Source organism: Botryllus schlosseri, chromosome 16 (assembly GCF_051294905.1).
Source record: "Botryllus schlosseri isolate E-star chromosome 16, Bs_hap1, whole genome shotgun sequence".
Taxonomy (NCBI): domain Eukaryota; kingdom Metazoa; phylum Chordata; class Ascidiacea; order Stolidobranchia; family Styelidae; genus Botryllus; species Botryllus schlosseri.
The window spans coordinates 6379612-6451700 of NC_137251.1; the positions used below are offsets into that span (position 1 = coordinate 6379612).

The following is a 72089-nucleotide window of genomic DNA, read 5'->3' on the forward strand; positions in this document are numbered from 1 at the left end:
AGCTTCTAAGGAGCTGATAATGATTATTATTTAGTTCCCTATGCGTTAACAAGATTATTGTCTTGACTTGAGTTGACTTCCTAGCTTTTTAATGTATTGTGATCCTGAGATTAAGATATTGAAAAATCAATCAATGAATCATTCCCCATTGAAACGTGGTATTCATCAAACCTTTCCGTTGTAATCCCTGACATTCGTTTCGACGAGTTCCTTGAGTAGGTATCTGTACCAGATATTTCAATGATGAATTTATTTCTCAATTATGACGGTAATAGTGAAATATTGAACCATATATCGTAATCATTAGTGGGTCGCGCACTGAATGTAGGAACTATATTCTTATATAAGTGCAAAAACTGATGGTAGGACATTCACAAACGAAATCCGATCAGCAAACAAGGCATGCATTCAATTTAATCAGTAAAAGATTTGTTTTTGGCTTCCGCCTTGCAAAGCAGTTCCAACCTGGACTTCATATCATCAAGATCCTCCTGCCAATGTCTAGGAAGGGCCGCATACTTGTGGAGTTTGAGCGATTGGTAGCGCCGATCGAACATTGCGCAGTGATTATGGAGCCTTTCCATTTTTCCTTGACTGCCGTACAGCACTCGTCCACTGTTATACAAAGCCCATGCGCACGTCTCAGCTTTGACATCACGTTGATTATTTATGCCTACGTTGTCGGTTCTGTACGCTTCTTCCATTCTCTCGATTGCCAAATCATATTCTCCCACAGCACCAAGGTATTTTGCAATATACACGAGACAGTTTGACGCAAACGGAGATTTTGCAGCACTCCGCCTAGCTATTTCGTATAGTTGATCACAGTAGATCGACTCTTCCCCGTTTTGAAACCTGTCCATGAGATGCTTTCTCTTGTAGATTTTTGTATTCGCCTGTACCATGATTCGCAACGCATTCATTTTTGTAAACTGCGTTCCGGATACGAGTTTGTATTTCCCATGCTCGTAAAAATCACCGTCCACGTTGAGCGATTCTTTTGCCAACTCGCGAGCGTGTTCCAACCGTCGTACAAACTCCGCGTCTGATTCTGTTTCCCTTGGCGGGACCAAAAAACGGTGCAGTATATTGTTTGCTTTCAGCATGTATCCAAAGAGGGATTTCACTCCCGTTTTATCAGTCACGATTTCGCATAAGTGAAAGCCGACATCTGCGTACCATTCGTAACGCCGGCGTTCCGACGTTGTGATTGTCTTCTTCAAATAAAACATTTGCCTGCCCCTCGAATGTAGGATTGACGAAAGATATTCCGACAGAAACGTGACTCTCAACTTCTGCGGATCGAGAAGTGCACCGGCTTGTTGAAGAATTCTGTATTCGTCTTGAGCCAGTGGGATGGCTGATTTAATTTTTCTTTCGATGTCATCCCATCGCAAATCTGGCCACCTTTTCTTCATATCGTTTACATACGCCATGGTTAACGGCGAAAGGGTTTCGTTCATTTGACAAATCCAATTGATTGGAAGCTCTTGGCTTGATCTAACGAGCACTTCATATAATTCTTCGGCTGTATCTTTCGGGTTTTTGTCCTCTGCAAAACACAGGATTGTCTCCACGCTGATCGGGTGAGCGCTTAAATTATAGCGCACAATTTTCATGATATAACGGGTGGCCTTTTCAAACCACGAATCATCAGTTTTGCTTGAGCCTTGACTGGTACCGAATCCGATGAGCTCACACGCACGACACAGGTAGATTAAAAGGTTGAGGCTGTCGGTGGAATATTCATCCATCGTCAGGCTGTCTTGAAAAAGGCTTTCCGCGAATTCAACGATGAGACTTAGATGATTCATCATGTCCGAAAGCAGAACGTTGTTGCGACGGCTTCTGTTATCTTTCGGAATCGAATTCACGATACACCGTAGAACCTGGACCAGTACTTTTTTGCTTCTGCTGACATCCATGCTGAATCTGACCGCGGTTAGAATATCCTTGTGTATGGATGAAATCATACCGCTTTCGTCATTGGGGTTGCGTGTGGAAGCGAAAAACTCATTCTCTAAACGCTGTAAAAGAACTGTTACTTGCAGCGTTTCGTCAGATTTATCGCCGATTTTTGTGTCGCATTCCCGTAAAAATCTCCCGATGAGTACGTTAGGAATCGATACGTCATTCATGAAAGATAGCATCTCAACCACTTCTTTCTGCACCCGTTCGCTTTTATCAGCCGGCTTCAACATCTCAAGCACGACTTCATACGTGTGCTTCCCGAGGTTTGGATGCTTCGCCAAGAGTTTCTTTTCCATATCGATGATCTTTTCATTTCGCCCCAACTTCTCATAGTACGATCGGTAAGTAATATTGTACTTGCTGCAAATAGCTTTAACGAGAGACATACGGAATGGCGAATAGGAAATTTCTGCAGCGAGCTGTTGCATTGCCTCGTCTTGTTCATTGTCGCCTGCCAGAAAAACAACTGCTTCTTCCTCTGTGAATCCTGACACACGGTATCCCATGTATTCTATGTTGTCGTTCGGTTTGCCGTTGATGTAGAATTCTTCGAAAGTCGGAGTGACGAGTATCAATCGTACCTTGTTCCCATCTTTGTTCAGGATGTTATCAACCAAGTCACGAACCAGTGCTTTATCCTCTTCTTCTGTCGAGTCTTCAAACACCATTAGGATATTTATCGGCAATTGCATCAGGCTTTCAACGAAATTCTTGCTGTTTCCGTTATCGTGAACGCTTTCAAAATCATATTCCGGATAACATTTCTTAAGATCTGACAAAAACCCAGCCAAACTTTTCCGCAGGAATGCACGCTTTTGCGGGCACTGCACGTGCCAGATCGCGTACGGCAAATCCTCATTTTCGATCTTTTGGCACAGTCCCCTGACCAGCTGCGATTTTCCCGAACCGGACATTCCGTAGACGTGGCATATCTTCTGTCCAGTCTTGAGCATTATGTTCTCCAGGTCCTTTGAAGCATCTGTGATTTGCAATTCGTTCTTCGGTGAGATGTAAGTTTGAGGGAAACCACGCCGTTGGACGGGTCGGATGGGTTGGGCAGACACAGAAGAAGGCGCCTTGTTGCTGATGGTAGGTTGTTCATGCCACTTTCTTTGTGATGATGTAATACTTTCCTCTCCGTCAAAGCAGCGAGCATCTGATGTAGAAGCAACATAAATAATAAGCAAAAAATATTAATAAGCAATGGGTAGTAGATGCATACTGGTTCGAGCGGTGCCGATGCATCAAATTCACCTCAATCTGAGAATTTACAAAATGTTACTGTTTCCTATTAATAGTGAGGGTGGCAGTTGTGGATGATTTTATAGCAGAAGTAATAGCCTAAAATCCTATGCAATTACAAATAGAAGTAGGGAAATAGAGTATATAGTCTGAATAAATAGATTGGGATGGGTCGTGGCAGACTTTTGATGGCCGATCACCATCGACAGCATTGAAAACGGCAGTCGATGTAACAGTAATTATTATTGGCACCACGAATTCGTGAAATCTTGAAAAATTATGCACTATAATTGCGATACATGGTAACAAATATGCTCCTATACTTGATGCAAACTTACCCTAATAATAATTTCCTACTTGATAAAGAACGGAAGTAGTTTTAGTTCAAAATCCTTCAAAGTAGAAGTGAAGGCATTTCAAAATATAACCACTTGGCAAGGTAGATAGATGGTAGATACAGATTCGAAAGAGTAGTGGCACTAGGTTACTGACCACATCTAGGACTTGAACACAACCTTGAATGATACATATTGCTACAAATAATTCCCGACAAGCAAAAAGATTTCTAACCTGTCACTGCATGATATGCCTTCTTTGAAAATAATTTCGCCATTTCCAGAACGACTTGACTGCGATCCCCATTAGACTTTACGATGTTTGTGATCTCGTCTTCGGTAAGTTTTAAAGCTGTCGCAAACTCTTCGAGATTGGTGACTTTATTGATGTTCTCCGGTTCTAATGCAACAGTGAAGCAATATTATTGAGGACTGCACAAGTGCATCCCACAGCCAGATTAAAGATTGCGATTCCAGTTCCAGCGCAAAGACACGTTCTAAGGGTATAGCAATTTAGTAGTGTACGCCGTGTCTTATAGGCTACAGTAAAATAATGATACAAGGGAATTTTCCTATTGGAAAACAACATCCAAATACAGTTTACATTTATATCAATACAGAAACATCTATGGTCACTTCACTCACTTGCAATATCTGGGACGTGAGCCCACTGGGAACATGAGTTCAATTTTAAAACTTCAAAGTTCACATGAGTGTATTTTATTGTACAGTGGTAGGTGAGCTATTGACAATTTTACAGTGATTCTTGACACTGCAAGAGACCAATTTTGCATACCCCGGTTGTGCAAATCTATCTGAGTCACAAACAGTACGATGTCATGGGGAACATTGTTAGCATCTCGGGGGTATATCGAAAAAGCGCCGAAATATTAAGGTGTGGCAAAAGACATAGACCGTAGGCTACCAGTACATACTTACTTTCATTTTGATGAAGATACTGATATACTTGGCCTATCTCCAATTCGACACAATTGCGATAATGCTTATGAAGCTGGTCGATGTATATATCAGTGAATATGTTGCACAGCGCCCTTTCCCAGGTTTCTTTATCCATGTGATGTGACTGACGTGATATGAAATGTAAAAAATTTTGAATTTATCACATCCCTTATTGTTTATCCTGTCAAACGGATTTATCATTCTTATACAATATATACAGTATCTATTCTCTGACTCACTAATGAGTTGACGTTTATACTAATAGTAGTAGTTACTGTCGTCTTAGAATAATCAGTTCGTTTACGAGAACAGTCTTCGTACAGTAATACATAAATTCTCATATAGCTGGACAAATGCAGAACTATATATAGATTCACTTCTATCGAAGCAAACATACCATTACCGGGGATTTCCCCCATTATTTTTATTAGTACAAGATGCCAGAGATGAGCGGATTTCGAATTTCTATGTCCTAATCCAATCCAAATCCGAAGCTTCAAATCCTAATCCAAATCCTAATCCAGAACTTTTTCAGATTTAAGTCCATGTCCAATCCTAATCCGATTCCAACTAAAAATTCAGAAAAAATTCTAATTCATGCAAGGGCGGTATCGTAATTTTTCCTTTCACAACCAACGATTCTCTTGATTTAAGATAACTTAGCATAGTGCTGCACCTCTTATGTTCATTTGCACCGGTTCTATACCAATACCGAGAAAACCATTACCGAGAATGGACATTACCGAGAATGCTATTACCGAGAATGGACATTACCGAGAACGGACATTACCGAGAATGGTCATTACCGAGAATGGACACCACCGAGAATGGACATTACCGAGAATGGCCAATGTCAAGAATATAGCTTACTGGGACTGACGTTGCCGAGAAATTGATACCTGAGCATCGATACCGAATGTGGCAACGCCGTGATGCACTCACACGACCTGTGCATGTGCATAACATGTCTGCATTGCATATATTGCATTCTCGGCAATGTCCATTCTCGGTGGTGTCCATTCTCGGTAATGGTTTTCTCGGTATTGTCCGGACACCATTTGCACCATAGTGTAGTGTACCATGAGGACATTAATAAGTGATTTGAATAAAGTCTATCACCATTCGCCACACGACATATCAATCTACCAGAAAATCGGTACATCCAATCCAAATCCTAATCCGTTCAGAAAAAAATCTCCAATCCTAATCCAATCCAAATCCGACAAAATTTCACAAATCCTGTTTTTTCAGCCTGGTATCTTGCAGAGATGAGCATGGATTAGGATTAGGTTCTGGAAAAACCGGATTTGGGAAATTTTGTCAAATTTGGATTGGATTAGGATTTGAGATTTTTTTCAAAAGGAATTAGGATTAGGATTGGATTTACCGATTTTCGGGGAGATTGAAGTACGGTAGCAAATAGCGACAAAGTTTTTTCGTCCTATCACGATTTAGATAATTTGCAAAGTTTACTTCAGGTACTTTGGCACCCATTCAGCGTTTTATTTCTTTTCATAGAATCATATAGGCATATAAGATGTAGGCAGTTTCCAAGTGGAATTCCAAGTTTGATCACTGCTGGAACAATTTGCACCTCTACAGCGCCTTTCGAGAAGTCAAAGAAAATTGAAGCGAAATCCGTGGATGACCACAAAGCTGATTCAACTTATCCGTAAACGTAACCGGTGGCATAACCGAATAGACACCAAGAACTGCCCAGAACATGAACGAGAAAGATTTCGACGTTTCAGGAATCGCACCGTGCATCTCATTTCCAAGGCAAAAGCAAAGTACAATGAGAGATTTTTCAACAGACACATAAAGGACACTCGAAAAACATGGTCAGGACTTAACTCTCTCCTACATCGAAAACAAGGCCATAAGTCTGTTTCGGAAATTGTGAATTCGGATACCGGAAACAAACTTTCAGACCCGGCGGCCATCGCGAATCACTTCAATGAATATTTTTGTAACGTAGGCCCAAATATTGCTTCTTCTATTACAAAACCTGTGTCGGCCAGGTCAGAGGTGAGATCGATATCCCAGTCAATTGTGCTTGAACCTACGACCAAATACGAAGTAGAAGTAGCCATCCACAAACTGAAATCGCACAAGGCCGACGGCTATGACCAAATCCCATCATGGTTTTTAAAAATGATAAGCCTGCATATCGGTCAATATATGGCCCATTTTTTCAACTTCATGATAGAAAATGGAGTCTACCCAAGCTATCTAAAAAAAGCCAGAGTAGTCCCAGAGGTGGTCAGTAACGAAGTACTTCTACTTTTTCGAAGTACTCAAGAAGTAGTTTTCCTCTACTTCTGGTACTTACTCAAGTAGATCTGATATTCGCTACTTCTACTTCTACTTCATAATATTTTGTGATCTACTTACTTACTTTTCGCTATTTTCAGTTTGTCAAGTAGAAGTAGTTCAATATTTCAATCAAGAAGATAGCTTAAGGAATATCGGGGCTGTTTCCACTGAATATCAACATTTAATTTTCATAAAAGTTGAGTAAAGCCCAGAATTTTCGTCGCGCGCAGTGGATACCGGGTTACCAGTATGATTCAAAGAAAGTATCGATGCATATAATTTAGGTAGCGGGTCACACAGGGATATCCAGAACAAGATGTCTAAATATTCCCGCGTTCACACCACATTGTCGCCCTTCGCGCATATGAAATGATTCATTACAGTATATATGGACCATCATAACGTTTGAAGCTGATGTTTCGCAATCTAGCATTTACTTGTCATATCGTAATCTAGCATGTCCATGGCGCGTCCTAACCTGGAAAAGTGGACTCTGACTTTTTTCAGCTTTACACCTGTTTTAGCATACCACCTTTAAAACTTTCTGGACTAAAGGCATGAAAAGCGTGTTCCGCTTTTAGAAGTAGTATATGTGTTTCATTTTCAATTCACAGTATCATATACTTTGAGTTATAATTAATATCAGTTCTTTTGTCTGGATAACATACATGTTGAAGTATGGATGACATACATGTTGAAGTATAAAAGCAAGTGTAGTAATGCCTTTAATTTCCGAAAATAATGCTACACAATATGGCATTTCTACGGTCCACAATATTTTTGATTAACATTTACTAATAGTGTTTACACCGTCGTATCCTATACAACTTCTCCGTATTGCTCTTCGACTAAATTACGGACCTTATATTATGGGGATGGCGCCATACCATGCTTTTTTCTAAAACGTGCTGTTTGAGAAAACAGAGGATAAGTATCGCATTTCCATATCAATCCTATCATTTTCATCCCATGATGTGAACGTGCTTATGCTATCAAAAATTGGATACCTGCTGGTATGCATCAAAATGAATCAAGCTCGTCACCTTTCGCATAGTTTAATTTGCACCTTTTTGCAATCCATGTGAACGAATTAGGATCGTTTTCACAACTACTTACTTACTTGAGTACTTTTAAAGTCAGTAAATTCTACTTCTACTTCAAGTAGTTTTAGGGTGCTTATGGAAGAAGTACTTCTACTCGTACTTGAGTAGGTTTTTTTCGTCGCTACTTCTACTTCTACTTGAGTAGCTTTCTTGACTACTTTGACCACCTCTGAGTAGTCCCTGTACACAAAGCTGGGGATAGAACTAATGTCACCAACTACCGTCCGATATCCGTTCTCCCATGCATCGGGATTGTATTCGAAAAGTTGCTCCTCTCCCGCCTGTCCTCATTCCTCGCCAAAATGTCTGTCATTTCCCCTCAACAATTTGGCTTCCGAAACAAACACCAAACCGCTCATGCCCTCCTAACAGTGGCCGAACAGTACTATGATATCTCAGAGAAGCGAAATGTGAGATGTAGCATTTTTCTCGACCTAAAAAAAGCGTTTGACTGCGTAGATCATAAAATTCTCATCTCGAAATTGGCGCGTTACGGACTTCGGGGCCCACAACTTGAGCTCATGAAAAGTTACCTCACTGGACGCCAACAAATGGTTGCGATCTCAGACACCTTGTCCTCTCCTCACCCGGTGACCTGTGGTGTGCCCCAGGGCTCAGTACTTGGATCGGTCCTTTTCACCTTATATGTCAACGACATTTTTGAAACCTCCTCATTGAACACCACACTGTTCGCTGATGATACTCACCTCCTCTCTTCCGCATCTTCGACGGCAGAGCTGGATGCCCTGACTGGTGACCAAATGCTCAAAGTCCATGAGTGGACGGCCCAGAACAACCTTTGCATAAACGCCTCGAAATCACAATTGCTGACAGTAAATTCAAAAAATAACCTAACCGTTAATATCGCTGGTCAGCCCGTTTCCAACACAGATAATGCCAAATATCTCGGAGTTTTACTGGACTCGAACATGTCCTGGAAGAGTCATATTCAGTCCCTAGAAACTAAATTATCACCGAAGTGCGGCCTGTTCTACAGCCTTGGGCGCTTCATGCCAGCATGGGTTCTTCTGATACTCTTTTAATCCTTAATCCAATCGAAGTTACATTATGGCATCCTCTGTTGGGGGGGCTGCCAGTAAAACTGCACTCAAGCCACTCCAGAAACTACAGCATAAAGTACTCCGAATCATAGCTAGGGCTCCAAAGGGGCCTGGCTGCCCATCCAATAAGTCGCTGCTGAAGAGATTTGGCGTCCTAAACATAGAAGATATGCGGAAACTAGAAATCGCCAAGTTTATGTATCAGTTTCACTGCGGCCGTTGCCCCGAATATTTCAATGACTTCTTTACCTCTGAATCAAAAGCGCACAAGTACAACACACGCGCGTCCACGTCGTCCAAATATCATATGATCGACCGAAAAGATCATTGCTCCATCAAATATGCCGGACCTGATGTGTGGAACAGTATCCCGCCGGCCATCCGACAGTCGACGAGCATGTCCACATTCAAGTCGAAATACAAGCAATTACTACTAAATAAATACAGTCCATCCTCAAGATTACCGGACCACGACTGACCTATCGATCTCGCTTCCCATGACATGCCGCCCTATTTCTTGTCGCATTCTTTTTCTATATTATCTTCTTTACTTTCATTCAGTGTGCATGCCTCCTCTTTACATCGCCTAGGCCAAGGTGGGTGTCAGATTCCATAGACTACTCCTTGTCGCTTCGACATCTTCCTGTCTTTTCATTGTATCGCATTTTTTGTGGTGTATTGAACTGATAAAATTGCTAATAAACCAATGATGATGATGATGATGATGATGATTAGGATCAGGATTAAGATTTGGATTTGAGACTCCGGATTTGGATTGGATTAGGACATAGCAATTTCAAATCCGCTCATCTCTGCAAGAAACAGATATCAGCATGGATTGAAAAAAAAACAGGATTTGTGAGATTTTGTCGGATTTGGACTAGATTAGGATTAGAGATTTTTTCTGAACGGATTTGGATTGGATTTACCGATTTTCTGGGAGATTGATGTGTCGCGAATGGCGACAAATTTTATTAAAATCAGATATTGATGTACTACACTACACTATGGTACACTCGGTGAACATGAGAGGTGCAACCCTATGCTAAGTTATCTGAAATCAAGAGAATTGTTGGCTGTGAAAGAAAAATTTCCTATTCCTCTCTTGCATAAATTGGAATTTTTTCTGAATTTCAAGTTAGATTGGAGGATTGGACGCGGAATTGAATATACAAAAGTTATGAATTAGGATTTGGATTCGAAGCTTCGGATTTGGATTGGATAGGACAAGAAATTCCAATTCCGCTCATCTTTGCCAAGAGATCAGTATGGATTTGAAAAAGAAACGCATTCGAAGCTGGATTGAGATTCGGACTACATAAAATATCCAATAATTTTAAATTTTCGGGTGACTTTTGCATAAACTACAGCCATTTCCATATTTTTAAAGTGAGAGTTTGCTTGATTGACTCCTTCCTTTCTTTCATCGTGTTGCAGTATCTTAGATTGGTGCGTGTCTCCAAAGTCTTTTCGATACGTGCCTATAACTGCCTATGCTTTCATTATATCGCAAATCGCAACCTTGTGGTGTTTCTGAATCAATCAATAATGAGTAGTCGTCAGATTATATTTTCATCTGAACAACACACACACATTGTACAATGCGAGAAGACACAATGCGATGTAATAAACAGATAGGAAGATGCCGGCATCCACATCGGCCTAGTGCCCGATGTTACAGTTCCTTTTTCGATGTTCGATATTCTGCGGCTCTTTCTCGCTGTTTCCATTCTTTGTGAGTGCGCTCTTTCATCGGGTCTTTTTCTGGGCTTTTTTCGTCGCTGTAAGAACAGCGTCGAGGTAAGAGGAGCCCATACTAATCTCCGACGCAGAATCAAACCCGGGGCCGCCTGGACGGTAGGCGCTTATCGTCGCCACTACGCTATCTATCTCCCTCAACCTAATCGATGAAAATAAATGAATTACTGACAAACACAAAATGGCTATAAAATGGTGCTGAACCTGACAACCTGATGATGAGGTACTTTTACAATTATTCGAAACTACTACACGCCTTTTATAATGATCGGACTTAAGGTCGGCTCCCGACGAAATCAGTCCGTAAGTCGGCTACGGTTGAACGGGCTATTTAGATCGAGTAGGCTGTCGACGGTCGTCGTGCAGTGCTGTAATCGACCTTGCTGTCGTGCGTGACATCTCACTGATTCTGGCCTACCCAGCTGGTTGAAAATTGGGTTGGATAAGAATGGCGAGGCAGCAGGCTACTACATATCAGGGTGGCATAAATTTTCTGGTTGTTCTAGTGCGGATATAATCACTTAATCAGTTACCTGCAAGCTGTTGAGCTTTTTTACGTTTTTTCGGGGGAGTTCGTGCAGTTGGTTAATCCATCGTCATATACTCCTAATAATCCGGTTCTAGCATCGATAATAGCACGTTTCGAAGTGTTGGGGATTATCTGGGCTCCTCCTCGCCGTGTCGCTGTTCTTAGGCGTCGTTAGAAAAAACAACAAAAACAACAACATGGAAACCTTTAAAAGAGACGAACAAAAGATTCAGATCGAAGAATGTTACATCGGGCACTAGGTGGAGATGGATGCTGGATTGAGAGACCGTATACCTGGTCTTTTCGATATCCCCCTATTTGTTCACTGCATTCCATTGTGTCTTCTGTAACGCACTGTAAATTGTGTGTACTGAGCGGCTGAAAATATAAAACCATATCATTGTGATTATGATTATGTTTCCATATAATTATGTTTGGGCGGGAAAGGTTGAATAATCCGTTTGTATGAATTCTGAAAAGAAAATAATTCGGCGATTTCCGCTCCCACCATCACTGCTGTCTTTCGTTTGATTTGTAATACTTTAATTGGTTCCATACACCTTGAGGTCGCGAAGCAATGGAAATAGAGTAGAAAAAAACCTCTGAAGTGTAGGCCTAATTAGAGCAACCACTTTCTCACCTTTGACTGTCAACTTTTTGGTTGATCACACATGACACGAAATGCCGATGATACATAAAGCGAGAATCTTATATTTCGATTGTTATTCCCGATTCAATGTGGAAATCGGGTTAAGTGTATGAATAATCCGTCATATTTTCAATTGCGTCATCATCGATACATTTGTTGAAAAACATCCACGCGCAAACAACATTCTCAAATAGGGAGAATGTAACGCTTTCCGTCCCAATCTATCATTAAAGCTACCTATTTTTGTTACAGATAAACTTGATAGCGTAGTCTATTGTTCGTGACATGACTGACACTTGGCAGCTCTGTCGAGATTAATTAGATGCTCCACAATAATTGACTGAAAGTTCACGTGAATATATCTTTGGGATTTCAAACCACATGGGACGAATTAAATCCAAGAAGCTAAAACCTGTAGCTTTAGATAACTGCTTGTTGCTATTGACCCCGATGTCACGGGCATACAGCTATTGATATTCAGTTCTCCACAAGTAGGCTAGTTGTTGCTATGGGAAAGGTAAATATAGGATAAATAAATGGTCAATGAAAATTATCTAAATTAATACCAGAAAAAGAATGTTGAATGAACTTATAGCTCAGCATTGTCAGCAAGTACGCTTCAGAAGTTCGGTGTAGGCCTACTTGTGATGGCCTTGGCTATTTTCGTCCAGCCTGAAGCAAAAGTAAATTTAAATTTAACTTTTCTGAGGAGGAAGTAGAAGAATCCTTAGCGGGGTGGAAATATACCGCGCGAATTCTATTTTCTAATTCAAAGAAGACGATATAGTTGCACATCATAAGCACCATCTGAACCTGAAGTATTGGGCGGCATTATGATGCCTGATGCCTATTACTATGATACACATTACACGTGTTTGTTGGTATAGCAGATGTTCTGTCATACGGCATTGGGATATGCTGTGCTGATATGTTGCTCATTTATGCTTGAACGCTATTAATCTGCGATTTTCAAGGTTATCGATAAATCGTGAAGTCATTCATGGCGATTCTTGGTGAGGCTAACCGTGTATATTTTCGCAAACCAATTAACACGATTGGCTGCGAATTATGTCTATGAAATCATATCAAGACCGGATTTTTGTAAGCTGTTTCGGTTGGACAATGAAGCGAAAGGTGCTGAACTCATCAGCAAGTGTCCAAATTCGTTGCTCATCGTGTAATCTTACTGTGACAATGATAAACAGGCCCCGGTGACGGTCTTGGTGCTACAAGAGAGTTGACTTATCAAATTACGAATCGCGAGCATGTTTGATGGTAAAGGTCATGAAAACTACCTTCGGAAATATATCTATTCGAGATTTAATGTCGTGTAGGGAGTGCCTGCTGCGTAACACATGGCAGTAGGGCACGAATGCGTGCGACGTGAAGAGAAATCGGTATTGTACTGATATCGCGGCATGGAGAGGAAATTAACGCAATTCAACGCAGAAAAACGAGCAGAGCCCACCGCACGAACAATAAAAGATGTTTATATCCATCTACCTTGGATTGGCCCCATTTCCACCCGCTTTGAAAAACAATTGATTTCTGCTGTCGGTAAATGTTACGATACAGTCAAAACCAATGTGATCTTCACAACAACACAACTGCTCCCTTCAACACGCAAAGACGTGCTTCCTGCACTTCAACAAAGTAATGTAGTGTACGAATATAGGTGCCACTGTGATTGTGGCTACGTGGGAAGAACGTCAAGACGTCTGCAGGACCGCATAAACCAACATGTCCCCAGATTTATCAGAACACGTGCGTCACGCGATGTGAAAAGCTCACCCTTAACTCATCCACTTAAGATTGATGCTGATCGATCAAAGGCCATTAATTCTGCCATCGGCAAACATCTGTTGGATAATCCGATTTGTGCGAATAATTATCGAGACGACCGATTTCGAATCGTAGGTCGAGGTCGTTCACAATTCCATTTGTGTGCCTTGGAATCAACTTTTATCAAAATACACCAACCAAAACTCTGTCAACAAAAGGAGTTCGTGTATCACCTAAAAATAGTACATTGAACGTTCTCTCATTCGAAATTCCATGCTGGTGACGTCATATTTTGTGATACGATTGTTGATATACAATGTTCTTTCCAATTCTCTACTAGTTGCTGACGATTACCCCTGACGAGTGTCAGCCGAAAATATTCGGGTTCATTTCAATATGAATATACTATTTAATTGCATTAGGATATGGAATCGGGCCACTGATTGTGATCAATTTCAGTTATGCAAATTAAGTACGTTTGGGAAGATGCTATATTGCTATTCATTCAACTGAATTGTCGGATTAGATATAGTAACGCAGGTGTGTATGTGCTCACATAGACTATATAGAGAGCAAAGTTATCAGGAAATGTTATGCTATACTGCTTATCAGCAGAGTCCTGGTAGTTGGTGATATTTCGAGATCCCTTTTTAATCTTGTTTGGCACATATGCTGATATTTAGAGTATACCCGATAACATGGATGTCTTTCTCTCTATATATATATACATATATTATTGGCATGCAGTGTACTGCGCGCCAGTGTGGATGTTCTCAAAGTAGGCTAACCCTCGAGTTGAACCGCGCAAGCTCGAGCCGAGATTATTCGATCGGTAATTGACATATATTATAATACTCTAATGTAATAATTTGCGTTTCCGTAAGAGGTTCAAAGCAGAAAAGGAGCTTCTCGACAAAGCAATGGCTTATTGGAAAAACCTTACGTATTATGCAGATCTTAAAGTCGTAATATCTACGAAGTTGTGTAACAAAAAGTCCCCACGTTGTTGGCGTTATCGCCGTGTAGCCGAAATATAGTCGCCTTATAAGAAATAAATACCACATCGGGTAAACGTGACAGAGATTCTCTTGTTCTGATAACCACTAACTAGCGAACTAGGAACTTATTAAACACACCTTTCCGCGTTGATAAGTATAGGTCTTTATCTGACATGAAGACATGTGATAGCAATGCAGGAAATAGCACAGTTTTGAGCACTTTTAGATTGCTGTCTACTGTAGGTTATCAAAAGGTGCACTATATTATTATCAGTCTGAGGACGATAACGTTCTAGATCAGCCGCATACAGATGTAACCCATGTAGCGTCAGCGATAGGGATCGACCCCGGATATGTCTTTGTATGTAGCGTGACGGTTCTTGCGAACTGGTCGTTTCGAGTTAGGTCAAGGTCCACTATCATAGATCAGGAATCGTATTCCCAAGAGTATTATATTTAATATCACACTATGCCTTCCTTGCCGTACGTCGGTATGTTATTCACTGTCAGTATTTGACTGATGCACTTCAGTAACGTCAAGCAGCAAAGGTATTCTAAATGAAAATGGTAGCCATAGGCCTACTAATTTATGTAATAATGGTGACATGAAGTATTAGAAATACTTCCCGAGTAACGTCCACTGTTTGTCGTGATAACTTATCGTGCACGTTTTATCGTTTCTTGTCTTATCGGGGCGATACGATGGAAAATGAAGAGTAAAGGTGCATTTTCATGCATATTCCCACTGACTTCGTTTTTCTACGCCTAGCTTATTATTGTTGCGTCTTAGAGATGTCGCGTGGCACGCGCATTTACCGGAAGTTAGTTCATTCTGAATTCCTTGTCTGGACTTCTTTCTGTTTCCTCACCAGCGATAAAAAATAGGTTACAATTGGTATATGTAGCCACGCGGTCAATTTCATCAAATTCGCAATGGCGTTCGTCCTTCATGCTCGCAAACATCGCATTTTTTGCTGCTACAAACATGTATTGAATGTCATATTCACACTAACATTTCGAGCTTACTGTTTGGTATTATTGCAAAGTTTTTGAGAACGTTCACTAGTCAGTACAAATTATTTCGCTTTAACTCCTCTGGAACGAATGAAACGATTTTCTAAATCCGCCGTGAATCACTGACCTCACATGATTTGGGGATACAGCGTAGTGGTACGTTTCACAGCTGAAACATCAGTGGGTTGCAGTTCGAGTCCGAGTCAGACTCCAGAACTCCGACCTGAGTGTTGGATGTTTATCTACGCCGCACCTCGTCATTTTATCCCCGCGAACGGTGTGTCTTACAAAAGTGTCTAACCAAAGTGGGCTGTGCTTCAAGTCGGTAGATCAGGAGTCATAAGGAATATCGTCCTGGTGTAAATCTCCCCCGTAGTCGAAACATGAATACCAAAACAACAACTTCCCTCTTATCATTGCCGCGTAGTTTACCTGCATAGGCATTTCCGACGCATACACTCTATGACATCCGTGCGCTTTCAAATTCGAAATATATATTTCATTATGTATTATGACTGAGCATTTCAATAATACTTTCGGTTCGCAGTGATATATATGAAAATACAAATTACGTGTGTCAGTGTCGGATACGCATGACGCACTGATAAAGACGTCATGAACTTGTCATATCATTGTTGAGATGTGGACGGCATGATAAATATGCCCTCTGCGATTTTATAGGTTGAAAGTACTTAATATACAGGTTTGTTGCAGCTTGATATTGCATGGTGCTCTTCTATCATATTATTAGAACAATGATATTTAAAATTATTCATAACGATATGGGATGAACGTTTTCGCCGCAGTTAGAAGTATGGAGAAAATCGGAACGATTGCGGTTTGATTTCACAAAAAAACAAAGCCACCGAGCTATTGAGATGATATTTCCAAATTTGAATTATTCCTAATTGTAGCTCAAGGACGTAAATTACATCCGCACGATCTAACGTAATAGTCCGCGGTTATGAATACTGGCCAACCCGACCTATACAATGCTGCATGATAATAATTAATAATATAGCATTCATTCACGAGCACAGTTTTCCGATGTATGGTACACTTGGTACAGTGCATATTTGTGAGCTGCATGGTCCACGTAAGCATCAATATTACTCTCGAGTCTATGCAAGGAAAAGTATTGTTGGTAAAAGCATACAAACTAGAAGTAGAAGTGTTTGTTACCTTACCGCGGCAGGCTAAATCTAAAACTAGCTATCCGCGAAAACTTAAGAAATTCTTAGATACATACCTGAACATATACTTACTAACTGGTCTTTAAATAGCAGTCGCCATGTTTCAAAACTGAATTTCGTGATTAGTGGTGCTGGTTGCTGTTTGTGGTATTCACGCTGTTTTGCGACTACAATGGTCATTTACACGAGACCGACATTCATTATTATGGTGCCGTATCTGCCGACTTGTAGCAATAAGGCCCGCTTCTGGGCTTTTTAAGACACCGCTTACGCGGATCAGATGGTGAGGATGAGCCTAGATACCTCCAGAGGCTAATGGTTTATTTATATCATAGTCGACTCGTTGCGAAGCTGTTCAAGTCGTTCGAATTTTCATGCGTCGTAGGATTCTTTCAGTTTTCATAAATGTAGCTATTGTAGCAATGTTACGCGTGATACTGTAATCGTATCAATGAAATTTACCACCTGCCACTTCTGTATATTTTCCCAAAGTACAGAAGTTCAGAAATCTGAACGCGTCTAATACAGCCGAGTTAGGATACACGAGGTAGGATATTGCAATGAGGAACGTAGAGGTAAGGCTACGATTTGACAGGGAAATAGCAGTTTTCTTGTATGTATCTATAGAGAGATCCTGGATTCAAATTCCGAATATATATCGGCTATACACGGTGTGGCCAGATCGAAAATCTGATGGGTAAATAATGAAACGTCAAGTGACGTCACACGTGACTTGCGGCGTGACAATGTCCCAAATTAAAAACGAGGTCAGAGAAGCATTACTCACATTGGTTACTGCTTTTGTATGCATATTTATCGTTTCAGTACAAATGTAAATTATGCAAATTACCGATGGTTAAATATGTGATGCGCATTTTAATGTAATGAAAATGTAGTTTCGTCAGTGGCCTTTCTCCGAGCCCGCAAAGCTAGTCCACTTACCCTCACGGGGTACATTGACCCCAGGTTCAGAACCCCTGTTATACGTTTTATCGGTGCAGCATTCAGAGTAATAGTAATGTCAATCATGACGATATGTCTGGAACGGAATGTGCTTATTGTATACTATATTCAAGTTTTAACAACTTTTTGAATCGGTGTGGGGTTAGTTTTCGGTCCACAGAGACCGCTTGTTTCCACGCGGTAGAAAATCTCAACTCAGGAACAATTTGAAACCGCAGTACGCAAATCATTTGAGCTTTCATTAGGAATGACTCAGCCACTGCGCTGAAATGTAAGCTCTTGATCTTACTCTAACCCGTTTCCGGGTCGTTACGGAAACAAGTCATTATATTAATAAAATTCGGAACAGATCGCATACAAATTGATAGGTCATGCCACAGTTAATCATCATTATTTTCATTTGTGCTGCGACTATATAATTATGCCCCTGTTAAACTTCCAATTACTAGCGTTGTTCATTGTGTATGTGTAATTCGCATATTGAATATTAGATTTTATTCTAGAGTTCAAGTCGCTTGCTAGTAGTTATGTTATAGTCAGGCTTTGCTTGTCAAAATTTGTCGTCGTCTCGAAAACAAGAAAAAAGATACATAACAAATTGGAGACGACGAAGGGCCGTGAGGCCGTAAGAGTCAATCGCTACCCGTTAGAGAGTATTTGTTGCAAACTTTAGTTCATTACATAGACATGTATATAAAGCACACACACATACACTATCCAGCAACCATTCAAAATACATATGTTTTGAAAGAAAGTAATAATGCATATAGGAAAAGATGTAGAAGAAATAAATGTTGTAGGTAATATTGTAGGTGATTCTAGGATGTGTATTGTGTAATCATCGTGAAGTGGGTAATACAATGTTACCAGAGCATAGAAGGCAATACCAGAGAAAGATATTCATGTCCGTGACGCACAAGGACGCACCGCACACAGCGACAGCCGCCACTCATAAACTCACTATTAACAACAGAATTTAACCAGTAATTTCCATAATATTAGACATAAGAAAAGGGTGTAGCATTCAACCTAATGATATGGGAGATCCAATATTCGTATATGATATTGTCGATGAACTGTTTATTCAATTTTTCAGGGATTACAAATATGTTCTTTGCAAACGAGACAATATTCCCGACAAGGCCGGCAAATTTTTGCATCAGTATGCGCTCGCCAAGGAGGGAAGATTTAATGTTCTTATTGTTAAAAATACCTATCCCAATATTATCGATCGTGCTCAACGGAATAGTTTTGCTGGCCGCCGGACTGCAGAGAAAGACTCTTCGTAGACATAATTACGTCTTCAGCAGTGTGTGTAGCACTCTTGTCAGTAATATGGTGCACACTGTGCTTACCGTGTGGACCGTTATAGCGGATTATTTTCAAATCATGGCAGATGGAGTGACGGATGTTCATCTCGATGTCAAAGAAATGTCCGAGGTAATGGGATTCGTAGCCAATTGAAAAATGTTTCTCTACAAATCTCGCTTCAATAGCGAAGCCACATCTCACAGTATGAGGTAGATTGCAGTTTGACACGTTGATGCGGTTAGATAATATTTCAAACGCCGCAGTTGAATTATCACGCGCACCAGGACTTACTAGTGTTGTTTGCTGGTATGCACATTTTCCTTTGGAAATGCTGCAGAAAGGGAGGTAGGCTACATGTATATATAGTAGTAGCAGTATATCGGAGTTTGTCATCAGGCACGAGCGATATATAGAATGTATAGGAAGCATTTCCCTATTATCATAGGCCCATTTCGCCACTCTCAAGTCACTTGATATCAAAAAGTCAAGTTTTGCTAAGTAAGTAAGGAGGTGATTCGATCATATAGCTTAAGAACGGTGTTTATCAGGTATTTTCTTCCGGTAAATAGAAATAAAATTTTCCTTTTCTACCAAAAATGATTTGATTGATTAAATTGAGCCCCCAAAGTGCTCTTTTAGATAAAAAAAAATATATCCAAAAGTAAACCATGCAGTTTCTCGGTAGTACAAGTTGATGCGATTTGAATGTGCAGTGCTTGGTGGAAGCTGAATTACTTCGCTATCTACCATATCCGTATGTAGGCTATATATAATCCTATTAATCCTCCATATCCATATATTTTAATGCAGCGTGTAACCAAACAAAACATTTGCTTTGCAGAAATGGTGGGTCGCTCGGAGTGCCATGATCTTGAGTTTACTTCTGGCGATGTGCGGTAACATCGGATCCTTAATCTTTGTTCTGATGGATAGCACCTACTTTGTCGGCAGGAAAATTGATCACGGCCAACTTATCAAGACATCGTTTTGGACGTGGGATGAAATATCGGGTCGGTACAGGTAAGACCGGCATTGGTTTTCATCTTAGTACGGGACTCAAGTTTCACATCTAGTGGATAAATAAGAGTACGAAACACCCATTCGATGCACAAATCGTATCTGAAGATATGTCGCCGCCCATTGAGCTATACAGTTATTGCTGAGATTGTTGCCTAGGCAGCGTCTCAAAGCCGGCGGCGGTAAGATTGTTAGGGACACAGTGGCGAAGGTACCCCTTGGATCTTGTGTAATATTCCAAGGGCGACGCTGGAGAACGGCAGAACGTGATCACGTTTTTAACGAACAAAGACAGTCGCATTAATTCACTTTCAGAGAGACCCATTAAACCTTTCTTATTTTACGCCAGTTCAAATAAGAACAAAATCAACCCTTTTCATAGCGCACAAAGCGATACTTCTACTTGAGTATAAATTGTGGAAAGACACCTGCAGGAGTGCAGCGATTTCAGGAATTTGACATCAAGCGATCAGCATTTTATAGTTTTTGAATTTTGGCGTTACCACCAATGTCATCAAAAATAGTATGTTTCACACGAGTCCTTATTATTTCCCGTCCATATTATAGAAATCAGAACCGGCCAAGATTGACCTATATTCCGGTATTTTTTGGAATATTTTCGTCGAATTTGAGTAAATTTGCTCACTTTCTCGGAATTGTGGAATTGAAGAGGCCTATAGCTACTAAAATAGAGCGGATTTATAAACATTATCAGAGTTCTTACAGTTATTGCTGGATTTCATTGCCCAAGGCCATGTAATTATAAAGGACAGGCGTAGCATTTTCTACAAGAGTAATTAAAAGCATATAATATTGCGGGAATTGTTTACTGTAATACAAATCAGACAGGAGCGAAGTAAATCCGAAGAATGTCGAAACACTCGACTCGCCCATAAAAATTATGACACATGCCGTCATCTGCACCTGCATCATCTGCTGCCTGCTATACTCCTTACTCCCCTGTATAGGCTATAGGTCATTATATATATAGATATATTACAGCACTTCTTGGAGGTACAGAACTGCAATATACAATTGAATAGTATATTCATATTGAAATTAACCCGAATATTTTCTGCTGACACTCATCAGGGTTAATCGTCAGCATCTAGTTGAGAATTGGAAAGAACATTGTTTATCAACAACCGTATCACAAAATATGACGTCACTGACATGGAATTTTGGTGCCGACGACGTCATATCAGTCTGTCCTATCATATATTATGCCGTTTCACATTGACCTTAAGTATCTCCCACGACTTTCAAATCCTCCCCAGTTGAAATAATAATAATGGCAGCGTACGGAGCGCAGACATTGTTTGAAGGCAAAAGCAATGCAATTATCTATAATACAGGCTCAGACACGTTTGTATTCGAGTTGCTTGAGCATTATACAGTGGTTGGAGACTTGGAGTATTCATAGTGTTTGTCGACTACAATGGTCATTTACACCAGGACGATTTTTTTCCATTTTTGATTTGTAGCACGGCCCACTTCTAGGCTTTTTGTAAGACACCGCGTACGCAGATGAGATGGCGAGGAGCCTAGATAAACCTCCAACACTTAATAGGAATTCTGAAGTCGACCTCGGTCGGACTCGAACCTGCAACCCATTGGTGTTGCAGCCGTGGATTATACCACTGCGCTATCTCGCCACATTGTACAGAGGTGCTGCACACTCAGGTCAACAACTGTCCAGTGTCCATAGTGGCCAACTGATACTTATCGGAAGCTCACATATGAAGATGAATGCTAGGGAAATCCTATTTTAGCAGCGTATTACGCACAAATCGAACGGATAGTCCTTACTAAAGCATCGGAATGAATCCATGCAATCAGTGTAATGACGAAAAATTTAACGGTATAATCTAGCACCCTTTGGTGTCGACTTGTCTACGTAATCATAAAACGGGTCTAATGGACTGGTACAATATGATCGCACGGGAGAAACGAAAAATAATGATACAAGCCACTGAAATTTGTTTCGAGCTAATTACTGCACGATTGAATTCTGTGGTTGTTGACGCCAGGCGCTACTTGACCCTTCGGCGCGAATTATGGCCGCAGTTATTCAAATGATGTCCATTGTCCATATGTGCACTAGCACTAACTATATATATACTGCTTTTCTACCACAGCCGGCTGGGATATGGAGCATATTGCTTCTTGAATATGTGCTTTATCAAGGATGACACCGTAATAGAGTTTACGTTTCGAAGAGTAATGTAAAGTAGAGGTTTAGCGGGAAAATATAATCTCAACGCGCTATCGTCGTGTAATTTGAGATTCATTCAACTGGTATGAACTTCGAAATTGAAGAATTATATACTTCTAAGGAATGGGATTAATGATCGTACGTCGGTATTAACCTCTTTTCTAGTAAAGTAACGCGATATTAAATGTGACACATTTGCTTGATCTGCGTGAATCAATGACTCGGAATTTCATAATGCTATCCTAATGATTTGGGTTAATTAATCACACTCCGCGATATACACATAAAATCTTGTCCATCCGCCAGAATAAAAAACGCTATTGATCTGTGGACCCACATATCAAAATCTGTATTTGTATTTCAGGATCCACGTGACAAAGCGCGCCAAGTGTCGATTTCTGATCGTGATGAGCTGGCTTACACCAATGACGCTGGTGGTGATATCCACTACGAGCGGATGGAATTGCAAGGACGATTGCTGCCCGCCGGGATACTATAAAGTTGATTCTTGTCCGGTTGAGAAGGGATGTTCAAGAATGTGGCCTCCTCTCACCCAGTCGTTTCTGGCAATCATTTTGGCAGTATGGATAGTGGAGGTGAATAACTTGCTTATTTATAACACGTGAATGAGGTATCGTATTCAATTCCATTGGAAATCTACTTTTTAACCAACTGTAAATGCCGTGGGCTGCTATGTCTATCTATAGCTAGAACGTGTTAAAGGGGCACTGCGCTCTAAATATGATGTGTACTGTAATTAAAGATAAAAGCGGGAAAATGTTTTTGGCAGCAACCTATCACCTCAAAATACCACCATATTCAAACTGCCGGCAAAATATTTTCACGAGTGTTACTTTCCTGTCTAGCTTATCGGTGGTATCGAGGTAACGCGTCGTCGCTTCTTGACACTTTTCGAAATTTTGAGTACGCGTCACTTCGCTGTAGCACGTTTTCCACGCAATCAGGCAATGAATTTCAGATAGTTGTCAGTCGATATTGTCAAGGAGCCAAGGCGACTCAGTTACGCTAAGTAGGCGTCACGGTAAGCAGCCGTTACGGTACACAAGGGTTAAGAAACGAAGAATAAGGCATGACCAATTGACCAATGACCAGGGCCGTAACAGCACTTCGTCAGCCCCCCCAAAACGTTGGTCTTGGGCCCCCCATAGGGTGATAAACCGGACATCTGGGGGGCGAAGCCCCCCAGACCCCCCTCAGCTTCTACGTTTTTTACCGCTACTTATCATCTATATTGGGTGTCCGTTTATTGTGTAAAATAATCTCGACTGGCCGCGCGAAGCGCGAAAATTTTTTATAATTCAATATTGAATCGGTCAGTATGATCGAGAATTGCATATATATTGCTATCAATTTTATCCTTTCTCAGGTCACGTAATCAGATTTACCGGTAGAGCGGAGAGAGGTGTGTTTGAAAAGTTAGGACCACTCAATAAAAATTAAATATCTTTGGGCGTTTACCTGTTGGCAGGAACAAAACAGCACTTCGTCAGGCACCGCAAAAAACTAGGGTCTTGGGCTCCCATAGGGTGATAAATCGACCCTCCCCCCATCACGTTGTTCGCTTTTACCACGAAAGTAGTTGTACTATTCAGTGAGCACGCGCCAGGCGCGAAAATTTTCAATAATTCATAATAAAATCGGTCAATAAGATCGGGAATTGCATATTGCTATCAATTTCTTGTCCACTCTGCTCACGTTATCAGATTTACCGGTAGAACTGAGTGAGGTGTCTTGGAAACTGTCGGTCACGTAAATAATAGGCTAATTAAACATCTTCAGGCGGACGGACGCGTTGGCATGACTTCGTTACATGATGTTATTTCGTGACCTCCGCTATATCAAAAAATACATAATCGCATAAATGTACTAAACTAAAAGACGCACACGATTTCAAATTGGTATTTCTTCACTGGCATATGAAATTTCCCTGCGGGAAGGTATTTGTCTTGTGAGGTTCAGATTGCTAAGACAGGAACATTCGGCGTCAGTCATTTAGGCGCCTATGGACCAGACATGGGGTGATTACTTTATTAATGTAATCGATTGCGATTACGATTACTTATGAATCACGCGATTACGATTACGATTACGATTACAGCAAAATCCGGAAGTAGTCGATTACGATTACGATTACATTGTAAAAGTAATCACGATTACTCACGATTACATATATTTTGCTTCTTAGAACTAATCTTAGAAGATATATTGAAGACGGCTTTTAACAGTAAATTCATATTTATTGACTCGAAGAACTTTTCGCGTGCCTCTTATCAAGAGCAACCGGCACGATAAAGGATGCAGAACAGAGATGGATTCAAAACCAAATGGCGAATTGTGACGCAATAATGAAAATTTATAAATAACATGAATGGAAATTCAACCATAGCAACAATGCGGCGTATATAGCAACAAGCAACTTCAAGAAGTACTGCCCGTGAGGAATAACATACAAATGCAATGAGACAATGCAGCAACACAGAATAAAAAAAAGATTGTACAGAAATACGGACGAACAGCTAAGCAACAACAACTAGTGTGAGATTTTAGGATTATACAAAAATTCTTTCTGTCGACAAAGGACCGGGTTGTTGAGTTTGATGAAAGTGGATTCCAAAGCTGTTAAATGAAATATGGTTCTACCCTTGGAAAAAACTGAAAACATGTCGTCTGAATAGTTTGAGGCGCAAGACGGGTTGTCGACGGGTTGTACTTGGCTTGGCTCTGTTTCCAATAGATTCACCAAATCAATCAGATCATGCGTTGAATCATGTTACAACACTGTTAATACGAGGATTGTATATACAACGAAACAAATTTTGCCCAACACGCGAAAGGATGTGCTGCCTGCTTTTCATCAAAGTATGGTCATATATGAATACAAATGCCACTGTGACAGTCGGTACGTGGGACGCACATCCCAACGCTTGCTAGAGCGTATCAAACAGCATGTTCCTAAGGGGATAAGATCGGCATCGCAGTCTCCTGATTCTGAGAATATCACTCAGCAATGTAAACAGAAACACACATCAAAATCCCAATCGTACAGCCAAGTGTTGGCATGCAGTTCTTCAATTGGCCAGCATTTGATCGACAACCCGTCTTGCGCCTCAAACTATTCAGACGACATGTTTTCAGTTTTGTCCAAGGGTAGAACTATAGAAAGTGACTAGTCACTTTCTATAGTAGAACCATACTTCATTTAACAGCTTTGGAATCCACTTTCATCAAACTCAACAACCCGGTCCTTTGTCGACAGAAAGAATATTTGTATAATCTTAAAATCTCACACTAGTTGTTGTTGCTTAGCTGTTCGTCCGTATTTCTGTACAATCTTTTTTTTATTCTGTGTTGCTGCATTGTCTCATTGCATTTGTATGTTATTCCTCACGGGCAGTACTTCTTGAAGTTGCTTGTTGCTATATACGCCGCATTGTTGCTATGGTTGAATTTCCATTCATGTTATTTATAAATTTTCATTATTGCGTCACAATTCGCCATTTGGTTTTGAATCCATCTCTGTTCTGCATCCTTTATCGTGCCGGTTGCTCTTGATAAGAGGCACGCGAAAAGTTCTTCGAGTCAATAAATATGAATTTACTGTTAAATGCCGTGTTCAAGTTTTGTACCACCAATCAGCTATTCATATATTGAAGACAATATAAGGATTGCGATGAAAATACATAATGAGATGATAAATTGCTTTATAAATGTACGTCATTTGCTTGTTACGTCATAATGTACCCATTGCCAAACTTTATAGAGGATGATTTATCGCACCCAACGAGGTGCGTTCTTGCCTGGTTCGTATAACTTCCGCACCCCAAACTCAATGAAGTGGGAAGCGAGCTCGAAGGGAGCTCAAAAGTTTTTTGTAGATCAACATCAGTGTTATTTTCGAGAGGTTTAATTAACTTTAAAATTTTTTTCGAGCTTCGTGATTTAATGTCTCTAGATAGCTCGATTTTGAAGTACATACTTCTCTCCCATAGAAATGCACGTATAATTTATAGGAATGGGCATTTCGGTCGTGGTCATTACCGCATAACGACACACCGAAAGACATACGCAGTTTCGGCCAATATGCGACTTCACAAAGTGTGCTACCAAAGAAAGACCTTGGCCGAAACATTGGGTATGTGTCCATTATCAATAACAATGCTGGGAGGGCGTGACGAATAGTCATATCCTTCCAAACTCAACCCCATCACTGTACAAATGCCACCCCAGGAACCCACAAATGAATGAAGGCGTGACAATTTGTGTGTGCGTCTCAAGAAAGTTTTTCTTCTAGTCTGCTTCGTTTGGGCGACTATACAATATCTTCTAATTTTATAACAGACGGGAGGTCACGAATTAACAAACATAGAATAAAGTAATTATAACAACATATATCAGATGCTATAATTATGAATTACGTGCCCCAGCTATACCGGTTAATCTGACCATCTGTGCTGAGAGAGGAATAAAAATGAATAATAACATAAATCAATTACCAATATTATTGACGGAATTCAGTCATCAACTTGAAATTTGACCACCCTACGGGGTTGAAAGTAGGGCTGGGAACAATGATTCGAGTACTCGAATCTGAATCGAGTATTTATTTTACTGATTCGAGTCGAGTAGCAAAAGACGATTTTTTCAAGTACTGAAATTATACGCTCCTCGCTACTGAAAGTTATTTTATCAACGAGAATTATGGTTTCGATACTATTTCCACTGTGGAAGCCTTGAAACCTTGATTGGCCGTATCGCAGTATACGAGACATACAGTACAAAGCTACGACCGTTACTGGAAAACATTTCCGAAGCCATGATTATCCCACAACATTGTCACAAAGTGCAATGAAATCGGTATGGTCGCAGGAATACCAAGGTATCTTAAATGTGACGGATAACAGGCATTATATTCTTTGTGGCGGCACAAAAGGTACATATTTGACCTTTGACATATTATATGTTGTTGTGACGTCATAATGAGTGATGCTCGAATACTCTACTCGACCCGAAGCATAATACGTGATTCAGAACCGAATCACTCAGGTACTCGATTTTGCCCAGCCCTAGTTGTAAGACCAACGTTTGGAGTGGGAGGACAAATTGCTGTTTTGGTCCTGATCCCACGCTAACATGGTGTATAAGCGGATTGCGCTGGCGGCAGGTCCAAATGTTGAGTAAAAAATTACGAAGTAACGATTGGCGCTTGTTCCAAGTAGAGTCATAAGAGAATAAGATAAAATGAACATAAAATTCTGCCTTCCGGGTAATACGGATATGGCTTGTTGCTGTTACGAGAAACGGCAAAGAACGGCTCGGTTATGATATATAGCAGCAGTTGTTGATTTGTATTGCTTCGTTGTGGAAATCCTAATGTTTCATTTAACGAGTACAAAATTCCAAATCTTTGTCCTTTGTACGTATGTATACGTACATATGCCTACTGCTCGCCAAGCATCAACGGCCAAACTGCGTTTAACTAAGCATCATCAAACATCAATAGCCAAGTTACTATTTGAAACTAGGCAAAGTGGTGAAAGTGAGCCGGGGTGGGGGGGGGGGGGGGGGGAATTCCCCCCTTGGGGGGATTTTGAAATTTTTAGGGGGGAATCTGGCTTTGGCGTTGTATCGGAAGAGATACTGGGTTCACAAGGTTTATGGATTTTTATGGTATATAACTGTTAAGTGGAAATTATTTCTTTACAATGGTACGTTTCTTGGGCGGATTTTAAGCTAGGTGTATGTTTAGATGTCTTCTGTAGAAATTACACCCCTGATAAAGTGAGGCTCGCGAGACGATCTCGTTGGGCCCGCGACAGCCTCTCGACCAAATTGCTACTAAGAAAGAAAAAGTCACGGCCGCTGGTGAAATTGTTTAACTTTTCAAGCCAACATATGAGCTAACGTGAGAAACAAACCATCATACATCGATGCAACAATAGGCCATAGAAACCGGAGTTAGTGATTTTTGTTTGTCACCGGCTACCCGACCGGTAAAAACAAGTCAAATTTAACTGTACTTTTCCAAACTGTAGTACGGTCCGCATTCGATACGAATCGGACATATCTGAATATGTTTGGCCAATCATTGCCCAGTCAACAAGTGGTTGGGCGTTAAAAAAACCTCTTTTTAGTCACAGGCAACTTTATCACAGGGGGGGGGGGGGACTTTAGCTCAAATATCGGCCAAGGGGGCCACGAGACGAAAAAGGTTGGGAACCACTGTCTTACGCAATGACGAGCAAAGATAATACTTCTGACGTAATAATGTGCAGTGGCGCTTGAAAATGAGACGTTTGTACTATAACTAACCTGGTATAATATCGCTTCCTTGTTCAGGACAGTTCACAGTGTTCAGTTTATGTCATAGTCCTTGCACAAATAAAAAGTAATCGTTCTTTCACAAAGAAATCGATTAGATATGGGAAGTAGTCGATTACGATTACGATTACTTTGGAATTTTTTCGAATGTAATCGATTGCGATTACGATTACTTCAAAATGCTGTAATCGTCGTAATCGATTACGACTACTAATCGCGATTACGCCATGTCTGCTATGGACAATTAAACCTATACGTATCAGCATTAGCGCAGTTCTTTTCGGCCAAGGTTTTCTCGCTGCCGATCATTCTGGCACATTGCTTGGAGTCGCATGTTACATGGCCTAAAACTTTATATCTTGGTGCGTCGTGGCCAGACATGGGGTGATGACTTCATGAATGTAATCGATTGCGATTACGATTACTTCTGAATTACGCGATTACGATTACGATTACGATTACAGCAAAATCAGGAAGTAGTCGATTACGATTACGATTACATTGGAAAAGTAATCACGATTACTCACGATTACATTTATTTTGCACCTTAGTAGTTATATTGGAAGACAATACATGGATTGCGCTGAAAAGGCATAATGAGATAACAACTTTCTTTAAAAAAGATGCGACATTTGCTTGATACGTCATAATGAACCCATTGCCCATTTTAGAGGACTATTTTTGCCCATTTTGGAGGACTATTTATCGCACCCAACGATTTGCATTCTTGCCAGGTCCATAACTGCCGCACCCCAAATTCCTAAATAGGTCGGGGAGCGTTCTCGGAGGAGACTCAAAATGATTTCGTAAACTATCGTAAATTATAGAGTATTTTCGAGAGATTAACTTGAAAATTCTCTTTGAGATTTGCGATATAAATGTCTCTAGATAGCTTGATTTTGAAGTGCATACATCTCCCCCTCAAGAAATAAAGCATGCATAATTCATAGTAATAGACATTTAGGTGCCAGTCAATACCGCGCCCCGACACACCAAAAGCCATGCAGTTTTGGCCAACATGCGACTCCACAAAGTGTGCTACTAAAGAAAGACATTGGCCGAGACTTATTGTATGCGTCCATTGTCAATATTCGCGCTGGGTGGGCGTGACAAACAGTCCGGTTCTTCAAATCTGAGCTCACGATGCAAATGCCACCCGGGCACCCTCAGAGCATTAGACATGACAATTTGTGTGTGCGCCTCACGCAAGTTTTTCTTTTAGTCTGCTACGTTTGGGCCACTACAATATCTTTTGACTATATAACAGACCGGAGGTCACGAATTAACAACATACAATAAAGTAATTATTGCAAAATTCCAGGTATTATAATTATGAATTACGAGCACCCTGCTCTTCAGGTAAATCTGGACTGAGATAGAATTAAAAATGCGATATAATGCAATTACCAATATTATTAACGAAATTAAATCGGGGGCTGAGATAAGATTAAAAATGCAATATAATGCAATTACCAATATTATTACCGAAATTAAATCTTCAACTTGAAAATTGACTACCGTATGGGGGCCCAAGAGCAACGTTTGTAGTGGGGGACGATTTTGCTCTTGTGATCCTGATTCTAAAGCTACAACCAGGGCCGTAACAGCACTTCGTCAGCTCCCCCCCCAAAACGTTGGTCTTGGGCCCCCCATAGGGTGATAAACCTAACTTCTGGGGGGCTTCGTTCCCCAGACCCCCCTCAGGCTGTACGCTGTTTACCGCTAACTGTCATCTACACTGGGTGTCCGTTTAGTGAGTCAGCTTTTCTTGGCTGGCCGCGCGAAGCGCGAAGAAATTTCTATAATTCATGACTGAATCGGTCAATATGATCGGGAATTGCATATATATTGCTATTAATTTTTACCCTCTCTCTGCTCACGTAATCTGATTTACCGGCACAGCTGAGTGAGGTGTGTTTGAAAAGGTAGGAACCCTCAATAATAGTTAAACATCTCCGGATGTATACCCGTTGACAGGAACGAAACAGCACTTCGTCAGGCCCCCAAAAAAACTTGAGTCACGGGCTTCGATTAGGTGATAAACCGTCCCCCATCACCTGGTTCACTTTTACCACGAAGTTATAGTGGTACCGCTTCGTGAGCCAGCGCCATGCGCGAAAATTTTCGATAATTCATGATAAATCGGTCAATAAGATCGGGAATTGCATATATATTGCTATAAATTTCTTGTCCCCTCTACTCATATTTACCGGTATAGCTTAGTGAGGTGTCTTCGAAACTGTAGAGCCCGTAAATAATAATTAAACATATTCGGGCGGGCGTACCCGTTGGTATGACTTCGTTACATGATGTTATTTCGTGACCTCCTGTCTGCTATATCAAAAAATATAGAATCGCCCAAACGTACTAAACTAAAAGTACACACGATTTCAAATTGGTATTTCTTCATTGCTATATGATTTTTCTCTGCGGGATGGTATTTGTCTTGTGAGGTTCAGGTTGCCAAGACATTCGGCGCCAGTCATTCAGGCGCTTGTGGACAATTAAACCTATATGTAATTTGTATATATAACGAAGTTTTCGGTCAGTATAAGGGCAGTCCCTTTCGGACGAAGTTTTCTCGCTGCCGATCGTTCTGGCACACTTCTTGGAGTCGCATATTGCATGGTCTGAAACTTTATACGTCTTGGTTCGTCGTGGAGCGGTAATGGCAAACGCTGATATGCCAATTTCTATAAATGTTGCGTATTTTTTCTTGGGGGAAAAGTACCCAATAATAAATAAATTTGGTAACTTGAAATCGCGCACAGCGCGAAAAATTTTTGAAAAAGTTGCATAAATTTTCAAAAAATACTCTATAATTTATGCTAATTCATCAAATAATTTTGGGCCCCCTTCGAGCTCGGCCCCCCCAATTGGGGGGTTTGGGGTGCGGCAGTTACGGCCCTGGCTACAACCCACACTAACATGTTATATAAGCCGATAACTATGACGGCAGGTCCAAATGTTCAGTAAAGAATTGTGAAATAGCGATTGGCGCCCGTTTAGAGTAGAATCATATCAGAATAAGAGAAGGTGAACATAAAATTCTGCATTCAACTTAATACAGATAATGTAATGCAAGCTGCCATTACGAGAAACGGAAAAAAACGGCTCGGTTATGACAGGCCTATATATCAACAGCTGTTGATTTTTAATGCTTCGTTGTGGAAACCGTGATGTTTTATTTGACGAGTGCAAAATTTCAAACCTTTGTCTGGTGTACGTTCGTACCATATAGGCCTACTGCTTGCCAAGCAGCAACAGTCAAACTGCGTTTCACTGAGCATAACCAAACATCAATACAAAAGTTGCTATTTTAAACTAGGTAGAAAGCTGATTAATTATCCTGCTGCGAGGTAGTGGCGTCTGAAATGTATTGATGACCCGATATACAGCACGGTGGCTCTTCTTACAATCACATTAATGTACATCGAATGTCTATTCATTATATGTGGATACTTCTTACGCAAAGACGAGCAAAGCTAATAGGCTACTTCTGACGTAATAATGAGCAGTGGCATTTGAAAATCAAACGTTTGTGCTCTCAATAACTTGTTCAGTGTTCACGAATGTTCAGTTTATGTCACAAGTAATCGTTCTTTCACAAAGAAATCGATTAAATATGGGAAGTAGTCGATTACGATTACGATTACTTCGGAATTTTTTCGAATGTAATCGATTGCGATTACGATTACTTGAAAATGCTGTAATCGTCGTAATCGATTACGATTACTAATCGCGATTACCCCATGTCTGGTCGTGGCGCGGTAATGACCAACGCCGATATGCCCATTTCTATAAATCTTGCGTAATTTTTCTTGGGTGAAGAGTACCCAATAATCAAGATATTTGACAACTTGATATCGCGCGAAGCGCGAAAATGTTTTGAAAAAGCTGCAAAAATTTTCAAAATATACTTTATAATTTATGCTAATTCACGAAATAATTTTGGGCCCCTTCGAGCTCGCCCCCCCCCAATTGGGGGGGTTTGGGGTGCGGCAGTTACGGTCCTGCCAATGACCATGATATCAGAGATTAGTAGTGGTGGAAAGTAACAACCATGGAGTGTCTTTTCCTAAATACGGTGATATACTAAGGAAAATGATTGCTGCCAAACATTTGTTCACACTATTATCTTTAATTTGAGTGCACGTTATATTTTGACTGCATTGCCCCTTTAACAGTTTTATTTGGCACACTAAGAATTGTATTTGTGTAATTACAGGTCATACTGATGGTGTGGCTTCTCTTGCACACGTCCATGAGATTTCGTCAAATAGCCCGTGAAAGAGAGCAAATGTCCAACAGCGAGAGCGATGCTAATTCCGGAACCAGATCGGATAAACCGAAGGTTTTAACACCGCGAGAAAGCGTCACGCCGGCATCACCCAGAGAATCGAAAATAGCGCCACCGCCTGAAAATCACCAAGAAATGTCTCGTACGCTGGAAGATGCTAAAGAAACGCGAACAGAGCCTGCAGTAGCGGTAAGCCACCAGGAGATCGGGACAATATCTCGACGAAAGAGATCGAGGTCACTTCGCTTCATAAAAAAGTTCAACTCCAAAATGAAAGCCATGATATCGCTCACGTCGCTATTTTTCATTTTCACCCTGCCTTTAGTACTGGGAATTATGGTCGACTTGGCAGCAAGCTCTCCAATGCCAGCCAGAAATGTTTTTAAAGCATTTGCGGATCTTAGCGCTTTTATGTACACTCTGCTGTGTCCGATCATTGTGCTCAAGTTCATGCCAAGACTAAAAATGTCAGTTACCTTATGTATTTATCACTGTTTACGGTGGTGTGACTAGTTCGAGACAATTCGGAGAGGTATGGAAGTAACAATGCATGTTCGGTGCGAATTTATTGTACCTATGGGAATCAGCCACGCAAAACCTTGGCTATACTTGGCCAGATCATAAGTAACTAAGCGGCCAACAATCACGCAAAAAACAACAACAAGCGTACCATCCCTTCGTTTTGTAATGATATACAGTATTTGGAGGTGTGTAACCATTTTTTATAAGAGGGACACATTCAAATAACGGGGTGAGACCGCTACCGGGTGGGTCCATAATTCAAAAGGATTGGAATCGGTGATGGCGTAACCGGCCATAAAATTCGATATCGCACGATACATGACAATTAGTAATGCCAAGCAGTAAATAGCTTTTGACCCTCGCGGGCCACAGCTTACACACCCCTATCTACAGTATACGTGGTACTACAGAATTACTCAAGTTATATATTGTATCTTGACTGTATTGATTGGCTGTGACAGAGTGCTGCATTTCGTTAAAGTAACAATATTTGCACTAGTGCCATACCATACTGTTTCTGTTCTGTCGCAGCGGCCCATGCTGTCTATGCCGCCAACAGAGGCCTTTACTTCCTTATATTTTACATTCAACAATTCTTATAATATATTCAACATTGCAATTTCTATGCGCAAAATTAATACTTCTGAATTGTTATGCTCCAACAGACCGTTTGTTTACTGAAGGGAAATCACTTTACTTAACAAATCTATTTATAACAAAAAATAAAATAGGCATTCAAAAATTATACACTTGCTTGGCTAGGAGTATGGAGTTTATAATTAAGGGCGGAGGCCAATTCTTCTGCTGTCGAGTAGCGATTGTCTACTCAGCAACGATTTCGATACTCAACTCACGCCAAAAAGTATACCCACACTCAAATGCTTTCGGATCGGCACTCGAATTTAAGTCAGCTGACCACCCGACTTAAGTGCAGGTGGTGTTACAACACATTTTCCAGCCGTATCTAAACATCAAACCAATGGATCATTTGATGCATACAAGAGGCTTATCAGCAACTTTATTGATGAGTTCAACCGCCGCATTGACGGAATTAATGCTTTTTTCCCATGTTAAAAATGTTTTCAAATCCTATTGCAGTTGATGTGGCCACTGCCCCTAGAAATTTCAAACTTGAGTTGCTAGACATGCAGTCAGATATCGAGCTCAAGCAATTATATAAAATGAAGTCTTTATTGAATTTTGGAGTCAAATTTCCAAAGGGAAAGTATCCAACTTGATAGCCAATGCCCCGAAAAACGATTCTCTATTGTGATCAACTTATGTATATGAAGCACTTTTTAGCAAAATGGCCAGAATAAAAAATCAAAATAGCAATCGATTGACTGATTACCACTTCAAGCAGCTACTGCGTACTGCATTCTCTGCAATTACGCCCAGGGCTTTGGAGCCGGAGCCGGAGCCCGGAGCCGGAGCCCCGGAGCCGTGCATTTTCACCGGAGCTGGAGCCGGAGCCGGAGCTCTACTTAAAATTCAGCAGAGCCGGAGCCGGAGCTGGAGCCCGTTATTTGAGGAGTAGCTCCGGCTCCGACCTATTTCATAAGATGCTATTATATATATGCAACAACCACATCTGCTGATTTATCATAATTGAACAGCAGGCCTGAATTTTAATGCTGTGCTCAGCAATGGCATATAGTAAAGTGCGTTCTAATGCAACTATGATGTTGTCGACAATTGATAAGTATACATTATGATGACACAAGCCGGCACGGCGGCACCTATATGTCTTCGTTGCTACATCGGATGTTGCTGACGGCTGACAGACGCTAGATTACTATTATAACTAACCTATGGGTAGATTAGTAATATATATAGACCAGGAATGGCCAACCTTTTCGGCTAAAGGGGCACATGCAATTGAAGAACGAGTGCGCGGTCCACTAGTCGCGCCAAGCGGGTAAAATTTTCAAAGTTTATAAATAAACTAGGTCAATAATATTATTACTTGAGTATATTGCGGGTCTATTGTATACCACCCGCTAGGCTCAGTTTGAAAGGACAAGACTATTCGGCGTCTGGCCACATCGATATCGAAGGTCTCCGGTAATTTGCGACAATCATTTTGTGCCTACATTTCACCGTCGACGATCTTCATGCGAGCGCAAACGCGAAAAGACTTTCTCCCGTAATAGCGAATACAGTTAGACTCAATCGGGTAAATTAGGCGTTTATTTCATTTTCAGTAGGGGATAGGCTACCAAGCAAGAAATCGTGTGACAATTAAACACGGATCTGCCAATGCGTCGGAACTGATATTTTAGTCATCAACATCCCAAGTGTCGCAGCCAGAATTGTAATTTTTGGTTGGCATTGCATTGCAAGTTCACAATCTGAGCAATTCATTTTCGATAATATAATAGGAAATTACTTCGCGGGTCACGCAAAACCCTCTCGCGGGCCACATTTGCCCCGCGGGTTGGCCACCCCTGATATAGACGGACCCATTCGATAATTTCAGAGCCGGAGCTGGAGCCGGAGCAGTGGTAATAATGCGGCTCCGGAGCTGGAGCCGGAGCTAATGTATGATAGAAGAACCCTCCGGAGCTGGAGCAGTTTAAATTTACGGCTGCTCCAAAGCCCGTTACGCCTCGCTTTGACACACTTCTTGACGCTCAAAGCCAATGCCAAGTTGGACATTAAATTGACTTGTGTATTTTTTCTTGTTAGTGTTGCTATTTGTTGGCAATGTTCCCTCTAATTTTTCACGAGTCTGCGCGCACTCACCAACTCACTGCGCGGTCCCTTCGACAACAGTGCGTAACGACTAAAAAATAAAAGGTCATCACGTCGGATTTTTTGTGCGCAGCTCAGATTTTCTGTGCGCAGAGACCGTGTCAGCACTGCGCATCTGTGCACGTGCACAGCGTAGAGGGAACATTGTTTGTTGGTACTTGCTTTCATGCTTTTTGTTGTACCCAAGAGTGAATTTGTGCGGCTCCAAACGTAATCTGACATTTGAAATGCGGCTCCGACACCAAAAAGGTTGGGAACCACTGGTTATGTTTCATCTTTGGTTTTGTAGTCGATATCATTTACTTTAGTTAGTGTTGGTTCACAGGCAGTTTTACGTAAAATGAAATGTGACGCCTGTAAACATTCAAAATAAATACAAAATAAAAATGAGATTCCGCACACCTGGCGTCACAGTCAAGACTTCAACCACGCCAAACGTCAAATTCCTGATCTTAGGCTTTTCGTGTATTCGATTTTGGCACGGAATATTGCGCAAAACCTGACATACAGCCCACAATGTTAGCAGAGGTATACCCCAAAAGAGTGTATAAGTAAAGAATTCGACCCATCCTATATATACACATAGCCTCGTGGATATATGTTAGTTCGACTCATTTATTGCAAATGGCAGGGGTGTGAAAACTGAAGATTGCACCAGGTTTTGCGCTTTTGTTGAAAATCACCGAAATCCGAGTTTATTAGAAATGGTGTAAATCATTATAGAGGATGGACCTGTGGTTCCCAACGTGGGCGATTTGGAGTAAACAAGGGGGCGATAGGGGCCGAAAATGTTAGAACGACCAGTAAGGTATATTTAATTAACACGGACAAAAAATGCACGCGAAGGCAACTTATTCCTCATAAAGTATACGCGGAAACCTGTTTTCCTATCACATATCATCTCAAAAAAATGACCGTTTTTAGTAAATGCACCATCGATCAGATTTAGGTGAATAAATTTCTCGAGTATATGTCCTCTTTTTTGGACACGTGGGGGGGGGGGGGGTCTGAGGGGATTTGTGTCGAGATTTATAAGGGGCGTGAGTTGAAAAAGATTTGGAACCACAGGTAATAGACGTTTTACATGGAGCCAATTGAAATGCAGCTTTGAGAAGAAAATCGCTTTTACGAGAAAGATCGCTTTTTACAAAGATGGTTTGTTTGTTTGATATTCATTATGCTTCGACTACATTGGTGATTTTACACCAGGCTGATATTCTTTTTATTTTTTATTCCGTATTTACCGACTTGTTGCGCGGCTCACTTCTAGGCGTTTTTATATTACAAAGATGGTATTCATATCCGAGTGTTCCCTCATCCTTGTCATTGCAGGCCTACGCGACAGAACGCTGATACTTCTAAATTAGTAATTTCCCTCCAATTGTTTTGATCGGAGATAGGTATTAGGTCACAACGGAATGACTGGATCCAATCTCCATCGAGCTGATGAGTCACTGACATAAAGATCTATAGTGCGTGGCGACCTCTGCCTGTGGCGTAGACATGTCTGACCTGTTTATGCAGACGAGTCATGCACTCAAGACGTATGACTCTGCGAATGCAGACTTCGTAATATCGCCAGGCAATGTCTTGAAGCGTACCTGCAATCGTTTTCGAAATTGCAACTGCAAGTATAAGGAATCACAGAGTGAAACAGGACTAGGGTGTATTAAGAAATATTCCCATATGACATGCAGTTTGTCACGATCTGACTAGACATATTTATTATAACTATATTTTGGTGGTCTCTTAACTCTGGTAGCGTTTGGCGGAGGCCCTTTTCCTCAGACACAGTTACGACGACATACGATGGCTGGAGTGGTCTAGAGCGAAAGAATCGTAACCATGGAATTGCATTTTTTGCCGCTAGAGTCAAAGTAGTAGCGGTAATGTGCTGCAACATAGCCATTATGTACATTTGGATCAGGACAAAACTCTTCCACTATTAACATCGGGGATACGAATACGACGCCACAGCAGTGGGTAAAGCAGACAGTGGTTTCAAACCGCCAGTGCGGTCCGTGGTATCTTTACGCCAGTCCGCGAAATATATTACAATTTTGCATATCAATTTCATGCTTCAATAAGTTGAACGGCATTTACCAGAGTAATAGCAAACAGGAAAGTCGAAGTTCTTTCAAAAGAAACCAAACTACCAAAATGAAGTTGGTTGTTTTTAACGGGACCGTGCCTTGCAGCGGAAAATATATCACCGACTTAAGGTTTCGGATAGATTCTTTTGAGTTGCACCATGGCCATGGCTGCACACATTTGTCGTATGAAATTTTTGATTAATTTTGATTTTTGAAGGTTCGGCGGTCAGTAAATTTTTTTGCCCGTGCTAAAGAGGTTGAGAACCGCTAGTCTAAAGCCAACAATTGAATGGTGCTTTTGCGACCGTCTTAGTTTGTTCCACCCCGTTACGCCGGTTAGGTCATCGGTAGCAAATAGTGATTGGAATGCAGAGCGCGTTGAGGCTGCACTTGTTGCGAATGAATTTGGTACAAACCACATGATTGCAGTTTTGAACCCAAGTACAGTTCATGCCAGTCGCCAATGTAATACTTGAACATTCCTCCTATGAACAATGAATTATGTTATTTCCTTCTGCTAACGATAAGAGATATCACCACCAGCAACGTGTTGCGATCATTTTGCATTTGCCAGTGAAATCATAGTTGCCGTTATCTGGAAAATTGCATTGCAACCCATGCATACTGGAAATGATTAGGTGATTGCAAGCTTATCTTATAGCCAGAAAAACATCTGATAGCTTGTGATTGGTTAGATCCCCTGGAACGAGCACGACATAGCCCTGTTCGTATTGAGGCATAGGAAAGGTAGGAATAATAACACCCGCGAGTCGATTACTACGTCGATTGCGGTTTCAATTCAATTCCGAAGGGCAAATACACAAAGTTGATTACCCCGGACGATACTGCAAGAATTCAGGAATGCCTTGGGAATTTCCATATGCCGTCGAGGCTGTGACTTTCTTCGCCTGCGCGTGTCAATTCACGTTCCATACAGTTCAATACCAGTTCATATATCAGGTGAGAAATGCTTGTGAAATAAAAATAGGTACGGATCTGACCCAGAATCGGTCGAATAATTGGTTGGCAAACGCGACTGTTTGGTTGTTGGCTCAACATCAGCAAGTGTGACACCAACCCTCCCAACTCGCTCCAGGCCTATTACAACCCAGACCACAGCTTGCTAGAGAAACACAATGTCACACGATTTCTACTATGACACCAAACCGAGTTGTGCAATATATTACATGGGTAGAAACCCAACGCAGTAGAATTGGAGCAGTGTATAAACTATAAAGTATGCACAAATGAGACTGAAATTTTGAAATATTTTGTTTGCCTGATACACTTGAATGATCACGATCGAGCACTGTTGCATCAGGTATTGGGCCGCGGTGGATGTTAGTTTGCGAGGTAGTACTATAGGACGGTGGTTCCCAACCTTTTTCGACTCATCGCCCCTCTATCAATCTCGAAACAAATTTTCGCCCCCCATATTTACGGATACGAAAAAGAGGACATATAATAGGGTTACCATACGTCCTCTTTTAAGAGGATTTTTTTGAAAGTTTCCTCAGAGTACGCCCAAATGTTCTCTTTTTAGAGAATTTGGCCTCTTTTTTAAAATTCAGGTTAAATTTAAGCTAAAATTCGACTGAAATGAAAAGGAAATGATTACTCAAGTAATGTTCCGGCGGGTATTTCGGGAGTTGAGCCAGAAAGTTTACTTCCTTTTTTTAAGTCAACCAACGGAGAATTCAACAAAAGTGTATATTTCCGGAGTCGGGCCGGAAAAATGACCTTTTTTTAGTCAACCAACTACAACTCGGAATAAATTTATCATTTTTTCCAGTATTGTAAGTCTGAAAATTTTGAAAAAGTGTCCTCTTTTCAGATTCCCAAAATATGGTAACCCTAACATATAAGCGGAAAATGTATTCACTTAACTATGATCGCTGGTGAATTTACTAAAAGATGCCTATTTTCTGAGGAAACCCGGTTTTCGCGTCTATACTTTCCGTTGAGTTTACCTTTTTTCGCATCATAATCAGAATAAGCCATGTCAATTAAATATATCTTAGTAGACGCCCTCATATTTTCGCCCCCCATCGCCCCCTGTCGCCCCCTTTGTTATTGTCGCCCCTTGTTTCTCATAATCGCCCACTGGAGGCGATATCGCCCACGTTGGGAACCACTGCACTAGGATGTTTCGACATTGTCCTATCTGTTTATCACATCGCATTGTGTATTGCGTATCGCATTGTACATTGTGTGTCTTGATCGGATAAAACTAATATACCGATTAATACCGTTATGGCACCTTTAGTTGTGTCGTCGACAGATTCTTGTTGTTATTTATTAAGAACTATATAGAAGTATGGTAATTGCTGGTTTTATGCGCTGCTTCCTTTGTATATAGCCGATCCTGAACTTTGGGAATCAACGGATTTCAGTTTTCGAATTGCCGTGACTGTGTCTGTTTTGCCTTTCATGAATGTCGCTATTGAGGTATTTTTTCTAGGTAGTGTCCGAGAATTTGAATTTCACGAAGAACCAATCTGTCGAATATTGTTCAGCGAATACCACAAGCAGAGTTGATCAACAGGCAGTTGCCAATGAAGTTTCAAGGCACGGTAAATACTGTATTCCAAAGAAGAAATACAATAATTAGTACTCCCTCTAGTCTAGATGGACACTTTATTGCACACTCTCTGGATACATCACCTGCTTCGTAGGAGCGACGGTATTAACGTCGTGGAGCGACAAAATTGGACGAAAGGCAGCTATTGCATTTCCTGTCGTGGGGACGTTGGTGGCAGCTCTTATGCAATGCATTATTATTGCTTATAGGTAGGCCTATTATGTAAGGAGATTCGCCTTGCGAGGTTTAGCGTTAGACTATTGCAAATTTATGAATGGACAAATAATAATAGTCGGTAAATCGGGTGCAACATGGACCTACTATTCATCATGATAAATTTATTATAACGAACTTTTACTCAGTATAGTCGGGACTAGCTGTTGTCAGATTTTTTATGCATGGCACAAATTCTCTCAAGAAAATAGCATTTCCCGGGTCAGCACACGATTGTTGGGATTGTAGGCTATTATCAAATGCACACGAAAATTCATGTGCTGCGGTCGCGGTCTGTATTGAATACAAATTTGAACGAGTTGGCAGTTGATGTTGATATCACTGGTCAACACATATTTTTAGCCAGACGAAGTAGGAGCGGTTTTGGGGGTTCTGAAGGGCACTGATTCCGGATATGACCTTGATGTTTTTTTTAAAATTTGCTCTTGTTTTGGAGATAACCTATGGGGCTATTGTGACCAAAATGTCCCATATTCGCTGTAATGGCTGGATGGAAAATCGGCCCAGTCGTACTATAAAGTTAAGGAATTCAATCTACTTGTTATTTTTACAGACAGAAGATTCTTTTAAATCAAATTACATCAACAGGTCTATATTTAGGGGTATTAGATTTATCAAAGTTATGGACTTTCACGGATATCATGGAATAAATAAACTTCAGTCATGTATATAAGTATTTACCTAAATACTCAAATGACGTGTCATTAATTCAAAAAGTTTTACGTCAACCACCTATAGTGTAAATTTGAAATGATCAGTTGGAATATAATATTATTAATTCATTTTAAAGCACAATTGTTTTTTGTTCGATTTTCGCCTGTAAGCAGTTTAGTGCTGTTTCTCGAAAGGTTCCAGCAATGGTTTGCCATAATATGTTCATATCATCTGCCCTGATATCTTTCTTTTGTTATTTTGATGTCTTGGTGGAACCTCACCCCTTGATAATCAACAAGATGATCAGGAAATATATTAAGATGACTGAACACGAAGTGAACTTTTATGAACGTGTTTGTTTCAAGTTTTCCATATGCAGGTACGAATTTTCGGACCAACCATTTGTAATTGCGGGGTGCTTTGTGACCATCTAAAAAGTTTTATTTACCACATCTTAGGAGAAAGTCCATGCAGTGAACTTCTTCCTAATATGAAATTGAAATCTTTCATCCGTATTCGAATATGAAAGCTTCTCGTTTGATATGGATACTAGCAGAGTTGGATCAATTACATTATTTCAGTTCAATTACAATTACAATTACAATTACAATTACTTTCATGCATATTTCAATTACATTACAATTACAATTACTCCATGCTAAAAATATCAAATTACAATTACAATTACAATTACTTCTTGCATGCTTCAATTACATTACAATTACAATTACAATTGCTGCTGTTGAACATGTAATTGAATAATCATAAATTCAACCGTGCTCCTTGACAACCGTAGCGTCGTAATTAACAACAATTCAAGTATTCATGTTTCATTCATGATGCGCAAATACCCGTTAATTAATAAAAAGAAAAAACGTTTTCGAACTATATGCAGTATGTCGTTGAAAAAACCTCAAAAAAGTATTATAATATATGCACGTGTTGGATCTGCGTATATAGTATATAATTAAAGAAATAATATTATTTTTATCGAGGGACGTAGGAATTAGGATGAGGAGTAAAAAGAAAACCGTGCTTTGTCAGATAAGACGTTGTATAATATACAGTGATCTGGTTAGTTAGCCAGACGAAGTAACGATGCAGCATCGTGATCTGAAATCGTATTGTAGATTGCCAACCCACGGATAGATGCGCAAGATGTGAGTCACGGATGAATGCACCGACAAACGCACTGCAGAGCCGGCTAAAAGCAGCAAACCTTGTAGTCCTAGAGCTGGCGATCCAAGCGTCTAAATGTGATGCATCTGGTCTTTATCGTACGCTATCGATGCACTGATTCCGAAAATACAAATTAAAATCTCGTCAGGGCAATGTAACTGCTCCAAAAAAGGCGTTTAAGGCCGACTGTTTTGAAAAGTGAGAGCGCCGCAGTAGCATGGCCACAACAATGACCAATTACGCCCAGCGATTGTTCAGAACAATGCCGATTCCCAGACTTTCACGACTATTTTGGGATGGTACCGTTGCCTGGAAATATACTTTTATTGCGGAATCAGTGCGACACTAGCTCCCGATTAGGACCATACATATCAAATTTCGACGGTTGGATCGCCAGCTATGGGACTATCAATTCTGCTGCTTTTAGCCGGCTCAGCAGTTCGCTTCTCGGCGTATTCAATCGTGAGTCACGTGTTGAGAATCCATCCGTTGGTTAGTAAGCTAATAATTGTATACAATGGCAGCCGAGGCCAGCATAGCGCTAAAAATAAAAAAACTTCGCCCGCAAGGGCGCAGTCAAGGGCTTCCGCAAATGGATCCATCAAATTCCTTGTCGACATTTAAAGAGAATGCATTATTAGTCAATTATTTTATGTTGTGCTTGCCAGGTCTCAATAGCAATTTAATGTAATTGAAATTGTAATTGAGCAAAATTTTTGTCAAATTACAATTACAATTACAATTACACAAAATAAAAATGCTTCTATTACAATTACATTACAATTACATTGAAAAATGTAATTAATTACATTCAATTACAATTACAAATTACAATTGATCCAACTCTGGATACTAGATATACCCACTTTGTTGACTCAGCGGGAAATTATCCATTTAGAAGTCAAAAGAAATAAGACGCATATGAATACTGTAGTTGAGCTTTTTAAGGACAAATTTTATACCTCTATACTTCTCTTCAATCTTTGTAGAATGACTAATTGATACAGGAGAATGTGTATTTCCGTTGTGCAAAAGTACAATTCTTAGTCTTGACAAACTGCTTTTTTGACTAAAAAATATTTCGCATCTGGTCATGTTAATATTGATAGAATGTCTGAGAACGACATGAGGGTTCTTCATCGTCAATTATCTATTTATGCGCAGTATAAAATTAGAAAAAACTACGATTTTCTTCCTACCAAGTGTAATATTCAAGGGTAAATACAGTAATTTTGGGCTTTTTATGAGTATAAATATCTTCTGAGCAAGAGCCAATCTGGCAAAACTAATGTGATATTCGTAATCAGCAACCTCGAAAACCCCAGAAACTGACCTCAGATATTCTGCCAATTATTTTTTCATTTTGTTAACCAGTGTATGTAATATTGATAATCCAGAACAGTGGTTCTCAACCTTTTTGTTTTCGCGGACCCCTTTTGGACCGTGACGGACTTCCGCAGACCCCTCAAGTTTTCGTTCAAAATTAGCTCAATTATCGTGCAACCGTCAACTGTCTTGTGCAAATAGTAAATCTGGACTAGTGATAAACAGCCACAATGACTTTTTTTTGAAAATAATAGCACACTATATGTAAAAATTCGGTAAACTTTTGTTATTTCGAAGGAAATTTTCCAGCTGTATTTATTGTCTTGGAAATCAAAGTCTTCGATTTGATATTGATGAGTGCCGAAAATCCATTTCCACAAAGATATATTGGTGGCAAATGTAATATTAACGCGTAACGCTTCCGACGACAGCTTTTGATGTGAGATTTTAATGAACATATCACGTCCAGCCTATAGTCATTTCTATCTAGCATCTCATATTGAAGTTATATAGTGGTTATATCACAGGAGAAAAGGGATTTCGTGGCGAGCATTCAATTCCTTCACTGGGACAGATTCGGAAAATAATTCAGAAATTTATATTTCAAACGATTGTTAACTAATTTGCTGAGACTGACAACTTCAAATCCAAAATGTTTGGTAAACATTTCGAAGTCACCCTGTTTGATCTCCAACACTTCATTTTTCCACAAAACCTAACAAAACATCTCTAAACAGCAATATGTTGCATCAGCAAGCTATTGCCAATTTGACAATTAAAATGAGCTTGCACGACCATTTCAATGATGCGAGTCCTAACGATTCAGCTATTATTAAGCGAAACTGGTTCATGCATTTCCTCATTAAAAAAAATATACAAATTAGGTTGCCATTCATTTTACAAATTTAGAGGCTTCGCGGACCCCCTGAAAATGCCTCACGGACCCCCAGTTGAGAACCGATGATCCTGAATATTGATACACGCGAAAGCTACTCCACCTCACTACAGCAATATTGATATGTCAAGTCTCTGGCGTGATTCCCCTAGAAACACTATATAGGCAAGCTTTAATAGTTCCGTTTCCCCGTGTGCATGGGATGGGTCCAGGACTGTAGGTGCCGTTCATGTGTGACCCATCCTTGTCTAATACTGGAACAATTTGGATAGTGTTGTAGAAGCACGTAATGTTCTGACGTAAGACTGTGTTCCAGGCTACCCCTATTTTTTCTGATCATCACTCATCTGGTTTACGGCACGTCTGGCAGTTACTCGGCACTCATTAACATCGGCAGCGCTCATCTGAGCGACAATATACGCCCGGATGAAAGAGGACGCAGGTTTATATAATATTTTCTATTATCCTTAGCGAATGTAGATTAAGATTATTAAACAGCTCAACAACAATCCTGTATGGATCCAGTTGAAAATCAATTTTTATTGATCATGTACTGCTAGTAGTCAGTCGGAGATGGCCAAGAAGACGCATCTTCGTGACTGATGCAAAATGATTAATGAGTAATGACGTCGCAAACAGGTGCACTTTTCGAGAACATATGCAATTCAATTACCGTGAATTATTCAATTACCATATGCAACAGGGTGTTACGACAAGTTCACTCTTCAAATGTGATGCAAACTTATCCCAAAACTACTTTATACTTTGCAAAATCCAAATTGAAAAAAGAAAATAGTTTGACTAAACACTGATAAGTATACAGATATAGTCTAAAACAGGGGTGTCAAACTCAACTACCGTCACGGGCTGGATTCAAACCTTCAGATCACTAGCGGGCCGGACCAGTCAAATGATTCTAAAATGTTGCCTCAAAATCCATGTCATTGTTTTTCACTTACTTTATTAACAAGCCTGTATATACAATGGTATATTACGTTATATTATGGACCACAGTGGTTCTATTCTAGCCACACTTTTATTCACAAACAACGGAATTGGTAAAAATTTGATGATGGGGCGGTTGAATACAGTCGCAAACGGCTAAAAATTGGATCTAATGATGATAAAAGCTGAATGCTTCCTGTGCTTTAGTCGTACTCCTGCGTATGCGTTGAGAGGAATGCAAGAGATGTAACTGAAAATGCAGGCGTATAGGGATTGCTTCATTATTATTCAATCGAGATTCGGGTTACTCTGGAGGCCAGGAATCTTTGCCAGAAGGGATACAGCAGTGCGACCGCAGATATTTGAAGTATATTTTTGTGTAACTCTATTCCCCATAACTACGTTTTGGCAAACTTTTCCATCAAAATCTGAACTCAGTGTTTACTTTTGGGCCTTCATGAAATTTGGTGTCGATGCCAGCGTCTTGTTCCTAATGGCGAACAGAATGAAATCCGAACACCACTGCCGTATGGTTATAATGAGGCCTATGAACATTAGGGTTCTTCAAAAATGACTTTTTTCTCAAATCGTACTGGCTACTTGATAAAATTGTTAGGTTACCTAATTTAAGCCTACACACAAAATTTGGTTCAATTCCAGCCAGTAACCGCTTTGCTACAGGAGAAGAAAGTTTCTATTTATTATATAAAAATAAATAATAAAAAATTTGAAAATTTCCTGTTCACCCCATGAAAGTGTTAGGCTGTCTATAGAAACGATCCTCACCAAATTTGGTTCAATTCCAACCAGTGGAAGCGGAGTTATTGCCGTCGAAAAATTTTGATTTTAATAAAATAGTATTTACGGTGAGCACAACTATAATAAATAAACGAAGAATCGGTCACCGTAAATACTATTTTATTCAAATCCAAATTTTTCGACGGCAATAACTCCGTTTCCACTGGTTGAAATTGAACAAAATTTGTTGAGCATCGTTTCTATAGACAACCTAACACTTTCATGGGGTGAACAGAAAATTTTCAAATTTTTTATCATTTATTTTTATATAAAAAATAGAAACTTTCTTCTCCTGTAGCAAAGCGGTTACTGGCTGGAATTGAACCAAATTTTGTGTGTAGGCTTAAATTAGGTAACCTAACAATTTTATCAAGTAGCCAGTACGATTTGAGAAAAAAAGTCATTTTTGAAGAGCCCTAATGAACATACTCGACATTTGCTGTCTTGGGGTATTATTAATGGATGTATCTCCTATACTAAAAATCTCAATGATTGTTATTTGTGCTGATTAATTCAGGCATTTTCTCGATCTACTCAAAATTGCTTCGCGGACCGTATGTTGTATACTCCTGTAAGTAGTGCGAGTAGGCAAATCCTATAATTGGGTACTAAGAGGAGCAGAAATACTTCGTTAGCACGTCAGCGTTTAACACAATGCTACAAATTTCTCAGATTCACAATACTCGAGGTTGCCGCCTCAGTCGGAGGAGGTCTGGGGCAACTAGGCACCGGTTATTGGATCGAAAATAGCGGATTCGTTCCAAGCTCGATTTTCATTGCCTGTTGCGCCGCGGTGTCGGCGTCGCTCATACCATTTACGATGTCTACGAAGAACGGCACGGATGAACGCCCCACGACCAATCCGCTATTTCGAGACGAATCGAATGATGACGGATCGTATGTCGAGACGGCAAACGCAAAAGACGACTCGCAGATGAATATTTCCATACTGCTTAAGCAATTAGTGCACTCATGGAATATTTATACCACGAAGCGATGTGTGTGCGAAAATTGCCTTGAAGGTTTGTTGAGCATCGATTATGCTCTGACCATCTAGTGGTGCGGTGGTGGCGAGTAGCGTACTAATACGTTCGCTCGCCCGTTGCAACACCAATGCTTAGGGGTTTCGAGCCCGACCGAGGTCGGCTTCAGAAATCATTCCCATTGTTTGAGGTTTATCTATATGCTGTAAGCTTATGCAATAAGCGGTGTTACTTCATTTGTCCATTGTGAAGTAATGAACACGATGTCCGAGTTCAAAATTTTGGGGGGACATATGCACCTTTCGCCAACCTGGATACGAAATTGATCTTCGCCGCTTATCAGTAAAAAGTCGAAGCTGCCCATTAAATTGTGCAGTGGTTCCCAGCCTGTGGTACGCGTACCACTAGTGGTACGCGAAGGTCTGCCAGGTGGTACGCGAGTAGATCCTGTTTTTTTTCGACCGAAGGGAACTACTAGTTCAGGTGGGGTTGACTTCAAGTTTTCGTCGTCGTGGACAGGGAGACTCCCACCAATGACGACCTACGACAGGGGTGGCCACCCTGGGACCGCATGCCGCCGTAGAAGGGAATTTGTGCGACCGTGGATACGTAAATGAATTAGTATGTGTTAGCGGTCGTCGACATGCAATTTGCATTACGAATTGACTCCCGATTTCTTGATAGATTTTAATTAATCTTGAAATTTTCTTCGCGCTGGTGGCGATTCAATGTGTCTTCATTTTCCAACTTTACTATAGTAGAGCCCCAATAAGAGCCCCATATTTCAGATGTGAAGAGTAGAGGAAAATGATGCGCCCTATATAGAAATACCAACTCGGAATCGTGTACACCTATACCGACAATCCTGATGGAAGGTCAAGAAATAACAGCATGCAACAAAGTGACTAATAACAATTGGCCCACCCGAGGATGCATCATCTTTATAACTTGCCCTAAATTTTCGAAAACACTCCCTCCATCAACTCTACCGGTGAATATGACCACATCCATGGGCTGAGACAGGGATATATGTTTGATGGTAACATGTAAAAATTCTAATATTATTTAAGAAATTCATCAGTAAATCTTTAAAAAATTCGCGCTCCACGGGGCAACGCCTGCAGTCCCATAATATCACCAGTGACCACTCGCGATTTCTGTGCGTATGGCAAGCCTATATGATTAAATAGATTAGTCCGGAGTTCACCAGAAATGGACATATACACTTTAACGTGGGCATTTGGCGTCCACATATAGTTAATTACGACTATGTCCTGGGATGCGGCCGTCGGCTACACGAGTAGTTTAAATGCGGCCGTGAATGGCAAAAAGGATGCCCGCCAGGCCTACAGGGAAGAGATCTAGTCTTAAAGCATTGGGATTCTTACCTAACCAAATTACGTTTTAATATATTTGACCACAAGGATTCCAAATGGATCCATACAGAAATCATATACTGCACCTTAAAATGGGCAGTTTCTTTTCTGTTTTGCTGCCTCGGCAGCTCAACGCGGTGGAAACATTTTTGACCGCCTTCGGCGCGCGTAACTTATAGGTGGTACGTAAGCACTGCATAAAACCTCGAAATAGTACGCGGGTGGGAAAAGGTTGGGAACCACTAAAATAGTGGGTTGGATACGAGAAAGTTTGCCTCGTTTCCAAACCAGTCATAATCCTTTAGTAAAACTTTACTGTTTGGTAGACGACCGTGACGATGCCTGGCCTTGCCAGGAGATCAAGAAAGGAAGAAGATGGCGGCTGTGGTCCTACGCGATGTCCTACACAATATACATGTTTGCCACAGATGGAGTTTCGATGTTCACGACCATGTTTCTCGTGTCATATCCCGTTTGTTTCACCCCTGATCTAGTGGGAGCTCAAGCGGTGCGTTGGGGGGATTATCTCGATATTTGAATATCACCTATATAATGGTTAGCATGCGAAAAAACATTTTATACTACCGTAAACCGCTCTCGCTCGATTGTTCGCGTTTTCCCGATGTGTATACAGTATATATACACTGCTATACATTTGCAGGGTCTCGCTAATGGGCTAATTATTGGTGTGCCTGCGTTGCTCTGGCTATATCAAGGCTTTTTCAATTTCGGTGGCCAAGCGATTATCATACTGGGGGCGTTTGCCAGAATATGTTCCAATACTTTGATGAGTATGGCTACGGGGCCCGTGCTTGTGTTTTCAGGTATGGATTTTACATTTAACTTTCGTGTTTCATTGATAACAAGATGTCCCAAACCGTTAATTATTTCTTTGATAGAATGAAACCTTTTTATATTTACTAATAATATGCTTGCCAAATTCATTTCTCGCACGATAAAAATTTGACATTTACTTATGCTTGTCAAAAATATTTTCTCGTACTATAGATAAAATACTCAACATTACTTTATTGATCACTTGACAAATGATGCGGCAGTATCTGCAAACCGATGTTTTGAATTATACAGCGATGTCTAGGATGATTTTCGAATTTTTACTTTTCAGCCACAAGTTTCGCGTTGGTGTATAATCTGACTACGTCATTCATAAGATCTGAAGCAACCAAATTGGTTTCAGTTGATGATCAAGGTACTAGTAATGTTTCTCCAGATTTACACTATACTATGGATGGATATTATACTGATATATAACGTTAACATATATGTCTGTATGTAATACTATGGGTATAGCATACCGGCGTATGCCGCCTATATGTATATAGCACAATGCCACATGCCGTGCTAGCGATGGTGTCTGCGTTGGAAAACCTTGCGGGAATCTTCGGCCCTTTTGTCTTTCTTACGTTGTACCCATCCACGTTGCAGATATTTCACGGATTTTCCCTCATAGTCGCGGCGATGCTATATGCAATCGTGGTTTTCATGATGACGTAAGTAACTGCTTTCATGTATTCAGTCAGTCCTTTTCAACCTTTTCGAGAACCATGCTCCAAAGCTTCATGCATCTGGCTATCAATTGTCTCGTCAAGAATACAATTCCTTTTCCTCTTTTTTTGATGTCAACTCGTTCACTAAAGGCAATTTTAACCAAACAAGTTGGGGTGTTTGTAAGAGAACTTTCAGTGCTTGAATGGCCAGGACTTTACACCCGCTTGTGGCTTGTGACTTGCCGTAGGAAATTTTTGCCGTGACGCACCGGGCCGATAAGGGGGTAAGCGACACACTGCGTGTCTCATTTGCACAATAAATAGTCGCAATTGTGGCAATATAATTAATTCACTCCGAATGTTGCGAGACAAAAAATTATCGTACGATTAGCGGTGCGTCGTAAATTTAACAAGTTTCTACAAATGCGTCGCAACGACAAAATCAGGGGGCTACTGTATTTAATATCCTAATAAGTTTATTAGAATCATTCCTCGTCAGAAAAAGTGAAAAATATGCACAATTTTTTTTTATCCGCATCACGTTTGTCATCCGCATTGCAAATTTGTTCGTCCGCACAGTGCGTACCTCCCACAGGTTGAGATTTGAAAAGCACAGCATCCTGTGATAGAGTTGTTAGAATAGAAAGGTTATTGCCGTAAGGCCGATACATCGAGCGAAATGTTGCGATTTGGAAGAGATCTTTCAAATCCCTGACGAACTGGTTTCTTTTCGTACCATATGGTTCCTATACTGCTGCGATGTATCGAGTGCTAAACAGCAACACTATATTGGGTTCGGACTCCGGGGCTAATGGTAAAGTATAGACCCAACCAGAAAGAATCGGGCCTTCTTTATTACCTTCTATGTTATATATCGTATTGACAATTTAGCTTAGCGTTTGTTATCGCATGCTTTTGAAATGTTATTTTGACCTAGCATAAAATAGAAAACATGATTTCCTCCTATCGTGACTTGCATTCGTATATTGTTTATTTCAGAGTCGTTTGGATGGCAAATCGGCGTAAAGTTTATACCTCGGAGGATGGTGCCTGACGTGTTGTATATATGAATTGTCCTCATGTGGAATTGTCCACTTTTACTGATCCCTTGGATAGATAATACCAGGCCTAATCCATTTTTCGTTCTTTTACTATAAAATGATACTATATGATGCTTACCTTTGTAATGGATATACTACCATGTACCCAGTGACCCATATGAGAAACAGGATGTCTTCCTTGATAGAAATGTTCAGTTTGATTAAGTGAGTCAGAAATCTGAAATTCTTACGTCAAGAACAGTGGAAAAAATATATTGTGAGAGGGTATATAACAGGAATTATGGCAAAGAATAGACCAATGTTTAGTAACCGAGACGTTGTTTCACTGTGAATATAAACGACGGACTGGAATCTGGAGAATTTAATGCTAAAAAGCATACTCGTCTTGCGACACAGGTTGTGTAATATTTCTGAACCAGATTGTGCCCATGCAGTTCAAGAGAAATCGTCATATTGCATAAAATCGATCAGTTATTCGACATATTATATTTTCATCTGCCCAAGACACACTCACAATGTAAAATGCGATATACAAGACAGACAGAGGGGATGACGAACGACCATCTAGCTCGGGTCTCTTGAACTGGCATCCACCTCGACCTAGTGCCTGATATCACAGTCTTCTTCGATGTTATTCTTCATCGGTCATTTCTAGAAGCTATTTCTTGCCATTTTCTTTCTTTATCAGGTCTTTTGCTGGGCTTTTTGTCGCCGCAAGAAGAATGACCCGGGAGGCGAGGAGCCCAGAATAACCTCCGACGGCGGGAATAAAACCCGAGCCACCTGCTTGGATGAGGCCCGCGCTCACCACTATACGCTATCTCCCCCAACGTGTGATAGCCGGTTTACGTTTTCAAGTATTTGTAATGCAGCAGGCTCCTATGACTGAGTCCGGGCCATTTGTTCTTCTAATGTGAGCGTTATCAGAATTTCATTTCAGGCAGTATCTTTGCTTTTGTTGATGAAATTCTTGACTTCAGTTGTAGTTCACGATATTCATCAGCACATGATCGCAGATCGCCTATAAATTTTCAAAATCAATATAAATAAAGATCATCCAATTTCCATCTTAAGTAATTTCATGTTTGGTTTGCGTTTATTCAATTACAACATGGAATCTTACCCTTACGCAAAACTAGAAAGCACATATCACATTGTTTGTGAAAGGATGTGCGACTGTGCGTATATCCTCCAAAAAACGGTATATGAAGAAAATGACTTCAACACAGTCATATACAAACCTTTCTATAGGCGAATTTGAATCGTTTACTACAGGCGGCATGGCGTGAAAACTGATACTTGTACCAAACAGGGCTGCTGACGTTTTTACCCACCCCATTGTAGAAATCACTGAACCCCCAATTTTATTTGAGCCGATTTTAGATATGATATTGAAAAAAAAAAACCTTTGGAAAGCAGATTGCTTTTGCGGGAATTGTCTCTTTATCACAGATGTTGTTCAGAAAGTTCGGGACCGACTGTTCCGTTGTCCTTACAATTGTATGCGACGGAAAGCTGATTCTTATAAATTAGCAATTGCGTTCGAATTGTTTGGTTCGAAGATATGCATCAAAGGCCACTTACTACGGAATGACGAGATCCAATCTCCAATAACTAACTGATGAATCGTTGACATAAAGATCGAGTGTGTGGCGACCTCTGCCTAAGGTCTAGACGCGTGCGAACTGTTTTCGCAGATGATTCATACACTCAAGCCCATGTCGCAGCAAATGCAGACTTCGTAAAACGTTAAGCAATGCAATCGATTCTGCCATTGCAACTCCGAGTAGAAATCACAGAATGAGGCAGGACTATAGGTAGCATTGCGAAATATTTCCAATCACAGGACTCAATCATATGACATACAGTTCGTCACGATTTGATTCCACATAGACTAATGGTTCTTAACTTTTACTGACCTGCGCAACACCTACGCTAATCAGCACGCCTTCGCGAAATCCAAAATGTTCGTAGAGTTATACATACAAAAATCGACCAGAACACACATCTAACTACACATCTAATACATTACCATAAATTACTGGTGCAGGAAATGAACTGTGCATCAACAGAGTTTTAAAAGAACAAAATTTTGACACAAAACGAAATCATTATGATAAAGATTTATGTCAAATCAGTGTGACTTTTACTGTTCCCTTTCAGAAATGCGAGTCTTCACCTTGGTCATCGCGGGGCCTACGATACTAAGTATCTTAGTACTAAGTACTAAGTATCATAGGCCCCGGTCATCGTATTTTTTGGTCGATATATTATTTTGACCTATATAGCAATGCATAGAAAACATGGTTTTCCTTAATAATATTATTGTGACATGCTTTCATAATTTGATAATTCCAGTGCCATATGTGGATAGCGAATCGACATAAAGTTTACCTCCAAGGACGATACCTGGCCCATAGCTACACTGGTGGGCTGGGAACTTTTGTACCCTCGCCACGAGAATCACCGAAATTTGTGTTCATTATAAAAATAGCATTTAGCGTTCCTCCCCTTGAGCATTCAATAATATTTCTCGTATCCCAGTCCATTTTAAGCACAACTTCGATCGGCACCTATAATAAATGGGAAAATACCATTAACACGTAATCGCTCGTAGCGCGAAGAAAATTTATGAGTTGAATAAATCTGGCCAGAAAATATACCACTCTTTGTTGGTTTGCAAGATACTTTTAAGCTCTAGATGGCACTTAGACCTAATTCCACAATGCATATCGTACCCAAAGTTGTCCACGGTTCCCTGGTTAAGAACCCATGATAGTATATAGACATTGGAAAAAAAGCTTGGATAGCGAATTGCTTACATGATAATTGTAGTTTTTTCAAAAATGGTGTTCAGAGCCGAATATCCGCGACTGAATGCTGATTGTTGTAAATTCGCAATTGCCCTCAAATTGTTTCGATCGAAGATAGCTAGATTAAAGGTCACCATGAAATGACGAGACGGAATCTAGGCTACAAAGATCTCATGATTCACTTTCATAAATATCGTTTGTGTGGCCACCTCTGCCTTTAAGATCTATTGGTGTGTTCGACCGGTTTAAGCAGACGAGTCATGCACGCAAGCCGCATGTCGCTGCAAATGTACATTGTACACACGGTACAGTCATCAGTCAATTTTTGAAGTACACCTGCAATCGTTTCCGACATTGCATCTGCAATTAGGAATCACGGAGAGAGAGGCAGGACTAGGCTGTATGGGAAATATTCCCTGACGCAAGAGTCAACCATGTGGCATGCATAGTTTGTCATGATTTGGGTGGACATATATAGTATATATAACCTTGATTTTGTGACTTTATCCGTGTAAAATGGGCAGATATTGCTTCAGCCTGGTAACGTTTGACAGCTACACACGACGTTTTGTATCAGTGCAAATATCAATAACAATGGAATTGGATCTTGTTCATTTGGACTCGAATGTCTTAGCATACAGGGACATAGCCATTATGTAAATTTGGAGCAGGAATAATTGTCAACAATCTCAACGTTACTTATTCGAATATGACGTCAACAGAGAGCGTAAAGTCCAGAACCTAGAGGTGAAGAATCGCCTCTGCCTCCTACGGCTATGCCACTCGCACTTCGTTAGAGAAGGTGCTCGGTATAAAATTCGTGAGTTAAATGCAGAGCGCGTTGAGGCATTGATCTTTTTTGGCGTCAGCTTCAATTACATATACAGATAAAACTAGGGTTACCATATTTTAGAATAGGGAAAGGAGGACACTTTGTCAAAATTTTCCAACTTTGAAAACCGGCGGAAAATCCTGAAAAATTAGTCAATTTTTCCCACTTCGTTGTCGGTTGACTAAAAAACAAAAGGTCAACTTTCTCGCTCAGCGCCCAAAATACTGTTTATACCTTCACTTTATCAGGTGGTTGACTAAAAAGAAGTCAACTTTCGCTCAGCTCCCGAAATACCCGCATGAGCGTTAGTTCAGTGCTATTTTATGGTATCTCGGTCGAATTTGGCCGTGTGTTTTACCAGAATTCTAAAAAAAAAGGACAAAATATCAACAAGGAGGACATTTAGGCGTCCTCGGAGGACATTTTCAAAAACCCGAGAAAGGAGAACAAATCCTCCTAAAGGAGAACGTATGGTAACCCTAATACAACCGATACAGATATTATGCTTCAAGTTTTAAATCCAACCAAGTGTAGTTTTATGCCAGTCGCCAAGGCTGCACTCGAAAATTACTGCTAGACTGGAAATAAATCGTGATAGATATCACTTTCTGTTAACGAGAAGAGATATCCCAAGTATGACTGGTGAAGGACTCTGACCATTTTGCATTTTTAACTGCAATCATCGAAGCAGTCAGCTGGCGAATTGCAACTCGCGCAGATCGGAAATACCTGTATGATTTCAACTTTACCTCGTCGACAGAAAACGAATCTAATTGCTGGTAATGTCACGTGATCTTATCTTTCCACCGACAAAACATGTCATTTTAAACGTGCATGCTACCACAGAAAATGTAAGGCATAAGAATTCCAGTAGGTCTCAATCATTACTGCATTGATTGTGGTTTCGAAGTAATTGCGAACGGAAGATGCAAAGGTGATCAGATCACATTGACAGTATAGTGCAGAAGTCTATGGAGACTGCGTACCGTGGATATTAAGAATGCGTTGCGAATTTCCATATGCCGTGGAAGCTGTGGCGTTCTTCGCCTGTGCATGTCAATACTCGTTTGATACAGTTCAATACCAGTTCATATATCAGGTGAGAAATGATTGTACCATAACAATGTATACTCAGAATTTAACATAAGCATAGTAATTCCTGTCATTAAGCACCATCTCCCGTTGCTGGTTTGATTTGTTTAATAGGCTGTATGCCAAATCCGTGCTTTGGGAATCGATTGGATTTCAGTTTTCGAATTGCTGTCGAATTGCCTGGATTTTCTTTCACGGAAGTCGCTATTGACGTTTTTTTTTCAAGGTAGTGTCCGAGAATTTGAATTTCACGAAGAACCAATCTGTAGAATACTGTTCGGCGAATACCACTAGCAGCGTGGAGGAACAAGCAGTTGCCGACGAAGTTTCAAGGTAAGGTCATGATGCTATACCGAAGACATGAATGAAGTAATTTATACTCCAGATGGACACTATATTCCATGCTGTCTGGATACATCACGTGTTTCGTAGGATCGACCGTATTCACATCATGGAGCGATAAAATCGGGCGAAAGGCAGCTATTGCATTTCCTGTAGCGGGGACGTTGGTGGCAGCTACTATGCAATGCATTGTTATTGCTTATAGGTATGCTGCAGTCAGTGTAGTGATTCGCCTTGCGAGGTTTTGAATATCGATACTTTATAAATATAGCGAATATACCTTGGGTCTCAAACTCAAATCTCCTCGCGCGCCGATTTCCTAGTTTTTGCGGACTCCGCGGGCTGCAGCATCAATAATAGGGGTATTCAATGTCTTTGCAAGTAGGCAGTATAGGCCTAATTCGACGAGACCTTGCAGAGTGACATTACCAATCCCTCGTGAAAATGTGATTTACTATGTAGCAATTAACTCCCGGCACGAAAAATAACTTTCTTTCGACGTGGACCGTACAAAATGTTGTCGCTGGCCTTGAGACGCTCGCAAGAAGTCCGTAACATTTCCTGCAAAGCGTTGGTAAGTAGCCGTCGGCGAGTGGCGGGCAATCAATCACTAACCAAAGATCTTGATTAGTTGGAGTATGAAATTAAAAGCCCCTGATTGGCCGACAGACTGGTTTTGTGACCGGCATTGATTGTTTTTCGTTGTGTTGTGCTGGTTTACTGCCATTTCTGTTGGTGGCACTGCGGATATCTGAAATTATGTTTGTTGTTGATGTTACCATTGAGAGCACATAATACAACACAACAACCCTGTAAGTTGTTCTCTAGCCTCAGAATGAGTAAACCAGTGTTTGCATATATCAAACTACATATTTAGTCTTAATACCGCGCAACTTATATTGAATTGGTCATCACATATAATGTAATCCTCGTGATCGGAAATGTTGGTAACAAATGCGACACCACCTCGTGTCCTACATTTGGAGATTCCGCTGGAAACACTAGGCATAGGCCACCCCTTGTAGTTTCGTTCCCCTCGGCATGGATGGTCCGGTCCGTCCTAATCTTACTTGCCCATTTTTAATAGGTACAAATTAATACAAATGGTTAATACAAATAATGTTTTGACGTCATAATAATTTCAGGTTACCTCTGTATTCGCTGATAATAACCGAGCTGGTTTACGGCGCGTCTGGCAGTTATTCGGCACTCGTTAATATCGGCAGCGCTTATCTGAGCGACAATATACGCCCGGAAGAGAGGGGACGCAGGTTTGTCGAATTGTTTATTAGTTCTTGCTTATGCAGAGCAAGATTAGCCCGCTTGAAACGCCCCTGCATCAATCCCGTCGAAAGTCGTCTTGCATTACGACTTACGAGTAGGGTTGCATTTTAAACAAAAATCAATTAAAATAAAGATGTTTAAAACAAGGCTCTTGTTCAAATGGTGTTTTTTATTTTATTTTTGTATTTTTCAAGTCATGATGTCACCAATATATATATATATAATTGTGACGAGATAGTGGATTGACGTTCACAATTGAAAATATAGGGCAAATATAGCTACTTAGACGAAATATCTACGTGCTATAGCTGTTAAACAGACTATTTTGAGGTTTTCAACCATGCATCCCATATTGTATACGTTGGCTATATAGGGTGATGGGAGTCGTCCGTAGGCTCATACAACTTGTTTTTCGAGAAGTATTTACACAATTATGGCATAATTATTCAACTTGAAAAAATCAAAGAGAAGTATTTACACAATTATGGCATAATTATGCAACTTGGAGAAATCAAATTCTTTTAAAAGACTTTTGTTTAAATGCAACCCTAATTACGAGTGTGCTGGGTTTGGTCAATAGGGGCTAGCCGAGCATATGCTGGTTTCTTATGTTAGGTGTACTTCAAGGTGTAACCAAAGGTGGTCACAGTAGTCAGCTACGCCAGTAGAAGTAGTAAAAGTGTCGTACATTTGCGCTTAATTACAAGTAGAAGTAGCGATTTCTAAGACGTGTCAACCCTATGAGTGGAAGTAGAAAATTATAGCAAGTACGTTCGATAGTACCCTAGATTTGTTATAGCTAGAGGCAGTCTATTATAGCAGTCATCGGACATGGACGCTTTCGAAATAGCATGTTGCATCTTCGCGACTGCCGCAAAATGATAGATGACATGGCAAATGGTTGTAATATTATGAAATATATTTCAGTGATCCTGAAATAGGGACGATGTCGCCCGGTTTGCAAAACTATCCCTAAACTACTTTCATCTTCACAAAATCCAAAGTGTGAAAAGTAGTTCTGATTATTAAGTGGTAATACAAAGTGCAAATAGGCGAAACCTTTTATGGACTCATTCGTTACCACCCTTTCGCGTAACAAAATACCACCACTTTCCAGATTCACAATACTAGAGGTAGCAGCATCGATGGGTGGAGGCCTGGTGCAAATAGTTACCGGTTATTGGATCGAAAGCAGCGGATTTGTTCCGACCTCGATTTTCATCGCATGTTGCGCCGTTGTGTCACTGTCGCTCATATCCTTTATGACGTCGACGAAGAACGTCGCGAATGAATGCTCAGAGACCAGTCCACTGCTTCGGGACGAATCGAATGACGACGGATCGTATGTAGTGACTCCGAACACAACAGGCGAATCGCAAACGAATCTTTTTACCCTGCTCAAACAATTGGTTCACTCGTGGGAGATTTACACCACGAAGAGATGTGTTTGCGAAAACTGTATTGAAGGTTTGCTGAACTCCGATTATGCTTCGACCATATAGCCTAGCAATGCAGTGGTATGCAGTATAGCGTATACTGTGATGACCATAACTACCGTTAAGTTCTGTTTCGGTCCTCTGTATCGGTACATCACATCGCTGCAACACCTGGAGACTACTCGAACCAGAGTCGAGTTCAGAATCCGTTCATGAGTGCCGGAAGTTCATTTATCCGGGCTTTCTGATCGGCATCCGTCCGGCACAAGTGGTGTCTTATAAAAAGCCTGTAAAAACTGTCCGGTACTTCTGCAGCTCAGGAATCTTATAGATATTATCAGTCACCCTGGTCTAAAATGCGTAATGATGTCGACAAATCATGAATAATGAACAACGATCGCGCGAGTCGAAAGTAGTTCCATCCTGGACTTTAACACTAAAACTTCTGAGGGGCCCATGGGCGAATATTTTTTTTATCAGTGCGGTCTGACGTAGTGAAACGTACTTGTCAAGATGTCCGAGCCCAAATTTAAAGGGGCCAAGGTGCATTCGCCCCTGGCTATGGCACTATTCATCGACGCTTAGCGAGAAGTCGACGTGGACTATAGAACATTATGCTAGAAACGAGAACGCTTGTCTTGTCCCGCAACATTACGCGATCGATAAGTAATCCAAAGGCCGAATTCCCTGTTTAGACGGACGCGACAAGGCATCGCGTTGCCGGGATATCAAGAAAGGAAGACGATGGCGATTGTGGTTCTACGCGACGTCCTTTGCAATTTACATGTTTGCCTTGAATGGAGTTTCGATGTTCATCACGATGTTTCTCGTGTCGTATCCCGTATGCTTCACCCCGGACCTTGTGGGAGCTCAAGTGGTTTGTTGGGGGTGATTTTCTCGATTTTTGAAACGTCCCTACATAATAGTTTCGATGCAATCCTCAAAGATTTCGTATTGTACCCCAACCCGCTTTGGTTAGATTGTATGCGATTTACCGATGTGTAGCCTATACAATACAGATTCACTGCTCCATTCGCAGGGTCTCACTAATGGGCTAATTATCGCGGTGCCTGGTTTGCTCTGGCTATTCCAAGGCCTTTTCAATTTCGGCGGCCAAGCGATCATCATGCTGGGGGCGTTTGCCAGAATATGTTCCACTGCTATGATGAGTTTGGCTACGGGACCCGCGCTTGTGTTTTCAGGTATGTATTTGCCATCAACTGTCGAGTTTCAATGCTGAGAAAATGCCGCAAATCGTTAATTATTATTTCTTCGACGGAATGAAACTGCATGTTTTGATAGTAAGTGGCATTGTGATTGTCAAAATATTTTTTCGAGAACTGTAATTATACGCTCCTGACCACTATAAATTCGATGCAATTTTCCTCCGTGGAAGCTGCAAACCTCGACTAGTCGTTACGCAGCATGCGCTTGATGTAGTTCAGAGCTACGCACCTTCGTGAAAATAACATATCTGCGAAGTCATGATCAATCCACAGCATTGCCACGATTCGCGAAGCGCATTGTATTAGATAGGCCTATTATGGATGTTAAATACCAAATTATCTTGAATGCGATGTAGAAATAATTGATATTATATTCTTTGTGGTCTCAGAAAAGTTACATATTTGATTTTCCATATTATTCATACTGTTTTGACGTCATAAGTGACATTCGGCTTTCCAAGTCATGCACCACCCTCCATGCTATCCCAGTATTGCATGAGCGCCAAGCAGTGAAGTCAAGGATACCAGTGTTACGAATCAGGTCTTTGGTCTGACCCGGCCGGGGATCGAACCCACGACCTACCGATCAAGACGCCGGACGCTTCACCATTACGCTATCTTTTCGGTTCGAATACTCTATTCGAATACTCGATTCGACTCGACCCCTATAATACTCAATTCGAAATCAAATCACTCGTGTACACGATTTTGCCCATACTAGATAGAATACGCGACGTTATAGCATTGTTCATTTGACTATTGTAGAACTTGTCAGTGAGCTACGTACGGTCTAGCCTGGCCTAGCTGCGCTGATGTTCTGATTTATTGCGGTTTCAAGTCTAATTGTGGAATTTTCACCTTTCAGCTACAAGTTTGGCGGTGGTATATAATCTCACTACGTCATTCATCAGATCTGAAGCAACCCAATTGGTATCAGTTGACGAGCAAGGTACTAGTTATGCCGCTACAGCCAGAGGTCTCAAACATGCGGCCCGCGAGTTCATTTTGTGCGGACCGCGTCGACATTTTGGATTTTGGAGTATTGGATCATATTTAACCGCCACATATCTTTTTTTTTCATTTGAGAACTTCAAATTCGCTCTAAAACCACTCCAAAAACCGGAAACTACTCATTAAACGTCACTCTCACATCACTTTCAAAAGTTAGCCTGCAGTGGAAGATCAGCTATTACGTCACATTACCTTTTTATGATGATAAAACTCGACCTGCTGATGATTTGGGACTGCAAATTGTGATTTGGACTTGGACATGACCTTTTGTAGGATTAGCCTATTCGAATTCGGACTGAATGTGTGATAAAATAAAAATGACTGGAGTAGAGTCTGGTCGAACGTTGCAATCAAATAAGGACTAGTGACTCGGAACGCCGTGCTTAGTTTGTTGCGTCCGTGGTTGTATACCATCAGACTGTAATGGGGAATAGAAATATATCAAAAGGTCGTAGCTTCCGTTGCGTTGCGTAGCGTATTTAGCCAGCTAAGCAGGCCGGTATGACAACCATTGTCATTCTGCTGCCCCTGCTGTACAGTTAGTTACTTCCTGCGTCATCTTGGGTCTCTTGATCCATGTTATTATCGCCAATCAAAGGTGGCGAGTAAGGTAGTGATACGCTCCACACCTCTTACACCAATGGATTCTTCGGCGATTGGACATTTCGATTACTATGTCCTGTTCCAATATTCGAAGGTAAATCTAACGCTGATTTAATTTGACTTCATTGGTAATGACATGATCAACCGCCTGGTTATCCGGAGTATACCGGAAGCCCAGATTCGGATATGCTGCTTCTATGCTCTGATATCAGATCAATGTTTATTCGATTTTGAAATATTCTACCAATGAGGCCGCCTACAATTCTACATGTTATTGTGGCACGTCAAATGTCCACTAGCTTCAAAATTGTAACGCGACAGCTTTTACGATGTCGTGATGAATTTATACGATCACACTGAGTTTATAACTAATTATTTTGACACACTATGCCAAGTTCAACAACAATTTGATTGAAATATTTACGTGCTAGACGTGCTAGGCGTGGATTCACAATAGCAAATCACATTTCCACGATGTGTGTGAAATGCCAGTTTAAAAGGTCCCGCTAAATAGCGCCTAATCACAAATACATTGAATACCGCTATTATTGGCGGTGCGGCCCGCGGCGCCATCAAAACTCAGGAAATTGGCCCGTGAGCACATTGAGTTTGAGACCTCTGTGCTGCACAGTACTGAATAGCACTGTACTGTACGGCTACATATGCTTGATCCCTATGTAAAAGTGTAGGTATAGCATGCCGGCATAGGCTATGGCCTACATATGCTCGTTGGGCAATACCCAATTTGCATGTGCTATTGAGCTAACGTTTGATACATGTCAATTTTAAGGTGCTGTTTTAGCGATGGTGTCTGCGTTGGAAAACCTTGCGAGCATTTTCGGTCCTCTTGTCTTCCTTACGTTGTACCCATCCACGTTGCATATATTTCATGGATTTTCTCTCGTAGTCGCAGCGATGCTGTATGCCATTGTATTTTTCATGATGACGTAAGTACAGAGGCGTGTTCTAATGTACTTCGCGGTACAGTCCTGTGAAACATTTGTTGAGGTGGTAGAAAAGTGAGTAGCCAGACCCATTTATCGGCCATGTTGGTGTTAGGAGGTGATCGTCCAGAATAGGTGTCTTTCGGTACCAGATCACTCCTCGGCTACTGTCGCGGTAATTCGATGCCCTAATCCCTGAACAGGAAATCTATATTGACGTGTCTTGGGATATAAGTATTTCCTCCGGACTCTATCGCTAATTATGAAGAATAAACCACCCACGAAGAGCGTGCCCTTCTCTATAGCCTTCACTTCCATATCAGCTTAACGCTTGTTAGCCCCTGTTTTTAATTTTACTTTGACCTAGCACGACACAGACAAAATAAGTACCTCCTTCATAATACTGTTACATGCATTTGCCTCTTATTCATTTCAGAGCCGTCTGGATCGCAAATCGTCGCAAAGTTTATATGTCGAAGGATGATTCCTGACGGATATAGTATCTGTAGATGGTAGTTGTCTTCTGTGGACATTCAACTTTTCCCTCTACTGATCCATTGAAAAATCCATTTTCTGTTCTTTAGCAATAAAATTACATCATGTAATGGTTATAGAGTATAGTAACGATCGGGCTAACGCTACTACTCCGGATCTTTTGTACACGCTCTGATGAGGTAATCTTGCGTTGAAGTTATATTATTTGTCATTCTTCACGCGACCTAATGCGATCTTGGTGGTTCCGTCACATTGGACTGGTCCGACCGTCCGTGTCCCTGGGAATAGCATGCTGCCGACCTTGCATTTAAGCCTCATTGAATACAAATATTTAAAAGGCTTTAAAATAGATTTGACTACCAGATGAAGTGATATCGCAAAGAGCTATATGCAGTGCCAAGTGGTCAATACATTGTCACTCGTTACCTTGGATTGCTATTTGTTGTAAGCATGTATCCAGACGAATCACCGTGCGTGCCTCGATTGAAAGTCAGGTACATGCCGCACGTATTCGATGATGCCTGATAAATGCATTGCAGTTATTTCCCACCTTACTGCAAATCGAAAGTCCGTATCAGTCAGTCAGTCAGTTAGTTGAGGAATATAGTACTTGTCCGACAGCAATGATCAAATTTCTTATAACTGATGAGAACAACCAAACATTATTTTAACTAATACGGACACTATCGACTGTCGACTTGCACGATTCAAAAGAAGTTTCGAGTCCTACCAGGGTTGGTGCTTGACATCCCCCTATGATGTATAGCTGTACCGGGTTGTGAGAAGTATGTCTCCGAGACATGGTTTTCTCAGTCATGCTAACTAGCTATCATGTTGAATACTAGCGGACTATGTGCTATTATGTGTGGATAAAATATATGATTTTCGATGTATTTACTGAGCAGAGCTATAATGTGATGCAAGACAAACCAAGCAGTGAGCTTCAAAATACGTCGTCGCTACTGTCAATATCTTGATGTATCGCATTATTTCATGTTCATTTTTGACATAGTCCTTGTAAGATTAAAATTAGTACTAAAAAGTTGAGTAATTGTACTTTCATTACGATGAATTGAAATGCTGTAATCGTTATATAGTCGATTACGATTACAAGACGCGTTTACCGCATACATTTGCTGCTCAGAGAATATTGACCACAGCAATGGCAATGAAATCAGCAAAATTATGACAATATTAATTTACCACGGCGTGTTCCAGCTGTTCCAATTGGCCACCCCCTTTCATTAATGGTGATACATACATTACATATAATTGTATAATGTATACATGTAAGTAGACCGATTGTATATGCGTTTAAAATTGAAAGTCTGTACTTTTCTGGGCAATAAGGACGACTTGATTGCACAGGTCGCTAGCTGTTTTTTACACTATAGGATGAGCTGAAAATAGACCCGAGCTATTCTTATATAGATTATTTGGTATTTACAAAGATATATGACTGCAACGCAACAGTGACGCGTCTTGGTGATTCTATAAGATACCACGATGAGAATCTGCATTGCCAGATGCACATCACCATAATATTTAATATTTATGTGGTCATGCCACACGGCGTGGATACCACTATACCAGTATGTATAGGAACTTGACCAGGCATATTCAGATTACCAGGACACACTTCATGCCAGGGTAGACAGGGAAGAGGGAAATGCGTCAGTTTGCAGAATAAGCTAATGGAACGCCATTAACTCGCCTGAACATATTTACATGCTGAAAGAGAATAGAACGTCATATATTGGATTCCGATATCTACACGAAATCACCATGTCACCATAGTCATCAATGCGTCAGTCACACGGTTGCCCGACATATGAGCATGCGACACAATGGAAAACGACAGTTCAGCATGGAACACATCAGCATGCGTCACTTCAGCATGTGACTGTATAACCCAAAAACTTACCCTAACCCGAAACATAGCCTAACCTAACCTAACCTAGCCTAACCTAACCTAAAGCCTAACCCTAACCCAACCATAAATCCAACCCTAACCTACCCCTAACCCGTAATTTAACCCACATGCTCATGTGTCGCATGCCAAATTGTCGCATGCCGAAGTCTCGCATGCTGTAATGTCGCATGCTCATATGTCCACGGACCAGTCACACATATAGCAATATACGTATGTCGTATATTGTTTTTACAATGATCTATGGCTACATAACATGTCAGTGGGTGTTACTCTGCACATACAAGTGGTATATTGTCATTCCCGACAAGAACGAGCGCCGGTGTGGCTCATCGTGTGTGCAAGGACTGTCATAGCAGTGCTGAACAAATAACTGATGTATTGGCATAGCCTAATGGTAAATATCCGATGCTTTGCAGTCAATCATGGCAAATGGTGACGGTACCGCATAGATGTCATTGTGTAAATGTGTAGAGGCTGGTTCCAGAAATGGGTATGCACCAGCTACCGATAGTGTACTAGGCTATGCTATCGTATTGTGTTACTGATGCTTTGATGATTCCATTTTTATAGCTTGGGCTCAATGCAACTAATGTATGTTATTCATATTGTGCAAAATCCTGTGATTACAGTAATTGGTTCAACCCGCTCGAAGTCGTTTCAACATTTGGCATTCAGAGCAGTCGTCATGTATACCAGTTGTATGTTTTAAATGTCAAATACATTGTAAATGATTTAAGCGATAGTAGGTGGTGCCGAGAAAATAGACTTAGCTATAACCGTGACATTTCATTAAGCTCTAAAAGTTTGTGATATTCGTGAGTATAGATTCAACTACAAAGCATATCGGTGTGGTTTAGAGTACAGTCGTACAAACTCTAAATACTTGACATATAAGATATTCTAAATTTACTACAAACGCAGCTAAAGCCTTTTCGTCAGCCGTGAAGAGTTGGAATATTTCTTTTCTGTGAGTTGGGAGCTAAAGTTGCATTAATAAATTTCTTCGAGCCATACTATCCGGTTCGATTTGAAGTAGCAGGGAGACATAAAAAGTCGATCCCGACAAATTTTAATTTCATTCGGTAATATTCATAGTACGCTTCTTTGCATATTGAGTCGGGAGAAAGTTCCGTAATGTCTCTTTACCGCCCCAAGCCCTACCGATCTGAGTCGTGATTTTTCGGTGCCACGCATATATTCAGGTATATTCCGCGTTTATTCCTGCGGTCTACTGCGGATACACAGGCGTAGGCCTATTATAGTAACCGTAGTATTATATTGACAAAACAAGATGACGGAATTGGAAGATGATGCTTCTTATTGTGGAACCGATCTAGATCTGAATCTGAATCTGGATGATGACGCCGGTGGGTTTGACCCTAATATGTCAAGTGAAGACTATAGTACAAACTATATACGAACTCATAGGCTAGTGACATTTCAGTTGCAAAAATTGTACATATATAATAGCTCAATTTTACTCCACCGCATACACCTGGGGTTGCATTTTAAACAAATGATGTTTTAAAACACTTTAAAACACCATTTAAACAGTGTTTAAAAACGCCTTTGAAATGTTTTATTTTTCAAACGTTGTATAATTATATCATAATTGTGTAAACACTGTCAATAAAAACATGAAGTATGAGCCTGCGGACGATCTGCATCCGATATACGCGACGTATATATACGATATGGAATGGTTGGAACCCTCGAAATCGTCGTCGGTTCAACAGTTAGTACACGCAGATACAGGTCATTGGTACGGAATGGGTGTTCTGATGATGATGATGACTGCCCACTGTAAAAATGCTGCATAACGATGTAGTCCTAGTTAAAGATATTTTTGCTCCGTTTATGACAGGGGTCGGAAGCCTTTTTCGTCAAAGGGGCGATATTTACCTTATATCTTCATTTGGCAATGTCAATACGACGTGACGTCACAATTAAGGATTCGCGACGTCATGGTTACACAAATAAACAATAAAAACATAATTCAAACAATAAGGGCCATGTTTTAAAAATGTTTGTTTTAAATGCAACTATACATACAACTGTTAATTTTTTAAGCATATTCCAGCAGGTACCTCTATTTTGTGGTACGAAACGGATGGCCATTACAATATAATATATATCTGGGGTTGGTAGCCTTTCCTGTGCATATTGTATACCAAACGTCACAATATCAACAACTCGCGCGTCATAAAATTTGTGTATGTAATGGTGCTTATGTAAATCTATTTCATAAAATGACTGTCAATTGTTCGAACTCTCGAAAATTCGCCTAAAGATAGTGTGACCTGGAGACTGAACGTTATTATGTACTTTCATTACAGACGCGCCACGGAAAGAAGACGAAATTTTTCACATACTCGACATGATGAAAAACAATGAGAAACTATCACAATCGCAGCATCAAACTATACTATCCATCAATTTTTCGCTCCAAAAATATATACAAGAAGGTAATTGTACGAGAACTGCAATGGGACTTGATGTACACCGTGAGATTTCTGTCCACTCCTCGTATTTTAGGTCTAACGTTTCTGATAACATATAATTCTCGACTAATGTGTGGTCATGGTCATCGAAATGTTCAAATGTATATGGTTTTCGGAGTATTAATCGACAATAGTCCATCCATTTCATTTGTTATTTATGCGTTATCAGAAGCATAAATCAATTCTTGAAACTATTTAGTTGATTATCAAGCAACTCAGCACTTCTCTTTCACAGAAATCGGCGTCGCAGACATTGTGATGAGATACGAGGATATCGATTCATTGCTGAAAATCTCGAAGGACTTAATATTTCTCAATCTATGTCTAAAAACGAGCGGAACTATAGAAGAAAGTCAGTCTAGCAGGCATGACACGATACAAATAATATGCTCGCTAATAAAGACCCGCTCGAAAGAGCTTTCCGAGACAGCAACAGACTGTGACTTAATGCAATGCGGCAGAATTCTCACATCGTCCAACAGAACCATTCACGGTATCGTGGCTCTTTATGCGTGTGCCAGAATGAATAAGCTGAGAGGACTGGGCGATGCGTCGGTGGACAATATACAGAAGTGCGCCTGGATGCTGACTTTTTCTTTCGATAAACTCGCAGGAGACAATCGATTTTCTGAGTTGGCAGTTAATTGCTTCATTCCCTTTTTGACCACCGAACTAACCAAATTCATTCGATCCGTCAGAACTTCCTGCCACAAATTCCGCACGGAAAACGAAGCCTGGTGCCTTTTGAGGATGGGGCTGTGCTACAGCAGTTTCGGCGATTACAAAAAGTACGCCATGACTTGCGAGGAAGCAGTGCATATTCTAAGGAGGAGGTTTAAGAAGGACGCGCGAACCCACCAGGTATACGGCACATGCCTCGGCAACGCTGCCGCCGCGTATATTGAATGCCGGGAGGCAGAGAAGTCGAAAGAGTTACTTTCTAGAAGCAGGGAAGCTTTCGATTACGCGCGAGACTGCAGTGTCAGGGACAAGGAATACGCGCTATATATTCTGAATTACAATGAGAATATCGTAATAATATCTCGCGAGGATATACCTCTCGAAACAGAACTATGATAATGAAATCAAGGTTTTCGACATACGGAGAAAATTTGAAACATAAACAAGAAGGTATTGATGGTATCACGTTCTCACTGCTTACGTGTTACTGTAATTCGTGACGAATAAGCGACGAAACTTCCATTTCGACGTGGAAATCTACATCGACTGAGGTTAATTAGTAAAACCTACTAATGATGCAATACTCTACTTTTTCTCTCCGGAATTTTTCACACGGCATATGCACGCAATTTCATAATATCAACAATAGTCCTACCAATGGCGTACTGCAAATAGCTGTGCGTTATTCATGCAACGTAAGCTTATATTGATCACCGAACCTTTTTGTAAATAGATCCATTCTAATGAAAATACATCGCGAACGGAGTAACAAGAGAAGGGAAGATTCTCAACAGATGTCAGACTGTGCAAAGCAGTGTAACCGACTAACCGTGTTTATATATTAATCGACGTCTTCTGACCTATATAAACAGTCATTTTTTTAAAGATGCCGAGAAATAAAAGCAATGAAGTGATGTCACGGAAATAGAGTGAAACAACAAAAGAAAATTGACGTCACGATGAAATAAATCTCCTTTTTGAGAGGGTGAGTGGGTTTGACCCATTTTGCCAATTTGGTTAAACAGTGCTGTGTGCCAATGTTACAGATACAGAAGTGATACAATGGCTCGACCAGCTACTACTTAGCCTTAAAGAGACACTGCGTACTAAATATGACGTGGTCTCAAATTAAAGATAAAAGTGTGAATGTTTTTTTGCAAACATTTTCCTCAGAAACTCACCTTATTCAAATTGTAGGTAATGGATTTTCACGAGTGTTGCTTATAAGTGCAGCTTGAATACGGCGACTGTATGGGGAAAATGCTTGCTGGCAAAAATGTTATTACGCTGGTATCTTTAATTTGCGAGTAGTAGCGGAGTGTCATAAAATATTCTTTACCAACTTTTATTCCATCGCAGCGGAAGTCATTTCAGGTCTCGCGTTCGTGGGAAGATTTTGTTATGAGTCGCGCGGGAAGCTGTATTACGTAACACTTCTGTAATTTTAGAAAACACGAAGCGTTTAGAAATGCTCTTTAACGTGATGATGGAAGGATAAGTTGCTAATGTGCGGAATTCTATATACTCAACGATAGGAATAAACTTACTATGTGTGCTTTCATGTTTACTACAGTCATCGGGGGAGAGGTGAGTAGGCCTACTTCAACTGTGCCAGGTCACCGTGATCGTGTAAGCGCAGCATAATACGGAAAGTATTGCGTATTTTTCAGAACAGTGTAGTGCTAATGCATCACAATTTGCATAATACATAAGAGGTTAGGCGCCGTTGCAACACAATGTGTCAGCGATTCGGACAAAAGCGTCTTACAAGTTACAACACACATCGTCACGGTGGTGTAACCGTCGCCGTTGCCAGGGAGATCAATGCGAGAGAATTCTTATCACAGAGCGTGTCGACAGCGATTCCGCCGAGTCACGATTTGTCGGTTTTGCCACTGCTAAGCAGTATCAACGCTATTCCCGTTTCCTGCTTGGGCTGGTGATAAATAAAGTACGAGTAGTATGAATAGAAATATATAAGTATACTGTGTCATCCTTGTAATCTTATGTGAGAGACACAACTTTCGTTTCTGTTGACGAGTTGTTCAAGTGTGTCGGTAAGGAACTCCGCCGCGGTCGAAACCAATGTTTGTAGAGTAAACCAGGTTTTGCGGTGTTTTTGAATTGATTTCTTCGTGTTTGACTCTACGAGCGATCACCGCTCTCGTTTTTTTCCCATTATTCATTACTACGAATATTCGAAACTCAGTTGAAATAATTCTGCCGCGATACCGGTCGCAGTTATGGCCCTGCGTGGCTTCGAAGAAGAGTTCGCGCGAAGCGAATGCGTCGAGCAGCTTGTTTTGGTGACCAAATTCACTGCTCGCAAGGTTCTCAGCGCGTTGATGTCTTGCATGCGGCTGCAGGAGCGGCACGGAATACCAGCTTTGCATTTCCTGCGGGGCTTACGCGGAAGAGACCTAGCCATAGACGCGGAGGAGATATTTCTCAGCTTACTGCTACAGTTCAACACCGCTTCCGCCTAGAATCAGGTAAGTTTCAACGATCATTTGACTGTCCCATTGTTAGGCGCGAACGCAAATTGTGTCGCAAGTGTCTGTAGTAGCGGCATAGACAGCCTAGTCCTCGTGGATTAAAATAGGCTGGTAAACATGCGGGCAACTGCCATGCTACACCAGCTCCATTTTCTTTTTTTTTTGTTTACGCGACGTATTCCCTGACGCCAACAAATATAATGGACAGCGGACGCTCTTATTGGATCGCTTTGATAACTAACTTCACAATGGTCGCGAATAACTATTGTGAAGCGAGCTGTTGATTATTCTGATTTACCACCGCTTTGGATTACTTGGGGAATTCCCGTCCATCAGTATTATGTTCTGTTGGTGTCTTAGGAGTGTGGCGGTGTAGCTACGACTATGAGGTCGTACAAACATTTACAACTGACTGTCAATGCCAAGAAATTCAAGA

General features: G+C 40.7%; 5 protein-coding genes across 7 annotated transcripts in view; 4 read left to right on the top strand and 1 right to left on the bottom strand.

Moving 5' to 3' along the window:
- Positions 1-235: 235 nt before the first annotated feature.
- LOC145458386 (uncharacterized) lies at positions 236-4758 on the bottom strand. The gene is made up of 3 exons (XM_080336744.1): positions 4488-4758; positions 3784-3948; positions 236-3127 (listed from the first exon to the last, which is right to left on the bottom strand). The coding sequence occupies exons 1-3, from the start codon at positions 4621-4623 to the stop codon at positions 414-416; spliced, it is 3015 nt and encodes a 1004-aa protein (XP_080192870.1). The 5' UTR covers positions 4624-4758; the 3' UTR covers positions 236-413.
- A 9694-nt stretch (positions 4759-14452) lies between these two features.
- On the top strand, positions 14453-36553 carry LOC145459163 (uncharacterized). Its single transcript, XM_080337796.1, has 4 exons — positions 14453-19314; positions 20027-20205; positions 22782-23013; positions 32985-36553. Exons 1-4 carry the CDS (start codon positions 18907-18909, stop codon positions 33567-33569), a joined length of 1404 nt encoding a protein of 467 aa, XP_080193922.1. The 5' UTR covers positions 14453-18906; the 3' UTR covers positions 33570-36553.
- A 742-nt stretch (positions 36554-37295) lies between these two features.
- Positions 37296-52082, top strand: LOC145459162 (proton-coupled folate transporter-like). 2 transcript variants are annotated; one of them, XM_080337794.1, is made up of 11 exons: positions 37296-39172; positions 39237-39385; positions 40887-40993; positions 41054-41215; positions 45611-45736; positions 47710-48059; positions 49723-49904; positions 50058-50220; positions 50523-50607; positions 50752-50907; positions 51904-52082. In XM_080337794.1, exons 2-11 carry the CDS (start codon positions 39287-39289, stop codon positions 51956-51958), a joined length of 1485 nt encoding a protein of 494 aa, XP_080193920.1. In that variant the 5' UTR covers positions 37296-39172; positions 39237-39286; the 3' UTR covers positions 51959-52082. The 2 variants fall into 2 exon arrangements, with proteins under 2 accessions (XP_080193920.1, XP_080193921.1); XM_080337795.1 differs by lacking the exons at positions 37296-39172; positions 39237-39385 and having other exon boundaries at positions 40887-40998.
- A 4115-nt stretch (positions 52083-56197) lies between these two features.
- On the top strand, positions 56198-64153 carry LOC145459161 (proton-coupled folate transporter-like). Its single transcript, XM_080337793.1, has 10 exons — positions 56198-56709; positions 56929-57035; positions 57088-57249; positions 58190-58315; positions 59446-59795; positions 60460-60641; positions 60804-60966; positions 61856-61939; positions 63395-63551; positions 63985-64153. The coding sequence occupies exons 1-10, from the start codon at positions 56611-56613 to the stop codon at positions 64037-64039; spliced, it is 1485 nt and encodes a 494-aa protein (XP_080193919.1). The 5' UTR covers positions 56198-56610; the 3' UTR covers positions 64040-64153.
- A 2048-nt stretch (positions 64154-66201) lies between these two features.
- LOC145459164 (uncharacterized) overlaps positions 66202-72089 on the top strand; it is a 9435-nt gene continuing 3547 nt past the window's right edge. The window contains exons 1-4 of one of the 2 annotated variants that reach the window (XM_080337798.1): positions 66202-67343; positions 68313-68441; positions 68713-70745; positions 70829-71650. In XM_080337798.1, coding sequence (XP_080193924.1) covers positions 67268-67343; positions 68313-68441; positions 68713-69554 — 1047 coding nt within the window. In that variant the 5' untranslated portion in view covers positions 66202-67267 and the 3' untranslated portion in view covers positions 69555-70745; positions 70829-71650. Of the gene's footprint in view, positions 67344-68312; positions 68442-68712; positions 71651-72089 lie in introns of both variants that reach the window. The other variant, XM_080337797.1, reaches the window with a different exon arrangement.

Coding starts and splice junctions, on each gene's coding strand:
- LOC145459163 (XM_080337796.1), top strand. CDS start 18,907: ATGATATGGGAGATCCAATATTCGTATATGATATTGTCGATGAACTGT. Junction 20,206..22,781: donor GAAATATCGGGTCGGTACAG/GTAAGACCGGCA, acceptor TTTGTATTTCAG/GATCCACGTGACAAAGCGCG. Junction 23,014..32,984: donor TGGCAGTATGGATAGTGGAG/GTGAATAACTTG, acceptor GTGTAATTACAG/GTCATACTGATGGTGTGGCT.
- LOC145459161 (XM_080337793.1), top strand. CDS start 56,611: ATGCGTTGCGAATTTCCATATGCCGTGGAAGCTGTGGCGTTCTTCGCC. Junction 56,710..56,928: donor AATACCAGTTCATATATCAG/GTGAGAAATGAT, acceptor TTTTTTTTCAAG/GTAGTGTCCGAGAATTTGAA. Junction 61,940..63,394: donor GGTATCAGTTGACGAGCAAG/GTACTAGTTATG, acceptor GTCAATTTTAAG/GTGCTGTTTTAGCGATGGTG.
- LOC145459162 (XM_080337794.1), top strand. CDS start 39,287: ATGCCTTGGGAATTTCCATATGCCGTCGAGGCTGTGACTTTCTTCGCC. Junction 45,737..47,709: donor CCGGATGAAAGAGGACGCAG/GTTTATATAATA, acceptor CAAATTTCTCAG/ATTCACAATACTCGAGGTTG. Junction 49,905..50,057: donor ATCTAGTGGGAGCTCAAGCG/GTGCGTTGGGGG, acceptor ATACATTTGCAG/GGTCTCGCTAATGGGCTAAT.
- LOC145458386 (XM_080336744.1), bottom strand. CDS start 4,623: ATGGATAAAGAAACCTGGGAAAGGGCGCTGTGCAACATATTCACTGAT. Junction 3,949..4,487: donor GTATCTTCATCAAAATGAAA/GTAAGTATGTAC, acceptor CTGTTGCATTAG/AACCGGAGAACATCAATAAA. Junction 3,128..3,783: donor GGCATATCATGCAGTGACAG/GTTAGAAATCTT, acceptor CTTCTACATCAG/ATGCTCGCTGCTTTGACGGA.